The sequence below is a fragment of the Stegostoma tigrinum genome, chromosome 9 (assembly GCF_030684315.1).
Source record: "Stegostoma tigrinum isolate sSteTig4 chromosome 9, sSteTig4.hap1, whole genome shotgun sequence".
NCBI classification, from domain to species: Eukaryota; Metazoa; Chordata; class Chondrichthyes; order Orectolobiformes; family Stegostomatidae; genus Stegostoma; species Stegostoma tigrinum.
In genome coordinates this window covers 94,238,703-94,305,842 of record NC_081362.1, presented here as the reverse complement: position 1 = coordinate 94,305,842, position 67,140 = coordinate 94,238,703, and the positions used below count along the sequence as shown (strand labels likewise).

Here is a 67,140-nt window from a genome sequence, read left to right as displayed (position 1 = left end):
ACTGACCTATCCCCTCCCTACCTCCCCACCTATACTCTCTCCACCTATCTTCTTTACTCTCCATCTTCGGTCCGCCTCCCCCTCTCTCCCTATTTATTCCAGTTCCCTCCCCCCATCCCCCTCTCTGATGAAGGGTCTAGGCCCGAAACGTCAGCTTTTGTGCTCCTGAGATGCTGCTTGGCCTGCTGTGTTCATCCAGCCTCACATTTCATTATCTTGGAATTCTCCAGCATCTGCAGTTCCCATTATCTTTAATAAAATGTGACTTTTTACCAGGTTGCTGTGTAGACAGAGTACAATGTATTTTGTTTCAACTGTGTTCAAGGTAGAGATCATTGCTCTCTTAAGGGCCAACTGCGGGACTATTTCTTACAGAAAGATACAGGGATGAGTGGAGAGTATTGGATTGTTCTATCAAAGAGCCAGAACAGACATGCTGGACCAAATGGCCCCTTTATGTGTTGTAAAATTGAACAGTTTAAAGAAGTTAATGTTTTAAGTTCTCCGTTGAAACTGGGAAATTTTAGCGTGAGTTGATTGCTTTACCAAACTATTTGTTTCCTTTCATTAACTAGCAATCCTCTGCCATCACTGGAGGAGATCACATCCTGGACACAGGGTTTTGACAAGGTGATGAGGACTGAAGCTGGCAGGAACATTTTCCGTGAGTTCCTGAGGACAGAGTACAGCGAGGAGAACATGCTGTTTTGGCTGGCATGTGAAGACTTCAAAAAGGAAAAGAATTCAAAGGTAGTTGCAGAAAGAGCAAGGACAATATATGAAGACTACATTTCAATACTGTCTCCAAGAGAGGTGAGAACATTTCTGACAGGCAAACACAAGACTAAAGCACCGAGATAACATCAGTGGTTATGCTTTTTCTCTTCCTTTTCATACAGGTTATATTTTAAAAGGAGAAGGTGAGTACAGGTAAGTGTTGTCAATGATAATTACCGTGAAAGATTAATACTATTAATAATTACTCATGCTAATTCGTACTGTTATTGAGTTATACAGTGTTAATGAATTAATATTTTCTACAATTAGTTACGTCAATAAGAAATATAAGTAATGTTGATTATTGGTGAGTACTGTAATTACTGTAAGAAATGATTATTGGTCATTTGATTTTGATCTATTTGTACCATGTGATTACAATTAAAAATGAGTATTGCAAAAAATTAAATTGTAGTTGTGTCGCCAATGATTATACAGTAATAATTAGTGCTGCTAATGTTTAGTATTCTTGATTAATATTACTGTCATTGGTGAGAATGGCTATTTTCTGCCAGCACTGGTACAAAGGAACAAAAATTATGCTGAAAAACTCATCAGGTCTGGCCTCCTCTGTGGGAGGAGAGCATAGTTAATGTTTGGAGTCCAGTGACCCTTCTTCAAAACATTCACAATTGTGAAGAAGGGTCACTGGACCCAAAATATTAACACTGCTTCCTCCCTGCGGATGCTGCCAGTCCTGCTTGGTTTTCCAGCAATTTCTTATTTTGTTTCAAATCTTCAGCATCCACAGTTTTTTGTTTTTGTTTTGTTAATAAAGAATATTGTCAGCTGTACAAATGTGAATAATTTAACAAAAATTTTTGTGACCAATAATTACTCACTTTGCAGTTGTGCTTTTGACTGTCAATGGCCAAGAACGACTCACTCAGGAATTGTTCCTACCAATCCTAACAATGGTTTATGTGTTATACAGTATTTTCCTCTAACTTTTACTTCTTAAGTACATTCATGAACTTTGATATTTTAGCAAACCGGAGATTAAACACATTGAGGCCAATGAAACCTGTTCCCTTCAGGAGCAGCAGTTGTTGCAGTCAAGCAATAGAACTGCTGTGAGGCTGCATGACAGTTTTGAGCATTAGCAGAATTTATCATTAATACGCTCATTAATGATACCACCAGCCATTCCTAATACTAGCCACTAGCGTTGGCCATTCATAAGATTTACCATCCACTATCTCAGCATTGACCATTATGTTGATGACTGGTCATTTATTAAACTGACCTTTTTCAGCAATTGCCATTCATTCTGGCCAAGACTATTTATAATACTGACCACTAATGGAATGGACGATTAAACTTACGACTAATATTCATTACAAAGGACTTTCATAAAGCTCATTCATGGGTATTCATGGTAGAAGCCATTCACACCATGAGCCATTACTAATTGTTACTATATGATGATCATTGAACCTTGTATAGTCCTGACCACTGACAGTAGTGACCATTGGCACCATGTACCTTGCACTATTGCCTGTGGTGACAGTTTGATAATATTGAATAACAAAGTCATTGACAATTTACATCAATGCTCATTAGCATCACTAACGATAAACAGCATTGACCATTTGCAACAGTGTCCTTTGATGACCAATTATGAGGTTAACCAGTGAACCAGGACTGGTTCAAGACGAAAGAGTGTAGTGATGGCAAAGTCAGTGTCTACTTTGAACATACATATCATCCATCTGTGTGGTCATTAAGAGAGGTACATTAATGAGTATGGCCTTGAATGGATCTAAATCAAGCTCGTGTTAGGCATTTGCTAAGTAGCCTCGAGTGAGAGTGTGTAACACTTGATAATGCACTACAGTTATTCTTTCTTTGTGCTGTTTGCAGGTGAGTCTTGACTCTCGTGTGCGAGAAATAGTCAACAGGAACTTGCTGAATCCATGCCCTCTTATGTTTGAGGATGCCCAGCTACAGATATACAGCCTAATGCACAGGGACTCCTTCCCCAGGTTCTTGAACTCTGAGATGTACAAGTCACTCATTGAAAGGCCTAAGACATCCGCCGATACCAGCCCCAGTGCTGAAAGCTAAGCTCGGACCCCCTGAAAGCACAAGGAAATGGAACAGTAGAATTTGGAAACAGTTGCACACTTAACACTTGTATAGCACACTCCTATATTTGCACAACTTCTATCACATACATACTAACAAGATGCTATTTGGAACATACAGATACAATCATTACATGTGTACATCTACATAGTCACATTAACATGAGAGCAAGTATGCAGAGTTATACACACATGGACACATGCATAGTCATTCACAAAACATACTTTTGTGCATTCATGAAAGCACATTCACTCCTGCATACATGTATATATTCTCCAACATTTGCACCTACAGGTGCTGACACGTTGTATTAAGACACTATCCACTTGTGTACACACTCCTACACACACACACACACACACACACACACACACACACACACACACAGACACACACATATGTGTGGAAATAATAATGATTAAAGCAGTATAAAGCTCTATAGCCTGCTTGCTGGAGATCCCTGTTTAGCTTTACTTGGGCTGTTGTGACTAACTGAATATCAAGTTCACCTTTAAAGAAAGTATATACATATAATATCATCGGAATAAAGGTTTTGCTCACTGCCTCAGTTACAAACACAAAGACAAAAGCCAAGAATGTTTGTTCTTTTTTCTAAGAAAAGATGTTTTGTTATTTGCCGAGGTTTCATTTTTGTTCCCTGTAGCAGCAACATACCAAGTTGGTCACGAGTAGAGTAGGTAACCAGCTGCCTGCAGCATCTCCAAACATTGATCAGAGGCAGCAAACACTACCTTGGAGAGGTTTGGAGGGACGGGGGCTTCAAGTGCTCCCAACGAACGTTTGCCTGATCAGAGTGCAGAACATGCAGCAGTGTGACACTGTTCTTCAAAGAGCACTGGGGCCTCCTGAGGTAGCTATAAGCGAGTTTAGAAATTCTAGTCTTTCTTTCTTTATGGCAGGATACTGGCAGCAGGATTTTATGAAATGTAATAAGCACAAAAAAATTAAAAGGCACTTTTTTTAGGGGGAAGGGGTTGCAAGTTACCGGTGTCAGTAATTCTGATCATTTTGACAGATACAGGAACATATTTATTTATCTTGATAGAGATTGCAATTATTTAATGTGTGTGTGTGTGAGTGTGTGTGAATAAAAGCTCGGGGATCTCTGTTACTTTTTTTCTGTGGTCAGTGAATGTTTGCATTCCTCTGATTTAACTTTATCTATCATCCTAAAACAGCCTAAAATCTGTTTTGTTTCAGTGTGAATCGTGACTTTGCTTGGGGCAGCTGACAGGTGTAGGCAGGGTGAAACTCATGGCTTAAGGTCCTCAGAACCTACAGCAGGGGTCTCCAAACCCAAAGCAGATTCTCCTGATAAAGTGGGGCCATGTCCCCAGCAAGATAGTGAGGGCACAGGCCGTGGAATGAGCTACACTGTGCAACTTCAGTGATTTATTGCGAGCAATGTAGCATAATTGGATGTGGAAATTTGCCCATTCTACACCATTCTGCTCAGGATATGTGCTGCATTAAAATCCTGCCCGTATTTAAAATGGGTTGCTGAGAGATGCCACAAGATGATGTATTAAATTACCAACAGAGGTTTCTAGGTTAAATTATGTTTTTTGCTTGTTCATTTCTTAAAATCTGTATGTAATTTTAACACTTTGTTATTAAAAAAAGTTCATAAATATATATTTTATGTCTTTGGGCAGATAGGGCAGATATGAGTTTTCTAGTTCAAACAGCACATGTGACGCTCTCTCAGAAGGAATGTCCTCATTTGGTCTTGTCCTGTGGTCCAGTGTTAACAGACTAGGAAGGCTTGCCTTATGTGGAGGTTGCAAATTTGAACCTGGAACTCGTGAAATTTAATTCAGCAAATCTGTGGGACAGCAATAAGTGACCCCCAAAGCTATCAGTTTGACATATATTTTGTAACAGAAAACAAGTCCAACTGATCATTGATGAGTGGGGAAATTTACCAAATGCCCCTCATTTGAACTAGTCTATGTCATTCCAATTCTACACTCGATATTTGAGCATTAACAAGGAATGACATACAAATACAAACTCAACTGTTAAGAATGATTGTTTTATTTTACAAAGGAGATCTGTTTAAGGATTCGGTTTGAGTTTATTGTGTATGAACTACATTATACATACATAAACCAACGAGTGATACGACTTTAGTTGACACGTCTGAAACAACTTAAATTATGACATTACATTAACAATTAAAATAAATAGTTTGCCCTGGATTAGATTTTAGCTCTTGACAGAGGAGAAGCAACTTCCACTCTGGGTGGTCAGTGTTGATTCACTCTTCTATTTGGAGCTCCAGCAAGCTGGGCAATCTCACTTAGGGCCTGCTGCACTACCCTCTATGATCGGTATCCAGTGGTACTGTTTGGAAGTGTGTGTGTCTATCTGCAGAGAGTGTGGTCAAACTCTGTCCTGGTCATTCTGAGCCCAGCTTCTGTCCTATTTAATAGCCCAATCGACCTTCATGTACAAAGGTCACACACAAAGTGTAATTGGATACTTAGACAGAAGACTAACTTCTGCTGTTAGAAAAACTGCTCTAATGGGAGACCACCACTATCGTACTTCCCTTCCAATAGAGGAGGGCGGGAGAGCAAAGTGATAGGAGAAAGCACACATTAAAAATAAGTCTAGAAAACTCCTTATATATACATCAGACCTAAACCTTTCAAAGCATAAAAATGAAAGTAAGGGAATATTTTGGAGAAAGTGATTTTGTGCAATCACTGACAAAAAGGGCTCCGTGAAGAGTTTAACATTACAACTGTTGATGTCTTCGCTGAAAAAACACTTAATATTGTTGATAAAAATTATGAACTCATGGGATGTTTTGATGAGACAAGAAGAAATGAGCAAGTTTAGACCAAGGGAAACTGTGTTCAGAGGACGTGTTGGAAGGTTCCCTCTGTTCAGTGTGCTAAAATAAACCCGATCATAAGGAGGGGGGCAAAAAAAACTTTCTTCCTCCCCAACAAATTAATTTACTATCATTATGTACTCTCCACAACAGCTGCTGCAAGACCATTCATCAAATGTCCTAATCAACACTTGCTCTTTTCAATAAGATCAGGTACAGCAAAACTTAACTTCGTCAAAAAAAAGACAGTGATTAATACCTTTTTGTGCATAATTTTAAAATTATATTTAACCACTCTAAAATGCATAGTTACCCACTTGCATTAAAATAGCTGTCAAGGAGTTTTACTTAAACTGATCACAACATTGTATGACCAAAGGAAAATTTTTTTTTTGTTTTTATTTTGAATTTTAAGTATCAAATACTAAGGAGAATATTAGAGTGAGCAGGAGTAATCAGCGTAATGTATAATCTGCAACAGAGCTGGATGACATGGGAACACTTTAGGGTATTGCTGAAAAAGACACATTTTGTCAAAATGTTTTGCGTTGCCTGCATCAGGACAATTTGTAAGAATATCATGTAGGGGAAATTAACATGTATCTTGAACATATCCGATTAGTCTGTGCTAGCAAACCATATGATACAGTGTTCCACATTAGATATGATTCTGAAATTGGACAGCAGTTGCTGGATAATCCTGAGTGTGCAAACCTGTATTCCGCATGCAGATGGCCTCAAGGCCCTCCGCTTCTTCCTGTACCGCAGGCCCAACCAGTCCCCCTCCACCGACACCCTCATCCGCCTAGCCGAACTCATCCTCACCCTCAACAACTTCTCTTTCGATTCCTCCCACTTCCTACAGACAAAGGGGGTGGCCATGGGCACCCGCATGGGCCCCAGCTATGCCTGCCTCTTTGTAGGTTACGTGGAACAGTCCCTCTTCTGCACCTACACAGGCCCCAAACCCCACCTCTTCCTCCGTTACATTGATGACTGTATCGGCGCCGCCTCTTGCTCCCCAGAGGAGCTCGAACACTTCATCCACTTCACCAACACCTTCCACCCCAACCGTCAGTTCACCTGGGCCATCTCCAGCACATCCCTCACCTTCCTGGACCTCTCAGTCTCCATCTCAGGCAACCAGCTTGTAACTGATGTCCATTTCAAGCCCACCGACTCCCACAGCTACCTAGAATACACCTCCTCCCACCCACCCTCCTGCAAAAATTCCATCCCCTATTCCCAATTCCTCCGCCTCCGCCGCATCTCCTCCCACGATGAGGCACTCCACTCTCGCACATCCCAGATGTCCAAGTTCTTCAAGAACTGCAACATTCCCCCCACAGTGGTCAAGAACACACTTGACCGCGTCTCCTGCATTTCCTGCACCACATCCCTCACACCCCGCCCCCGCCTCAACCGCCCAAAGAGGATCCGCCTCGTTCTCACACACCACCCCACCAACCTCCGGATACAACGCATCATCCTCCGACACTTCCGCCATTTACAATCCGACCCCACCACCCAAGACATTTTTCCATCCCCACCCTTGTCAGCTTTCTGGAGAGACCACTCTCTCCATGACTTCCTTGTTCGTTCCACACTGCCCTCCAACCCCACCACACCTGGTACCTTCCCCTGCAACCGCAGGAAATGCTACACTTGCCCCCACACCTCCTCCCTCACCCCCATCCCAGGCCCCAAGATGACTTTCCATATTAAGCAGGGGTTCACCTGCACATCTGCCAATGTGGTATACTGCATCCATTGTACCCGGTGTGGCTTCCTCTACATTGGGGAAACCAAGCGGAGGCTTGGGGACCGCTTTGCAGAACACCTCCGCTCGGTTCGCAATAAACAACTGCACCTCCCAGTCGCAAACCATTTCCACTCCCCCTCCCATTCTTTAGATGACATGTCCATCATGGGCCTCCTGCAGTGCCGCAATGATGCCACCCGAAGGTTGCAGGAACAGCAACTCATATTCCACTTGGGAACCCTGCAGCCCAATGGTATCAATGTGGACTTCACCAGCTTCAAAATCTCCCCTTCCCCCACCGCATCCCAAAACCAGCCCAGCTCTTCCCCTCCACCGACTGCATCCCAAAACCAGTCCAACCTGTCTCTGCCTCCCTAACCTGTTCTTCCTCTCACCCATCCCTTCCTCCCACCCAAAGCCGCACCTTCATCTCCTAACTACTAACCTCATCCCACCTCCTTGACCTGTCCATCTTCCCTGGACTGACCTATCCCCTCCGTACCTCCCCACCTATACTCTCCTATCCTCCTATCTTCTTTTCTCTCTATCTTCGGTCTGCCTCCCCCTCTCTACCTATTTATTCCAGAACCCTCACCGCATCCCCCTCTCTGATGAAGGGTCTAGGCCCGAAACGTCAGCTTTTGTGGTCCTGAGATGCTGCTGGGCCTGCTGTGTTCATCCAGCCTCACATTTTATTATCTTGGATTCTCCAGCATCTGCAGTTCCCATTATCACTGTGCAAAGAATTATCCTGACAAACAATTTACAAATGTCAAGACAGGCTTGCAGCATGGCACACTTGTGTGTATTGGAGATGGCATATATTAATGTTTGCACACATAAATAACACATTACACACATATTACTACTATTTAAACTTAACAGAATAGTGATTGCCATTTGTAGGCTCATATCACCACACAGTGTCTCGACTAATCATAATCAACCTGCTTGGTTTCAAATTTAAACAAATTTTGACAGTTAACTATCAGTCATCATTAAGTGGTTCATTCTTCACGCCAATTCCCTGCCAAACAGAATCTATTTGCCAACAAATCAGAAGTCCCTCTTTGCATAGTATAAGTGCTGGGTTCTCCTAACAAATTACAAATTTCTTGCAAATTACAAGTTCAAGATAAAATGTTTCTACGGAAAGTGCCATTTTTCAGTCATGCTCAAGTTCAGTACCACCAACTGACTCCATGGTAGCAGAGCAAAACAAACAGAACAGAGGAAATCATGTCTGCAAGACAAGAGATAAATAAAACAGCCAGAAACCCAATGGAAAATACAGAAAGTGGACAGCTGGAGTAAAAGGGCAGATAATCCTTTGGGAATGGAAGACCTTTAGTCAATTCACTCCCACTGAAACATTGACCTGTTCTTATTGTTCCCCGAAGCTGCATCTCCTTCAGCTGTTCCTGAAATGCTGGGTAGAACACTCATCACAATTCTGTATGAATCAAAATTATTTTGCACCTCTTCCTTTTTCTAAAAACAAAACATATCCATACACAGGAGCTCCACTTTGTCTCATTTTTAAATCCTCTGAAGCGGCTTCTGAGATCATTTGAATCATGAACATTTGATTTCACACAATTCCCCTATTGTCCCTTACTTATAAAGTATTGGGTTACTTATAAGCTAATATTTATAAAGACAATCCATACGCTTTTAATACACAAGTATTTATAATAAATACTATATAGAAAAAATATATATTTAAAATAGAAATATATAATTATGATCTTAACATATTTATTTTTGATTTAGTAATGAAAGACCTCAGGAATCTTCAAAAGAATTGGTACAAGGACTGAGGTTGTGGTGACCTCTTGAGGTCAGAGGTGGTTTCTAGGAGGAAGGGACAGGTCATAGTTGATAGGCAACTTCTCAAATTTTAATTTAAGACCCCCTCACTGCTTTGTTGGATTTGTTTCCTCTGAAGCTTGTTTATTGGGCTAGTCCTGCTGAAATTCCTGATGTCGACATTGCCAATGAAAGTGAGATGGGTGAAGCAAATGTAATTGGAGAGGGAAAGGGACTGGCAATAAGACCTCCTTTGTTTATGGACAATACAGTCTCATTTTGCATGCCCTCTTAAAAAATTGTCAGTTTTGTACAACAGAGACTGTGCAAACCTACACAGCAACGTCTTCTGAGAAAGTGTGATTGAAAGTGTCAAAGTCCATGCCAGTCCAAAACTTTATGAAAACATGCAATATTGGTGATAGGTAACTTAGAATGTTCATTAATTTAAAACAAATTATTGCTTTTAAAATAATAGGAAATAGGAAATAAAGCAAGACTGTTGGTGGATAAATTCCCCAAAGTCATTTGAGCTGTCATTAACATCTGCATAGTTTAAAAATACAAAATGCTTTGTTTTTCTCCAAGGAATTGGTTGAGTTTAATTTGACATTGAAAGAAAGATTAGCAATGATTCATTGAAAGGGGAAGGTAACCCTGCAATATCTCTGCTTGCTGTGGGTATTCCTGAAGAGGGATGTAGATCTCAGCATCAAACTTATCACCAGTGGGGTCTGAAAATAAGAAGGTAAGAATGCAGGATTAGTACTGGCAATAATGGTTTCTTAAAGAGGAAAGTATCTCTCACGGTCACTACTGACACCATTGAATTCATAAAGAAATCAGAGAGCCTGGGGAGGAATGAGTAATCTAGGAGCAAAAGTCTGGAAATGAGATGTAAGCCAGACCAAAATCCAGGTGTAGCTGAGTTGAGGAGATTAGCAGACCCCATCCCACACTGAGCTCCTGTAATGCTAGCAGTTCAAGCCCTTGGCAATTCAAATGCTGGGGGCTCATGGCATGCTTGGTCCCGGCAAATAAAATGGCTAGCCATAGGGGAAGGGGCCGAGAGAAATCTTCACACATTTTTACGTGGTAGGAGGGGAGGGGCATTGAATAACTCCCCCGATCATGTGGAGAACATGGAAATATGACAATAAATGGAGTAAGCCAATTTTCTGAAAAACGATCCTGACCTGAAACGTCAACTTTCCTACTCCCCTGATACTGCCTGGCCTGCTATGTCCTCCAGCTCCATGCTGTGTTGTCTTAGCCAGAAAAGGTTCTTGAAAGCAACTTCTTAACTTCCAATCTGCTAACAAGGAAACCAGAAAAGTAAAAAAATTGTGTAGATGGTTTGACGGGATAAATTTGACTCTGGGAATCTCAAGCTGAAACAATTCTGTTCTTATTTTTGTATAAATGGGAATTCTCTGAGATTTCTTTGATCCTTCATGAAATTTTTTGCCACTGCCTCATTTTGCCTACATTTAACTTGACCATTTTTCTGCCCTCTCCCTGTTAGATCTGCTTTTTTTGAACAGAATCATACACTTTAATTAGAAATGACAACTCTTATACATATTTAAATTGTAAATGTAAACTATATATAGGGATAAAAACCTGAAATCACAGTTTGTGTCACTGAATTCACTTTAAGAGAATAAGGTAGCATGCCACTTCTTGTAGCATTTTTTCTAACTCCTCAAAGGAATTCAGGAAACACAATGTTAAAAGGGCTATTTCTCATTTCCCTATGCAAAAATGTGTTGCTGTGGTGATACCTGATGTTGTGCAATTTACGGAGCCGTACAGACACTATTAAAGAAATGTTTAGAGTTTACAATAAGAGGCTGATGACTCAGATCTCTCAAGGTTAATACTATATTTCTGCTATTGTGATTGTGAGATTTAGAAGTAATGATTTTCATACACCATGTTATTTACACACATATAGGAGAGAGCATCAAAGTATATGTTTGAATGAAATCTTCACTGAAATATTATTGTGTCTTCAAGGGGAAAATAGTTGATCTACTGATATAGAAAATGTGACTGACAATTTATTAAATGCAGATCTCTGCTCCTCTTTAAATAACTCACCATGTTTCAAAGGGTTGACAGGTTGAACATAATTGAACGAAAACAAACTTGTTGGAAAAGCTCAGCAGGTCTGGCAGCATCTGTGGAGTTTCGGTGACCCGAAACGTTAACTCTGTCTTTTCCTTCACAGATGCTGCCAGACCTGCTGAGCTTTTCCAGCAACTTTGTTTTTGTTCCTGATTTACAGCATCTGCAGTTCTTTCGGTTTTTATTGAACAAAATTGAAGTTGGTGGTGGACAGGATGGAATTGATGTGGGGCATGTGAAGAGGCAGGAAGAAATGGTTGAGTTCATAAAAATTCAGGGTTGTCTCTAATGAAGGATGTTTATGTGCTTTGGTTGTTCTTTGTAAAAAGAGGTTTCCCATCTCAAATTATGGATTTAGGAAGTGAACCCCCAATTTTTCCCTTCCATTCTCTGTTCTGGTTAAGACACCAATTGCCATATTCCTCTTGATTCTGCTGATTGCTGGCTACAAAGGATTACACGGTGGGCTTTTCTCCGTCTGACTTTCCTTTCCCCACACATCTTTCCTGTCACCTTTTCTATCCCCAACCTTTCCCTTCATGTAGGAAGAATCCTTGAAACTTAGCTGCCTAAATTTGAATATAAATGTAATAACATGTATGCCTTTTTTGAAGTCTTTTTAATTTGTACATCCCTACTTGCTATGATCTGCCTGTACTGCTCATAAACAAAGCTTTTCGCTGTACTTCAGTACAGATGACAATCAATCTATCAAATCAAATAGCAGAATGAGGTAACACAAGAATACAACTGAGTCCAAAGAGCTTGGGTTTAAAGCCTGAGTTATTGGAGGCAGTGAATGTGTAGGAAAGTGTCCATAGGTCTGAGATCTTGGCTAAATAAGGTCAAATAAAAAGCTGTCAGAACTCCCACACAGTGAGACCACAGGAACATCTTTAATTTAAGAAATATATGGCTGAGAAAGATAGGTTGTGAAAACATTTGGTCTTGCACTCATCCGAAATGTCATAAAAATACCAAATTGCAAAAGGGTCCTCAATTTTGGCTGCAAAGGGAAAGGCGGCTATTGAATTAGTAAGTAAAGTAGCAAGGACTGGAGAATGGCACTAGCTGGGTAGCTCTTTTGGGAGCTGGTAGAGACACGATGGGTCAAAAGGCCCCCTTTTGTAAAATTCTGATTCTATAAACTCTGATTTGTCAAAATTATACAGTACATCTTACAGTGCCCAGATGGTACATCTCACCATACCTACATGGTATACCGTACTATACCCTCACAATATATCTTATTGTATCCATACGGTCCTTCTTATTGTGCCTTCATGGTACACATTACTTTACCCAGTGGTACACTTTACATGGTACATTTTGCTGTAACTATGTTACATTGCACATTGTGCCTACATTACACTAGAACACTATATTTAATCTACAGGGTAATCCTTACTGTATTGACATGTTACATCGTATTTTATCCACATGTTACACTTTATTATACTCACATAGTATATCTTAGAATCCCATCTGGTACACCCTGCACTACCACATCCTACGGTTTTCCTTACTCACCTTGATATTCGCATAGTACGCTTTACAGTAAGAAAATGGTCCACCCTAATATCAACTAAGTACACCCTACAGGCAAAATGGTCCCCATACATTACTCACATGGTACACCTTACTATACCTACTTCGTAAGTTGTATAGTTCCCACATGCTGTATCTTAGTGTCCTTGCAGTAATCTTACTGTATCCTCTAGGTCCATCTTACAGACCCTAACAGATACATCACCTTTTCTTAAAATAGGTGACATTGAGATTTCATATGAACATATCTAATTGCCCATCATTAATCATGCACAGCACTGGTTCAGCTATTCAGTTGATTTTCCTTCACTGAGACACTCCAGAGGAGAGTCACAGCCCATGGCATAAGTATGAGGGACAGTTTACAAGCAGAAGTAGTTGACACAAGCTGAGGGTTTTGGTTTTGGTGATAGGGTGTGGTGACGGACTGGGGATAGTTTGGAGGGTTGTCGGGTTGTGAAGCATGTGATTGAGAAAGGTGGGAATCCCCACAGATTTGATTTCCAAGAGACTGGAGACCTATGTAAGGAAGTTAGGAGACCACTCGTATATTGTGATGTAGGATTGCCGCAGAAGATTGCATATTATGAAGTTAGTGTTGTGGATGGAAATTCAATATAAATTATTCATCTAATGATAGAACACAAAAAATCCCTACAAATTACACAACTCATTAATTCTACCTCCCTACCTACCTGCCCTTACTTCCTTCTGTCATCCTTGACAAAGAACAAGGCACTGAGAGAAACCCTGAAAATGCGATTTGAAAGCAGACAGGCTGTCAATCCAGAACAGGAAAAATTGGGTACATCTGTGAGCACTGTACATCCACATTGCTATGATGTTGTCCTGCACTTCTGGCCATGATTATATTAAATGGCACAGCAGGCTCGAAGGGCCAAATAGCCTCCTCTTATAGCTATTCTCTATGGTTAAACTGGATAATTTGCCATTGTGCTGCAGTGGACATAGTAGCAATGAGATGAAGGAAATTTTCTTCCTCCATTTCTACTGGCACTTCTTTAGGTGGTGGTGGGGTGGGGTTGGGTTGTGGGAGAGCAAAGAGAAAGGAACCCTGTTTTTCTAAAGAGGCATTTCTATTGCAGAAAATTGATTGACAAAAAAAAACTTTAATTAATTCCCAAAGAGCAGAGATAAGGCGCATTCTCATTGTCAGTGGGTTCCTGGCTATAGATTTCTACTTGACTAAATGTATTTGCTTCACCTCTACACAAACTAAGGGAGGATAAAAGTCCTGCAAGACAATCTTTGTTTGAAAGATGGCAGGCACATTTAAGAGAAATCAAAGGTGAGATTAACTTGGTGTAACAGAGTCTGTAGTCAGATGTTGGGAATTACACCTCTGCCTCAGTTCCTTTGTGATCCTAAATAAAATGTCACCTCTTTCAAAGGCCAGCACAGGCACAGTGAGCCAAATGGACCCCTCTTCTGCATACTGTGATTGTGGGATAATGTTGAAAAGTTTGAGATGATTTTAAATGAAATATACTCTGAAGAAAAGATGTAATTTCTAACATGAATTTCATTGAAAACTGATGGTGCAAATACTTGCTATGAGAACAAGTAATGAGCTTTTCAAGTCAGTTTCATACTTTTTTTAAAAAAAGTATATATCTCTTAATGCCAACTTGGAAATTTACCTAGAATTTGCATAACTAGGCAATTAAAAATCTATTTGTAGATATTGGAATAAATTCTTTGCTGTTTGTTGAAATTATTTAACTGTTAGCAAAATTATATTCAGATTTATAATCAATACAGAGAACAATGTGATGATATTTTTTTCTTTTCGCCTGCTGATATTTCAGGCACAACAAGGCTTTTCTCTTAATACCTGACCTTTGCCAATTTTTTGATGTATCATTAAGCATCATGTAAATAAATTGCTTGTTGAAACAAAACAAAAACTTGTATCTGGGTTATTGAGCCATCAGATATATAAGTTCACATCTATTAAAATAAATACACTTCACGCACCAACGCCCAGTATCAATAGTTTTACTTTCTGCAAGATGCACTGTAGAAATTATCCAATGATTCTTAATCAGCAGCTTCCAAATACACATCTAGAAGTGCGGGGCAGCAGATTCTTGGGAATACCACGATCTGCAAGTTCCCTTCCAATCCAGTCAATATCCTGACTTGGAAATATATCGCCCTTCCTTCAGTGTTGCCGGGTTAAAATCCAGAAATTCCGCAGCCCCGCTCCCCCACCACATTGTGGATCAACCTATAGCACATGGACTGCAGTGGCTCACCACTACCTTCTCAAAAGCAGTTAGAGACAGGCAGCAAATGCTGGGCCCGCCAGTGATGCCCACGTCCTACCAGTGAACAAAACATACTCAAATCTCCAAACGATGTCAAAGCATTTCTTACAGAGCAGGAAGCTGTTTATCGCTTTGCAGAACACCTACGCTTGGTTCGCAACAAACAACTGCACCTCCCAGTCGTGAACCATTTCAACCCCCCCTCCCATTCCTTGGACGACATGTCCATCCTGGGCCTCCTGCAGTGCCACAACGATGCCACCTGAAGGTTGCTGGAACAGGACCTCATATTTCGCTTGGGAACCCTGCAGCCCAATGGTACCAATGTGGACTTCACAAGCTTCAAAATCTCCCCTCCCCCAACTGCATCCCTAAACCAGCCCAGCTTGTCCCCGCCTCCCTAACCTGTCCTTCCTCCCAACTCAAGCCCTGTCCCTATTTCCTACGTACTAGCTTCATCCTGCTAGTAGTCCTTCCTGGACTGACCTATCCCCTCCTTAACACCCCACCTGCACTCACCGTTACTGGCTCCATCCCTGCCTGTTTGACCTGTCTGTCTCTTCTCCATCTACTTCTTTATCCATCTTCTATCCGCCTCTCCCTCTCTCCCTATTTATTTCACAAACCCCTTCGTCTCCCCCATTTCTGAAGAAGGGTCTAGGCCCGAAACGTCAGCTTTCCGCCCCTCTGATGCTGCTTGGCCTGCTGTGTTCATTCAGCTCTATAACTTGTTATCTCAGCGGTTTAGCCCGTTGTATGTGTAGATCAATCTAGCCATTTCGCCTTAACCTCATCTGTCAGCCCATGTCGCCCTTAAAGTTAATCTTCCTCAAGCACTCATCAAATATCCTTTTTGTTGGAGCGCAGAGTTTCAACTACTTTCGTTCCAATTACTCATTCAACTTCACAAGCATGGCGCGACAGTTGTATAACTGCCACCATGTATTAACCCCCATTTATTCTCTCGAAACATACTTAGCCAACCTGTGGTGTAGTAGTTTCAAAATGACTTCAGGATCTCAATCTCGGTACATTTGGATGATGAGGCTCACTACTCATTAATCAAATTCCCGAATGACCACATATAATAATGTATCAGGGATAGTGGAAACTGCAGATGCTGGAGAATCCGAGACAAGCTGGATGAACACAGCAGGCCAAGCAGCATCTTCGGAGCACAAAAGCTGACGTTTCGTGCTTTTCTGATGAAGGGTCTAGGCCTGAAACGTCAGCTTTTGTGCTCCTAAGATGCTGCTTGGCCTGCTGTGTTCATCCAGCTTCACACTTTGTTATCCCGAATGACCACAACAGGTCTCATCGTCGCACCGGCGAATGAGCTGCGAGATTACCCGAACCGCTCATTCTCACGGGAACTCTTCGAGAGCATCAGAACTGCTCTGTCCCTCAACAAGACGACCACCATTTCTGCGTCCCCGGGAAACGACCCCATTCGTTTGTCTCTCGTACTGGGGTTTTCGCTCAAATTTCGGCGTAAGTCTTTTTCCAGAAGAATGTCCCATTCACAGATTTTCCCCCTTACCCTTAATATGTTTTGATCAGTAGCTTAAAAGCCGAAAGTTCTGAAGAAGATTACGTGGATCTCCTGGACATCAAGGTGAAAGTGGGAAAAATGGCTTACCTGGAATTCCTGGCACTAAAGTTTGTGAATTTGATCATTTGTTTCTATCCTGTAATTGCTGAAAAGAAAAACATACTGCCAGAGCTTCTCATTTTGCAATCATTAAGACAAATTCAAGAATGCCAAATTTCAAACATTACAATAGTTTACACTATAGGAGAAAAAAAGAGGCTGAATTTTTTGGCAAATCAGTCCCAATTAGTTGGCAGGAAAAATTATTATGCATTCTTCTGGGTAATTTTTAAAAAAGCAAAGACTTTAATAGAATTCCTAATGGTTGTAGAGAATAGGTCCCTGTGTATGTCAGTTCTAGCAAGTGGAAACCAGTCGTATCATAAGTTCCAATAGTTATCTTAAATTGTTTGTTAGTGTAGCTATTAGAACATTAAGGATTGTTCAGCACGTGCTGCTCATCAGCTGAATCACATCTAGAAGTAAACATATTCTTTTGAATTTTACAAACATAGGCTCTTTCACTATGGTCTATAACCTGCCAATTCCAAATAATTGGGTAAGCAAGCTAAACAAACATGATTCAAATAAATTCTTTGTTAATCAATTAGTAGGATAAAAGTTTTATTATGGCTGGTAAACTTGGAGTTGCTGTTGTGTTAGTGAATTTGTCATTGCAGCCATGAAACTGAGGTATCAGAACTTACTCAGTTAAATGAAATGGAAATTACGAAATTGTCTCCTTGTTCCTCTACAATATGCGCTATTGAAGTTCGCGCAGATGGAATCCTTTTGAAATATCTTGTATTAATGTGGACTTCCATGTTTTTTTCTTTTAGTTTATTCATTCAAACCTGTTGAAAGAGGTATGATGGGTTTTTTAATGACATAGCCAGATCAAATTTTTTGATAAACAACCTCTCTGGCTCTGAAAAACCATTCTTGTATTGTGGAATGATCATTTATTCATAGTTTTTTCATTATGCAGAAGCTGAAACATGATATGATTGAAAAATCATATTTCAGCTTCTGCATTATCCCAAGTATATGTCAAAGCTTTCATTTTGCAAACTGTAAAAAGATTGCAGTGTAGATTATTAGCAGTTTTGTTTCCCTATTTGCAATCTGTGCAGATTTTAATTAACTGCTTATTAATTGTTTAGCCTGCTTGATAACATTGTTGTTTGGATGCTGGACGTGCCCTTGAACCGACACCAGAATTTCAACGATGTCAAAAAGCAGCAATACAGGTTTCATCTGATATTTACTGGCAGCTTTCTCTGAAATTGTTGTTTCAGTGTACATCACAAAATCTAGGACATCTTCTATTAACAGGTCTCTGATTTCATTTCAAAGGAAGAGTCACTGGACCTGAAATGTTAACTCTGATTTTTTTCTTCACGGATGCTATCAGACCTGCTGAGTTTTTTCAATAATTTCAATTAGTGATTTACAGCATCTGCAGCTCTTTCGTTTTTTTCTCTGATTTCATTATATGGTTCACATATGGATTATTTGCCCTAAATTAGTTATTTTTTCATTAAGTGCACCCAACGAGCCAATGAGAACTTAGGAAAAATGTTTGGAACCTGAAACAGAGCAAATGTAGGTGTTCAATAGGAACTAAAATAGAGTACAAAGGTTTTAAAGCACTCATTTTGGCACTCATTAAAGTGTAAGCAGTTCCAAAATGTTGATACATCATGTGAAGTTTTAGAATTTTTAACTTGGACTCTTGTTTGTCATTTAGCAGTTAGAGAGAAATTCATATCTGCAATGTATGAACTATAATAAATTTATGCAACTTCAATATAAATATTTGTATCAAAAAATTATAGAATGATTACTGAGCTGAAGTAGGCTATTTGGCCTGTTACATCTGTCCTTGGTCTCTGCAAGAACAGTTTCACTTAATGTTTTCCCTGCCTTTTCCTAATAGGCCTGCAATTCTTTACGTATTCAAATAATAACCCAACTCTCTTTTAAAAGACACAATTGAATCTACTTCTACTATTAGGTTATTCCAGACCCTGACTACTTACTGCATAAAACAATTGTTGGAAAAATTTAACATGTTGTGACAAAAAAAATTTTTCCTCATGTCACCGATATGTTCAGGTGTCCATGTACACAGATCCTTGAAAGTTGCCACCCAGGTTGACAGGGCTGTTAAGAAGGCATACAGTGTTTTAGCTTTTATTAATAGAGGGATCGAGTTCCGGAACCAAGAGGTTATGGTGAAGCTGTACAAAACTCTGGTGCGGCCGCACTTGGAGTATTGTGTACAGTTCTGGTCACCGCATTATAAGAAGGATGTGGAAGCTTTGGAAAGGGTGCAGAGGAGATTTACTAGGATGTTGCCTGGTATGGAGGGAAGGTCTTACGAGGAAAGGCTGAGCGACTTGAGGCTGTTTTCATTAGAGAGAAGAAGGTTGAGAGGTGACTTAATTGAAACATATAAAATAATCAGAGGGTTAGATAGGGTGGATAGGGAGAGCCTTTTTCCTAGGATAGTGACGGCGAGCACGAGGGGGCATAGCTTTAAATTGAGGGGTGAAAGATATAGGACAGATGTCAGAGGTAGTTTCTTTACTCAGAGAATAGTAAGGGAATGGAATGCTTTGCCTGCAACGGTAGTAGATTCGCCAACTTTAGGTACATTTAAGTTGTCATTGGACAAGCATATGGACGTACATAGAATAGTGTAGGTTAGATGGGCTTGAGATCGGTATGACAAGTCGGCACATCATCGAGGGCCGAAGGGCCTGTACTGTGCTGTAGTGTTCTATGTTCTATGTTCTAAGTCACCGGACGCGAAACGTTAACCCTGATTTTTTTTTCTTCACAGACGCTGCCAGACCTGCTGAGCTTTTCCAGCAACCTGTGTTTTTATTCTTGATTTGTAGCATACCATCTTTGAACAAGTCAGTGAATAAACTCTAAAATAAAACAAAGAACTGCGGATGCCTGAAATCAGAATCAAAAGCAGAACGTGGGGAAACTCAGCAGGTCTGACAGTATCTGTTGGGAGAAAGCAGAGCCAACGTTTCGAGTCCAGTAGAAGAGTCTGTAGAAGATCCATCAGGTTTATTGCAATCATTGTAGGTGCTGATTTGGTAGAATCAATTTTGTTCCCAGACACTGAAAGGGTAAGGGAGCAGAGCTCTGGATGTTCAACCTCCAGTCAGGAGCATTTTCCAGCATTTGCTCGTGATCACTGTTGAACACATAATTTTAATAGCAAGCCTATCCATGTTCTGTTTTAAACTATGTCAATGTCCTACGAGGTAACTAACAAACCGAAGTTTCTCAATCTACAAATCATGTGACGATGACGCAGGATCACGTGATTTTAGCGTCATGCTGTCATGAACCAATCAATGGCGGCAGAAGTTAACTGTCTACTTCGGTTGAGAATTTCAACTATTTCCGCTTATATCCCTAGCTGCTTTCTTACTTTTAAGTCCCACAGCACTCAGTAAAAGTCTACCTAAACAATCTTTAATAGAAATAAGAACTTAATCATAAAATCAAATCCAAATTCTGCGGAGTCTGGAAATCCGAAATACAAATAGAAATGATGCTGGCAGCAGCGATACAGACAGAAACAAGAATTAATGTTTCGAGCCCAATGTAATTTTCTTCGGAGCCGCATCTTTTTCCGGAGAGTCATACCGGACTCGAAACACTGGCTTTTGTTTCTCTCTCCACAGGCTCCTCCGAGATCCTCCAGCACTTCCGGTTTTAGAAAATATTAATATCTTTAATTATTCGATTACTTCCGCACACTTGCTTCGTTAGATTACGTCACAGGTGATAAAATAGCAGGTTTCTAAGCCTGTCATCTTATATAAATGCGTACCGACTTGAAATAAAATTTAGGTCGGAATGATTATTATTAAGCCTGATGGAAAGCGGAAATAGTTGCGAGCATGGCGGTGGCAGTATCCAGAATGCCGCGCGGCTGCGAAAGTGGTCTATACCCCGCGCAGGCAGCAGACTTTCCAGAGATCGCGGTGTACGGCGAGGTAGGTGTTGCCTGGGACAGGCCAGAGCACCGGTGCTAGTCACCCTTGTGCAGAACACTACCTTTGTGTGGAGGAGGTAGACCATGTGCATGTATATATCTCCAGTGCAGAATTAGTTCAGTTCACCTGGTAAAGATTGTTTGCCATCTTGAGTCACAGGGCCCTGAATTCAATCCAGGATCCACTGCAGTTTTGAGGGAGTGCGGCTTTGCTGTTGGGTGTAGCTTTTGGGATGCACTGTTATAATGAGGACCCACTCGGGTGGTGGAAGTGAAGGATTCTACTGCATTATTTTATTTTCAGAAATGAAACGTGGGTATTGCGGTTTGAAAAGAAACTTTCCCCTGCTGCATCTCTAAACCAGCCCAGTTCGTCCCCTCCCCCCACTGCACCACACAACCAGCCCAGCTCTTTCCCCCCCACCCACTGCATCCCAAAACCAGTCCAACCTGTCTCTGCCTCCCTAACCCATCCCTCCCTCCCACCCCAAGCCGCACCTCCAGCTACCTACTAACCTCATCCCACCTCCTTGACCTGTCCGTCTTCCCTGGACCGACCTATCCCCTCCCTACCTCCCCACCTACACTCTCTCCACCTATCTTCTTTACTCTCCATCTTCGGTCCGCCTGCCCCTCTCTCCCTATTTATTCCAGTTCCCTCTCCCCATCCCCCTCTCTGATGAAGGGTCTAGGCCCGAAACGTCAGCTTTTGTGCTCCTGAGATGCTGCTTGGCCTGCTGTGTTCATCCAGCCTCACATTTTATTATCGTGGGTATTGCTGGCTGGGCCAACATTTATTTCCTGTCCCTAGTTGCCCTTGAGCTGCCGCCTTGTACAGCTCCAGTCCTTGCCCTATAGTTCCACGCAAGGTGTCCCTTGGGGAGGGACTTCCAGGATTTTGACCCAGCAACAGTCTGGCCTCTCCAGGTCCATAGTTGAGCACTTAACAAGAAGGACTGTAATATTGAACTTTATTTCTTTACTTTCCTGCCTTTGTTTCGTTTTAGTTTATTTTTCTGTGTTTTAAGATGGCGCTGGAGAGCGGTGACTGTGTAGAACACTTTTCACTGTACTTTGTAACATGACAATAAAGAATGAAATCAAATAAAATCAGGATGGTGAGTGGCTTGGAGGGGGACTTGCTGATGGTGGTGTTCCTATGTATCTGCTGCCCCTGACCTTCCAGATGGAAATTTTTGCTGTTTTTTGGGTAGTACTATCTAAGGATTGTTGGTGAATTTTAGAGAAGAGCCAATCAGATCTTCCTGGTGTGCTGGGCAATATTTATCCCTCAGCCTACATCACAAAGACAAATGAGTTGCCATTGTGGATGTTACTCTGTGCACAAGACTACTGTCCAACAGCACAGAGAGACCAAAGACAGCAACTCAGTCAATGCTGTTTCCCCATAGTCCTGCACATTCTCCCCTTCTTGAATATGGTCCAGTTCCCGCTTGAATCTATCCATCCATTCAACCTGCCTCCACCATACTTTCAGTTGGTACATTCAAGGATACTAAACCCATGCTGTGTTTAAAAAAAAACTTCAGCTCATGTTGTGATTGCATCTTTTGCTGATTGTCTTAAATCTGTACTGCCTGGTCCTTGATCAATTCTGTTAGCTCCTTAAACAGAGTGGTTTACTCAGCTATTTCAGAGGGCAATTAAGAGTCAACTACTGCACTGTGCATTGGGATTTGCACATATGGGAAACAAAGTAAGGATAGCAAATTTCTTTCTGTAAAAGACATTGATGAACTGTTGTAGTCATCATGGTCATCCATCCAGATTTATTAATGAAATTTGGATTTGACCAAATACTGTTATAATTTTTCAGCCATTAGGCTGGACGTCCTGATTACTAGCCTAGTAATGTTACTACAAAGTCACTATCTAACCCAAGATCTCACTTCAGTGACACCTCATTGGCTGTAAAGCATTTCAGGATATTAATAGTCATGGAAGGTGCTAGGTGGGACTTGAAGTAGAGCTAATGACAATGCCACTATGTCATAAGAGCCTAGGTCCAAATTCTACTATCAAGCCATCAATGCAAGTTTGCTTTGTCTAAACTGTCTTCATCTGCTGAGTATTTCCAGCCTTATAATTTTTATTGAGTCAGATGTTTTTCCATTCAAGCCTAAGTCCCCAATTATCAATTCTTATTGGTTTTACTATCAAGTGATTTATTGTGGTGATTTGCTTCATTGCTGTTTGTAGACTCTTGCTTTAAAAATAACGGTTTGCATTTCTTTAATAATTGTATCCTCAGAAAATCGCAAACACTTTGCAAACAGTGAAAAGTTTTGAAGAATAATTACTGCTGTAGGTTATTGTTTAATGTGCACTGTAAGTTCCTGCAAACAGTAATTAGCTAAATGACAAGATCATCTGTTTTACTGAAGTTAGTTCATTGAAGCCACCAGGGAAAACTTCCTTGTTCTTCTCCATTGTGCGGTGAGTTATTTTCCCTCTATTTGAAAAAGCAGATACAGCCTCATTTGAATGCCTCATTCTTTGGTTCGTTTTGTTCAATAGCATTCAAGCGTGTTTCCTTTGAACTGGTCTCTTGCAACATATCAGGGGCACAGAGGCTAGTGAAAGGAATTAGATTTATTTTTGTGGGTTAACCATGTTTGTGTGTACTTTTGATCTTGTAGTTTTTAAATCTCAAAGAATTATTCTTGATTGGAATCTGCTTGTTAGATTGTAGAACAAGACTATTATTTGTCAACCGAGCCATTGCAGAGACGGGCAGCCCTACATACGGAACATGCTGTTTGTGTGTCGGACTCTCCTCATCGCTCTGAATGCCACTGTCAGGCAAACACTCAGACTGAGCTGCCTTGTGAAACCTGCATTCCCATGCCCCAGGAGATGTTTCTGCCAGATTGTCCAACCTGGATTTCGCTGGCCTCCCTCTGCCATCCTCCTTGCTGGCACACCAAAGCATGTGCGTGCCTACATGGCCAGCACAGAAGTGGTGGAAAGACTCTTTGCGCAGAGCTCACTGCAAGACTACCTGAGGAAGCTGGAACAGGAGTATGAGGAGTCTGTGCAGAGGCTTAATGCCACTGAGGCTTCCCCAGGAGAAGTGGAGGGGGAAAGGACAAGGCTGCTCAGGAGGAGAGTGACTGAGCTGGATCCGGTGGTAATGGAACTTCAGCAGCTGAGGCTCAAAATGCAGGAGTTGCAGGACATTCAGGCACTGCTAAAAGGTGAGGGAGACACTTTATTCACTGTGCTTCCAGGCTTGTATTACACTTAAAGCCGTTTCTCATGAGTCCTGAACAATTTCTGCCCTTGCCCCACTTCCCCAGCAAACTCTTCCAGCTGACTTTGGATGACACCAGGGAGAGATCATGTGTAATCATGTTGTTCTGATCATACAGCCACCTACAATTCTACCTGTGATCATAGTTTGTGAAACATTGACTTGTATTTATATAACTACTTTTGTGTTTCCAAAACATTTTGGAGCCAAAGGAGCACTTTTGAAGTTTGGTAAGGTTGGAGAGCTAGCAGCCAATTTGCACACAGCAAGTTCCCACATGCAGCAATGTGTTTTTTGTTTATTCCAAGTGGAACTTGGGTGTTGCTGGCTGGCCAGCTTTTATTGCCAGTCCCTTGGTTCCTTTGAACTGAGTGGCTTGATAGGCCAATCGGTTCATGTTGCATAAACCACTACGGCCCCTGTCCACATGGTTGAAATACAGTGAGCTCCTGTTGAACTATCACTATGCTTTTAACTCTCAATGATATCTGAGACAGGAGAATAACATGCAGAATCTTTCTTTCAGATGAGGATATTGATTTGAAGAGACTTGCTGAAAGCGAAGAGTGTTCATGTCTGGAAACCATCCACACTCTAAAGTCCAAGGTAATAACCAAACAAGAATGTGTTAGATTACTGGAAAAGTGAGAATCAGGAAATAAGAGAAAAGTGTTGGTTTGTCAAACCTGCCACTTCCAACACTTCTTCATCTCATAGATTCTCGGGATAAGACAGGAAGGGCAACAAGGGACTCGAAAAGGAGGAGACCGTGTCTGAAGAATTGGATAAGGGTTTCAGCTGTAGCTGAGCTGGGGGAGGGGTTGGAGATGAGCTACGTAATATAGTTGGAAGTGGATAATGTTGGCAATTGAGTAGGAAGAAATTCACAAACTCAGCTCAGGTTGAAGGAGTTGGTATCAGAAATCAGGACCATATCTCAGATCAAAATAAAAAACGAAAGAACTGCAGATGCAGTAAATCAGGAAACAAGACAGAAGTTGCTGGAAAAGCTCAGCAGGTCTGGCAACATCTGTGAAGGAGAAAACAGAGTTAATGTTTCAGGCCCAGTGACCCTTTCTCAGAACTCAGTTGCAAAAGGCTGTTTGCCCAATTATGCTTTGCTAGTTTTTTGAAAGAATTACCCAAAGAATTGAACTCCCCCTTCACTAAAATCTGGCAAACATTATTTTAAGTGGTTATCCAGTTCCCGTTTGAATGTTTTGATTGAATCTGTTCCCACTGCCCTTTCAGGGACAACATTCCAGATCACAACATCTCACTGAATAACATAATGTCATCTCTCGTTTTCTTTTCACCAATTATCTGAAATATGTGTCCTCAGGTTACTGACCCTCCTGCCATTGGGAACAGTTCATCCCTCCGTATTCTAACAAAACACCTTTACATTTTACACACTTACTTCAATCTCCCCTGTTTAAGAAGAATAATTCCAGTTTCTCCCTCAGTCCAATATCATTGACCATTCTCACCAATGTTGCATACAGAAAGATCCAGTAGAATCAAATAATATAATTCTGCTATTTGAGAGAGAATGCCAGATAGTGCTCCATTCGGACCTTCTTAGAGTAGTATGGGATGTTCTTTTGTCTGTGAGCTGAGTGGCTTACTAAGCCATTTCAGAGGGAATTGCGAATGAACTACATTGTGTGTCAGAACTCTCATGTAATCCAAACTGGGTAAGGACAGCAGGTTCCCTTCTCTAAAGGAAATGCGACTTCTTTTTTCTGCTCCTTGTCACTGTTACTCAAACATGTTTAATATTTCAGATTTTAATCTAGTAGCTGCTGAGATGGAATTTGAACCCATGCTGCCAGACCATTAATGTCGGTTATTAATCCAATTGTATTAAGGCTGTAGCATTGTCTCTCCCATTGTGCCTTTGATTTAATAGCTCAACTGAGCATGGCTGTCAGGTCCTTTAAAGCTACAGTGAGAGCTCAACCTCCATTGGCCTTCGACTTGTGCTTTCTGACCCAGTGCCAGCATGGCCAAGCTAATATACTGAGGAAGAGAGGAATAGGGTTGGTACTGTGCTTGGGGTCCTTCATGGCTGGAGGGAATATTGGAAAGAGTCACAATGATGGAGAAGGATTCTGCATTTGCCTCCACAGGTTACAATGGGGAAAGTGTTTAGATGTCCGGGCCTCGCCATCTATAGCTGGTGAAGTTAGTTTTCAAATTTTGTTGAAACTTTGCTTTTCTTTCACTTCTGCCCTCCAACCACCTCCCCTACACCCCCCCACCACCCCAACCCTCTTCATTTCAGATAATTTCACTCCTGATCCCCCCTGAAGAAGCAGACAATAATGATCTGATTCTGGAAGTGACTGCAGGAGTCGGGGGACAGGAGGCCATGTTGTTTACTGCCGAAATGTTCAAAATGTACCAGAACTACGCATCCTACAAACACTGGCAGTTTGAAGTTCTGGAGTACTGCCATAGTGATCTTGGTATGCATGCAGTTCAAGAAGGAAGTTCACCACCACCTTCCCAAGGGTAACAAGTGCTGGTTACACCAACACTGCTCACAACTATGGAAGTATTAAATGACAACAGAACCTTGCATTGTCTGCATGGCCTTGATGGAGCACTGAGACCTCAGAAGCTTTTAGAACTGAATAACATTACAGAGATAGGGAGTCTCATTATCTCCCTGACTCTGTGAACTCTTCCAGCCATACAGCTTTCTGTGATCGCTATGCTCCGTCATTGTGGTTTACTGCAAGTACCCCATTTTAATCACTCTGCTTGTTGGCTAAAGAATATGTTACAAGAACAAGAATTTGTATTTAAATAATAAGGGCTGTGGAAGTCAGTAGGTCTGGCAGTATTTGTAGAGAGAAATGGAGTGAATCGTTTGAGTCAAGTCACTAAGCATACCATCCTGAAACATTACCCCTATTTCACTCTCCACAGATACTGCAAGACCTGCTGAGTATTCCCAGTACTTTCTGTTTTTATTACACATTTCCTGCATTTTCAAGATTTTTGTAGCGCCCTTAATGTAGTATAAGATCTAAAGGCATCATACAGGAGTGGATTTGTCACTGAGTCCCAGAATAATCCAGCAGATGAAGTGACTAGAAGTTTGAGCTCAGAGGTGGATTTGGAAGCAAACAGAAATGTATAGATTTAGGGAGTGAACTCCAGAGCTTGGGACCAGACAAATGGTGAAGTGATGAAAATCGGGGTTGGAGGTTGGGGAGATGCTCAAGAAGATTGGAAGAGTGCAGTGATCCTGCAGGATTGAGGGCTGGTGGAAGTTACAAAATGGGAAGGGACAGGCCATGGCGAAACAGAGAAGCGATGGCCTAGTGGTATTATCATTGAACTATTGATCCAGAGATCCAGATAATATTTTGGGGACCCGGTTCAGATCCCATGATGACAGATGGTAGAATTTGAATTCAATAAAATATCTGGAATTGAGTCTAATGATGACCATAAATCTGATTGTTGGGAAAAACCCATTTGGTTCAATAATGTCCTTTTAGGGAAGGGAACTGCCACCCTTACCTGGTCTGCCCTAAATGTGCCTTCAGACCTACAGGAATGTAGTTGATTCTTAACTGCCCTGTAGGCAATGAATGCTACTTGGCCAGTGATGCCCTCATCCTGTGAATGAATAAAGAAAATAAAATGTTAGTATGTTTTATTGTTTTTGAAAGCTAGTGTTAAAGGTGGTCTTTAAGACATTAGAGTCAGAAGTCACACAATCCCAGGTTACAGTTCAACAGGTTTATTTGATATCTCAAGCTTTCGAAGTGCAGCTCGGTCATCCAGTGAATTTTACCTGATGAAGAAGTAGTGCTCTGAAAGTTTGTGATATCAGATAAACCTGTTGAACTATAACCTGGGGTTGTGTGGCTTCTGACTTTGTCCATCCCGGCGCCTCCACATCGAGGCTAATTTAGACAGAGAGAAAGAAGAATTTCTTCTCTCAAAGGGCAATGAACCTATTGACTTCTTTACTGCAAAGGGCTGGGTCATTAAATATATTCAAAGTTGAAATAGATTTTTAATCAGTAAAGGAATCAAGGGTTATGGGGATAAGATAGGAAAGTGGAATTGGGAATTATCAGGTCAGCCATGATCTCAGTGAATGGCAGAGGGACCGCATGGGCCAAATTGCAGAGAAAACCTGATGGGCTGAATGGCCTGCGTTTGCAATTGTGGTGTTATTGTTTTACAGTTCCTGTAAGCTTGTATTAGAAGTTGTTTTTTCACTTCACAGGGGGTTTACGTCACGCTGTAGCTAGTGTGAGTGGCCCGGAGACCTACAAGCACATGAAGTATGAGGGGGGAGTGCACAGAGTTCAGCGGATTCCCAAAACTGAAAAACAAGGCAGGACTCACACCAGCACGATGACCGTGGCCATCCTACCGCAGCCCACTGAGGTACCCGCAATCTTCTGAGCAATTGGAACCAAATGATGACCAAGCTGACAGCAGCCCAAAGGACTGACCAAAAGTTTGATTGTCTTAGAGGTGGGCAGCTTGAGGGACGGAGTTGTAAAACCTAGGGAACTGAAGGCAAGCCACCATTTGTGATGTAGTTGAGATTGGGAGAGTACGAAAGGCTAGCTCTGATGGAAGGTCACTTCCTGAAATGTTAACTGTGTCTGTCTGTCTCTGTGTCTCTCTCTCTCTCTCTCTCTCTCTCTCTCTCTCTGTCTGTTTCTCTGCTGAGTATTTCCATCATGTTCTGCTTTAACACCTGAGTTAATGCTGCACAAAGGCCTCAGAGGGTTAGATCCAGAGAAAAGCTCCCTTGGCATTGCTCCCATTAAACATACCCAGGACAGGTACAGCACAGGTGAGATACAGAGTAAAGCTCCCTTGACATTGCTGCTACTAAACCCTTGCAGGACAGTTGTAATATGAGGTTACATACAGAGTAAAGCTCCTCCTAACTTGCCCCTCAATCACTCCTAGGACAGATACAGCATGTGGTTAGATTCAGAATGGAGGTCCTTTGACACCATCCTAGTCATTTGACACTGTCCCATCAAACACTCCCAAGGCAGAGACAGCATGGGGTTAGATACAGATTGAAGCTCCCTCCATACTGTCCTATCAAACAGTATCAATCTGGAATATGTTTTCCAGTTGTGTAATCGTTCTTTTACTGACCTAGTTCAAATCTAGCCTGCTTGAGAATTTAAATTCAGTTTATTAAAAGTCTGGATGTATCAGAAATAGTCTTGCAAAACATGAAGCGATAGTACTTATCCATTGTTTCCTATATGTGACTTCATCCTCACACAAGCGTCTGACTCTTGATATCCTCAGATGTGGATTTGGCCACAGGATGTATCACCTTATCAAGTGAGAGACGTTAAACTGAGTCAAAAAGGAGGGGAGAGAGAGGCAGAGTGGCGTGGTCAATATATTGGAGCCTGGACATCTCAGGGCACAGCCTCCAGTAGAGGGACTGTGGACATTGGAGATAGCGAGTTTTGAGAAGATTTGTAGCTCAGGTTGAGGTTCTGGATGTGAGTTTGCTCGCTGAGCTGGAAGGTTAGTTTTCAGACATTTCGTCACCATTCTAGGTAACATCATCAGTGAGCCTCCGACGAAGCGCTGGTGTTATGTCCCGCTTTCTATTTATCTGGTTAGGTTTCCTTGGGTTGGTGATGTCATTTCCTGCATTGGTGATGTCATTTCCTGTTCTTTTTCTCAGGAGGATGGTAGATTGGCTCCAAATCAATGTGTTTGTTGATGGAGTTCAGGTTGGAATGCCATGCTTCTAGGAATTCTCGTGCGTGTCTCTGTTTGGCTTGTCCTAGGATGGATGTATTGTCCCAATCAAAGTGGTGTCCTTCCTTATCTGTATGTAAGGATACGAGTGATGGTGGGTCATGTGGTTTTGTGGCTAGTTGATGTTCATGTATCCTGGTGGCTAGCTTTCTGCCAGTTTGTCCAATGTAGTGTTTGTCACAGTTCTTGCAAGGTATTTTGTAGATGATGTTTGGTTTGCTTGTTGTCTGTATAGGGTCTTTTAAGTTCATTAGCTGCTGTTTTAGTGTGTTGGTGGGTTTGTGGGCTAGTAGCCAAGCCAAACAGAGACACGCATGAGAAATCCTAGAAGCATGGCATTCCAACCTGAACTCCATCAACAAACACATTGATTTGGAGCCAATCTACCATCCTCCTGAGAAAAAGAACAGGAAATGACATCACCAATGCAGGAAATGACATCACCAACCCAAGGAAACCTAACCAGATAAATAGAAAGCGGGACATAACACCAGCGCATCGTCGGAGGCTCACTGATGATGTTACCTAGAATGGTGACGAACCGTCTGAAAACTAACCTTCCAGCTCAGCAAGCAAACTCACATCCAGAACATTGGAGATGTGCAGGAGGCTGGAATTAGATATACTGTGGATATTTGCTGGACAGAGTTCATTTTTACAGAGCTTTTCATGTGTGGAATGAGCTTCCAGAGGAAGTGATGGATGCAGGTACAGTTATAACATTGAGCAGATATTTAGATAAGTACATGAATTCAAAATGTTGGGAGGGATGTGGGCCAAGCACAGACAGGTAGCACTAGTTTAGATTGGGATTATGATCGTCATGGGCTGGTTGGACCGAAGGGTCTGTTTGTGTGCTGTATGACTTGGATAGACAAATGGATATAATACATGCCTTTGCTTGTCTGATAAATCAGTACTTTTGCTATCAGATTGATATGACCATCAACTCCAAGGATCTGCGGATAGAAACAAAACGTGCAAGTGGTGCTGGCGGTCAGCATGTGAACACAACGGACAGTGCGGTGCGCATTCTGCATATCCCAACAGGTAACGGCAGTCCCTTGTTCTCACCTAAGTTTACACCTGTAGTATGGTGGGTCCACTTTGATTTGCAGTTACTGGAGGATCCTGACTGTGTCAAAGTAATCATTGCATCCTTTGCTCAGGTTATGAGGTGAAGGAGGAGCATTATAAGTCCTGAATGGGTATGGCCATTGAGTTGGGAATATCAAGAGATATGCATTGGATCAATATCTGATAATACTTGTCTGTCAAGCTTCCTACATTATGATGATAATTATGTTAATTAAATGTATGTAATTGGCTACTTTGGGATCACAAAATCTGAGTGCATTCATTCTAATTCTGCTCCGTTCTACTGCTTGGCAGGTGTAGCAGCTGAATGCCAGCAGGAAAGGTCCCAGCTGACAAATCGAGAAAAAGCAATGCAGATGCTGCGAGCGAAATTATACAGCATGAAGCTGGAGGAGCAGAATAACCAGAGACAATATGCTCGCAAGATTCAGGTGCCTCTGTGGCCTTGTTTTCAACTCCCTCCGGGTTCTCCCCATGCTCCTGCTATGTCTTCTGACTTAAGCGAGTTCCATTTTCACAGTAGCCCGCTCCCTCAGCCAAGAATGCTAATCTGCGTGGGTGACTGTCTGGACAGGTGATTGTTGGGCTGTTTGACCTTGGGAGGAATCACAGGCAAGCCCAGTCTTGGCTTTTATGTGAGTTATGCAGGAGTCACTCCAGTGGGATATTTCTCTGTTCTTTTGGATCCCTCATTCAGTGTTTTTGCCACATTCGCAAAGGGAAATAACCTTCCCACATCTTCCCTGTCGTAAGTGCAAGTCCAATCTACACGACCTCTCCTTGTAAGGCAGTCTCTTCTTACCTGGTATCAGCCGAGTGAACCTTTTCTGGACTTCTTAAAAATTATTTCTTGGGACGAGGGCGTTGTTGGCTAGGCCAGCATTTAGTGCCCGTCCCAGAGGGCAGTTAGAAGTCAACCACATTTCTGAGAGTCTGGAGACAGTTGCTGGCCATACCTGGTAAGGATGATAGATTCCTTGCTTAAAGGACATTAGTGAACCAGGTGGATTTTCCCGATTTTAAACAACAATGATTTCATGGTGATCATTAGAACTCTGAATTCCGGATAAAATATACAATAAAATTCACTACCGCACACAAGCAGGTCTTTAGGCCCACCAAAATCGGGTGCTTATTCCCCAACACCACCCCACAGCCCTACAGCACCTTCCCCTGTAACTGGCGAAGGTACAACACCTGCCCATTTACTTCCTCCCTCCCCTGTATCTAGGGGCCCAAACATACCTTCCAGGTAAAGCAGCACTTCACCTGCACTTCTTACAATCCAGTCTACTGCATTCGCTGCTCACAATGTGATCTCCTCTACATTGGGAAATGAAGTGTAGACTGGGTGACCGCTTCGCAGAATATCTATGTCCTGTTCACAAAAAAATACCCTGAACTACCTGTTGCCTGCCACTTTAACGTACTACCCTGTTCCCTGGCCAACATCTCTGTCTCTGGCTTCCTGCAGTGTTCCAGTGAATTTCAATGCAATCTGGAAGAATAATGCCTCATTTTCTGCTTGGGGGTCCCGCAGCCCTCCCAACTCAATATCGAGTTCAATAATTTTAGGGCCTGAACTCTCTCATGTCCCAGCCCCCCACCCCACACACCAGGCCTTGTTATCACATAGTCTGCCATCACTGGTTGTTAGTCACTAATAGTCTCCTTTTAAAACTATTCACCCTCCCAGGTGAATCGTATCAACTGCTTTGTTTGCCCAGCTGCCCTTCTCCCTCATAAAAACCAAAAGAACTGCTGATGCTGTAAATCAAGAACAAAAACAAAGTCGCTGGAAAAACTCAGCAGGACTGGCAGCATCTATGAAGTTAAAAACAGAGTTAACATTTTGGGCCTGGTGACCCTTCCTCAGTTCTGAGTTCTCAGACCTGAGCTTTTCCAACAACTTTGTTTTTGCTCTTCTCTGTCTTTAGGCTCTATTCTATTGTTTACTTTCTCCCCCATTCTTCCCCCGCCGACTTTGGTCTGCATATAAACTGACATTTTCCCAGCCACCATCAGCTCTGAGGAAGGGTCACCGGACCCGAAATGTTAACTCTGTTTTTTCCCTTTACAGATTCTGCCAGACCTGCTGAGCTTTTCCAACAAAGTTGCTTTTGTTTCTGATTTAAAGCATCCACAGTTCTAACTCGTTTTTTCTCTCCATTGATGCTGCCAGACCTGCTGAGTTTCTTCAGCAATTTCTTCCCTTGTTTTGTGGCATTAATGGCTTTCTCATTATCACGTCCTCTTGTCATTTAACCAGTGTTATGACAAATATTCTATTGTGTTTGTTCACCTGGCTCTGAATTTCCTTAAAGACTACTCATCCCTGAAGTCATCCAATTCCATTGAAAGGTCATTGACTTGAAACATTAACACTGAGTTTGCTGTCAGTCCTGCTGAATTAGAGATGTTGACTGAGGGATAACTATTGGCAAAGCACTGAGATTACTTCCCTTCAAACGAAAACCAAGATCATTCCCAACCACTGGTTGGGGGAGGGGCAGATTGAGCATGGTGGCTCAGTGGTTAGCACTGCTGCCTCACAGTGCCAGGGAACCAGGTTTGATTCCAGTGTCAGCGTTGTCTGTGGAGTTTGACATTCTCCCTGTGTCAGCGTGGGTTTCATCTGGGTGCTGTGGCTCCCTTCCACTATCCGAAGATGCGCAGGTTGGGTGGATTGACCATGCTAAATTGCCCACTGTGTCCAGGGATGTGCAGGTGAGGCAGATTAGCCACGGGAAATGTGGGGTTACAGGAATAGGGAAGGGGGCAATTCAGGGTGGGATGCTCTTCAGAGGATTAGTATACCATTAATGAGCTAAATGGTCTCCTTCCTTCTTTTAAGGGTTCTATGATTCTCCCTGTAGTGTGTTATTTAAATAAAAAGAAGACCGCAGAAAGCTGCGGAACAGAGGGATTTGCGAGTCCTCATCTATGATTCATGAAAAGTTTGTGTCCGTATTCAGTGAATCATTAATAAAAACAAATGGAATGTTGAACTTTATTTCAAAGGAAATGGATTAAAGAAGTAGAGAGGTTTGCAAAAATTATACCTGGCTCTAGCCAGACCATGGCAGAAATACAAGGATCTGTTTTGGGTGTCTTATCTAAGGAGACATATGCTGGCATTGGAGGCAGTCCTGGGCCATTTTCTGTGCAATAAACCTCTGTGACGATGAGATTTAAGAGTGAGATGAAGCTAAATTTCTTCTTCTAATAGGGTAGCAAATCTGTGGACTTCTTTACTGCAGAGGGCTATTGAGGCTGTGTCGTTAAGTTTTTTTTTTTCAAGGCTGAGATAGACAGATTTTTAATCAGGAATTGAGGGTTATTAGGATAAAGTGGAAGAATGGAGTTAAGGGTTAACAGATAAGTCACGGTCTCGTTGAATGGCAGGACAAGATTTGATGGGCTAAATGGCCTACTTCTGCTCCTGTATTTTATGGTCTCATAAGAGATGATGCACCTTGACAGTGCAGTCCTCTGTGTTCCAGCGTGGATGTCGGTACTCAAGTCCTTGAGTGGAAATTCCTAACTTTGTGACTTATAGACAAATCACAGCTGATAACCTTGTTAAAGTTTAAATATCTTTAATTCCCTTATCAAAGAGCATTTAATATTGATTCTGCAGAATTTAAGTAAGATTTCCAAGTAAAACCTAACAGAGAATTTGCATACCCTATTGTAAAAATAGTATTAATGCAATCATGCACTCCCAGGAGTTATCACGGATGTGAGATTACAGTCCAGTCTGGAGCTCTGAGACACCAGGACCTTTTCCAGTTTAGCAGAAAATGTTAAGAGGATATTGATTAGTTTGAAGTATCAAGGGATGTGAGTAAAGTGAAACTCCACCATGATCTGATTGAATGGCAGCATAGGTTAAAGGGGATGAATGGCCTTCTCCCCTCCCTGTATTCAACACTAGGGCAAGGTTCTAATGCCTATTGAGTGCCTACAGTTAGCTTGCAATGAGATGTTTGCACTGGGAATATTGTGACACAGGAATAGGATGATGTACATTTAGCCCCTCCAACTTGTTTCACCAACATTCACTTAAATCATAGCCACTCTGCACCTTCATATCATCTACCCATCCTTATTGTGTATACCCTAATCTCTCATTACAAAATCTGTCACGCAATTGTGAAACATTTAACTGACACAGAATCTCGGTGGCATCATGTGGGGAGAGAGTTCCTGATTTCGACTGTGTTGTGTGTGAGCAGGCACTTCCTGACATCCCTTCTGAATGGCCTAGAACATAGAACATTTATCCAATGTTATCAAATTATCCTATCAAATTATCCAAGATTCCAAAACCCTCCCTCCTGCACCATTCCTGTAGCTACGTGTTCAACTCCTCTCTCTCCCTATTCCTCGACTCACTAGCACGTGGCACGGACAACAAACCAGAGACAACAACTCTGTTCGTCCTAGCTCTCAGCTTCCATCCTAGCTCCCTGAATTTCTGCCTTAAATCCCCATCTCTCTTCCAACCTATGTTATAGGTGCCAATGTGGACCACGACTTGGGGCTGCTCTCCCTCCCCCTTTTAAGGATCCCAAAAACACGATCAGAGACATCACGCACCCTGGCACCTGGGAGGCAACACACCAACCGTGAGTCTCTCTCGTCCCCACAGAACCTCCTATCTCTTCCCCTAACTATGGAGTCCCCAATGACTAATGCTCTGCTCCTCTTCCCCCTTTCCTTCTGAGCAGCAGGGACAGACTCTGTGCCAGAGACCTGTGCCCCACTGCTTTCCCCTGGTAAGTCGTCCCCCGCAACAGTATCCAAAACGGTATACTTATTGTTGAGGGGAATGGCCACAGGGGATCCCTGCACTGCCTGCCGATTCCCTTTCCGTCCCCTGACTGTAACCCATCTGCCTTTTTCCTGTACTTGAGGAGTGACTACCTCCCTGTAACTCCACTCAATAACCCCCTCTGTCTCCTGAATGATCCGAAGTTCATCCAGCTCCAGCTCCAGTTCCTAACGCGGTTTTCGAGGAGCTGGAGTTGGGTGCACTTCCCGAGATGTAGTCAGCAGGGACACTAGTGGTGAACCTTACCTCCCACATTCTGCAGGAGGAACATTCAACTGCCCTGACCTCCGTTCCCATTATTCTAAATTCCCAAGACTTAAAAAAATAAAGAATAAAAAATAAACTTGTTACCTTACTAATCAGGCACACAGCTTTACTTCTAGACTTATAGCTCCTTTATTCTGGCATCCCAAGGCAGAGGGCATAATATCAGTCTGTCTAAGTTGTGAGTGATCTGCCAACTTACTTCTCCAATTCTTTTGCCAGATTGGGACCAAGGGAAGGTCGGAAAAAATTCGGACATACAACTTCCCTCAAGATAGGATTACAGATCATCGGATTGGCAAGTCATTTCATGACTTGAGGACTTTCATGATGGGCGAGAAGCTCCTGGATGAAATGGTTGAAGATCTGAAGGGCCTGGCGGACAGTGAATCCCTCCTCGAGTTACTGGAACAGAGCGCATCAAAGCAGCAAAATGAACAAAGGCATCAGTGATGTCTCAGGGCTCTTTTTAAACTCTCAATGAAAAGGTACCCCTTACAGTTTGATTCAGGTCCATGTAGAATTCCATTACCTTGACCTTCAGCTGTTTCTTTTGTCATTTCAACAGTTTCCTGTAGTCAGTTCTGGAACTTCACATCTAACAGCGCTGTTGGTGTATATTTCTTGTATGGACTGCAGTGATTCCATTACTCTCAGCTAATTGAGCACAAGGGAGAGGCAATAAGTACCAGGCTTGTAATCAAACATAAGTGAATCAATAAATATTTGCCAGTGTTGACAATTCTAATAAAACCCTCTGATGAAGGGTCTAGGCCCGAAACGTCAGCTTTTGTGCTCCTGAGATGCTGCTTGGCCTGCTGTGTTCATCCAGCCTCACATTTTATTATCTTGGATTCTCCAGCATCTGCAGTTCCCATTATCTCTAATAAAACTGGTGTCTGGTCTCCAGTCGACCACCTCCATAACCCACAGATGTGTAAGTTAGATGGACTGGCCATGCTAAATTGCCCATAGTGTCCAGGGATGCACAGGCTAGGTGGATTAGCTAAAGGAAATGTAGGGTTACAGGGACAGGGTAAGGCAGTGGGTCTTGGTGGGAAGCTCTTCATGTGGGTCAGTGTGAACTTGATGATGGGCTGAATGGCCTGCTTCCACAGTGTAGGAATTCTGTGGTAAACCCGTGCTCATCTAAAAACCTGCTGCCAGAGTCCAGCTATCATCCCTGTGTCACTGACTTCCGTTATTTCCTGATCTGGCAATGCTTCATTTTTTTTTTAGATCGTAGGGCGGCACGGTGGCTCAGTGGTTAGCACTGCAGCCTCACAGCGCCAGGGACCCGGGTTTGATTCCAACCTTGGGCGACTGTCTGTGTGGAGTTTGCACATTCTCCCCGTGTCTGCGTGGGTTTCCTCTGGGTGCTCCGATTTCCTCCCACAGTCCAAAGATGTGCGGGTTAGGTGGATTGGCCATGCTAAATTGCCCATAGTGTTCAGGGATGTGTAGGTTATAGGGGGATGCTTCAAGGGGGCGGTGTGGACTTGTTGGGCCGAAGGGCATGTTTCCATGCTGTAGGGAATCTAATCTCATCCTTGTTTTCAAATCCCCTTTCTATCTCTGTAATCTCTTTTGTGGACCTCTGCAGTCTCTCCACTCCTCCAATTCTGATCTCCATTTCTATCCCAGTTTAAATTGCAGCACTATTGGTGGCTGTACCTTCGGTCACCCAGGCCCAGAATTCCTGGATTACCCTCCCGCTCCCCTAAATCTCCTGGCTTTGCTTTTCTTCTTTTAAGGTGCTCCTTAAATTTTCCCCTTTAATCCAACTTTGTATTCCTCTGTGGCTCCCATCAATCTTTCTGTGATAACAATCGCAAGTTGCTTTAGGATGTAGTCCTGTATTAAAGGCACTTATAAATCCAAGTTATTTTTGAGGATTTAAACAAACTAGGAGTAAATAGCGCACCCTCTGGCTCCATTAGGATAATGCAGCAATTCAAGCCAGGAAGTACTAGGCTCCACGACTGACATGCTGAGGTAGCAAAAAGAAGTTGCTGGAGAAACTCAATAAGTCTGGCAGCATCTGTGGAGAATAATCAGTTACCATTCTGGATCCAGTGACCCTTCATCAGAACTGACTGTAGCTGGGAAAAAGCTAGCAGATATACTGGCGGTGGGGCCAGAAGGAGTCATAGCATTTCTACACCACAGAAACAGACCCATCAGTCCATGCTGACTAAGTTTCCCTAACTAACGTAACCCTACTTGCCTGCATATGGCCCACATCCCTCCAAATCTTTCCTATTCATGTACCTGTTTAAATGTCTTTCAGATATTGTAACTGTATTTGCATCTGTCACTTCCTTTGACAGTTCATTCCATGTATGAACCACCCTCTACATGGAAAAGAGTTGCTCCACCGGTCCTTTATAAATCTTTCTTCTTTCATCTAAAAATATTCCCCCTAGTTTTGAACTCCTGCACCCTAGGGAAAAGACCCCATGCTATTTGCGTTAGCTATGCCCCTCTTGATTTTGTAAATCTCTCTAAGGCCACCCCTCACTTGTACAGAGGGAGGTGTCTCTTCTGTGCTATGTTCTGATCTGCCCTGGGTCTGGGACACCACAATCTGCCTGAGATGCTGCTGTGCCATCTTATAGATTTGTGGATGGCTCCTTGATGTGAGGGATGCCGGCGCGCGCGCGCACACACCCACACACAACCCTTGGTCAAATGCCATCATCGGCTGTCCCTCCAGTTCATGGATATGGCTACCCCATCCCGTGGTCCTGCTACAGGTCTTTATGTGAGTAAACATGACGATTCTTGACTCATGGATCTTTGGGCACAACGGGCAGGAATTCCTGTGTCATCAAAGAGCATAACAATGGTAATTACTATGAGTTCAGATGAAAGAATAATGTTGTATTGCCATAGTCATACCAAACCACAGGACTGCCTTTGAGACGGGTGACTGGTGGTGATTAAACCTGAGGGCCACGATGTCTCAGGCGACTGGAGAGGTTTGGAAGGAGAGTCCTTTGTGGTAACCTCAGCCAGTGATGGGAATTGAATCCACACTGTTGGTATTTCACTGCTTCGCAAATCAACTATGTGACCAACTGAGCTAAACCGACCCAAATGAAAGATTGAGCGCGTGGGAGAGGTATCAGGAGAGATCGGGAAACAAAACAGTAATGTACCTGCACTTACAGTGAACTTGTATGAACATTTTTAGTAGCAGCTCAGTTGTAATGGTGGATATTCAGCTATCTCAAAGCCCATTGAAGCAGAGTGGAATCAAGCCATTGTCAATTCCAAGGGACTGCTAAAGATTTTTTCTGGGTCTGTGTAAACCTGAATGCAGATAACGACCTTAATCTACTTGATAAGAGGTACAAAGGTATGTGAATTAAAGGTCAGAGGTAGGATGTGGCTGAATTTGAGCTTACTTCCTCATCAAGTAAATTGGCAGCTACCTTGGGATGAGAATCATAGGGCAGGAATAGACCACACGTCCCACTGTGCAGACTGTCCATTTTGCATTCTGTTCAAATCAATGAGATATCAGGCATTATCCAAGAAGGGGAAAGACTGGTGGAGCTGATCAATCAATAGGATTAGAAAATAACTCCCCAACCTTTGCACCACACCCTCAGAAACCAGCACAGCTTGATGTGAAGGAGATAACAGGAACTGCAGATGCTGGAGAATCCGAGATAACAAGGTATAGAGCTGGATGAACGCAGCAGGCCAAGCAGCATCTTAGGAGCAGGAAAGCTGATGTTTCGGGCCTATTTGGTTTATTTGAGGTGGTGAGGAGGATGGTTTTGGCAGACAGAGTAGATATGCTTGTTTGCTTTAAGTATCAAACTGTGCAGCCCAAGACAGAATAGCTCAAAACTTACTTCTTTGTTAGTCAGTGTCAGGGAGGAGGGGAAGATCTGACAGTGATGCCTTTTAGATCAGTAAGAATGCTCATGTTAAATAAGTCATGGAAGAGAGTCTACACACTGTTCCATTCATTACAACAGCAACTTTGCATTGATAGAATCTCAAAGTAAAATTCAGAACAGAATGACATGGAGCCAAGGACGGGTTAAGAGAATTGATTTGACAAAAGAGCTTGAGGAGAGGGTGGAAGAATTTGGAAATGGATTTTCAGAATATGGGGCTGAGCCAGTTGAAGACATCTCCAGCATTTTGGGACTCACGTGAGGCCAGAGATTTGAATCTGAGAAAGATATTTTAGAGGGAACAAGCAAAATACAGTCTAACATCAGAGCAGATTACAGACAAAAGGCAGAAGTGAGAGGATTTTTAAATGATATTGAAGAATGCAGGCATATGTGTGGATCAGCAATGACACCATGATGAGTGAGTAGGTGTAGATGTATTGAAATTCCCAATAAGCTGGAAACTTAGGCAGAAAAATGTAGAGCTAATGGGACTTGTCTGTTGTTGGAGTAGGATACTACCTTATCAGTATACGTTCAGTTGGATGTTCGTCAATCCTGGAAATACTTTGAAGAAAGAAAGTAGCTTGAGTTAAGGAGATTTGGGCAATTCTAGATCTTGGGGACAATTGAAAGCATGGCTGACAATTAGTAGAGTAATTAAAAATCTAAAGATGTTACAACTAAAGGAGCACAGATTTCAGACAATTATGGGCTGAAGGACATTAGAGACAGAGAAAGCTGAAGCCATGGAGGGATTGAAAACAAAGCTGAGAATTTTGATTCTGATGTGTGTTTTAATTTGGAATGAGTGTAGATTAGTGAGGGATGTTAGTGAACAGAATCCAGCAGCAGATGCATGGAGCGACCATACAGTGCTCCAAATAAGTCACCATCCCGACTTGGAAATGTTTTGCTGTTTCTTCACTGCTGCTGGGTTAAAAACACACCCTAACAGTAGTATTACTAATTATGGTAACAAACGTGTGGATGTGGGTTTCAGCAGATGAGCAAAGTCAGGGGTGTGGTTGGATCATGTTGTGGGGATGGAAATAGGCTATTTTAGTGATGGAATGGATATGGCATCAGAAACGTACCAAGTAGGCAAATGTGACACCAAGGTTTTAAACAGACTGATTACGTTTCAGGAAAAAAAACAAATAAAACAAATGCAACTTAACAAGTCAAGCCATATTCTTGCACTCATATTTCTGAAGTTGAATGTTTTATTTTCTTTTCTGATAATAGGTCTGATGGATACTCGTGTCATTTCAATGGATAAGTGCAGCAAAACAAATATCCCAGTTTACAGTCTTAGTAGGTGTCCCCTTATGTGCAATGTTTGATCACATCTCAATTTGCTTAACTTACTGACAGTGTTAATGGGATGGAGACTTTTGGTACTTACCTGTCCTGAGGGCAAGCTGTCCTCCAAATGCTGAAATCACCAGACTACCCCGTTCAAATTTGACCATGGTTGCTCCGCCCGCCCATGTTTTGGGATTCAGCTTGCAAGCTCTGAGGAAGCGTCACTTGACCCAAAACTTTAGCGATGATTTCGGTCCACAAATGCTGGCAGACCTGCTGAGCTTTTCCATCAATTTCTGTGTTTTGTTGCAAGGTTTGAGATTGGCTTTCAGATTGTCTGTCTGTGTCTTTGCATTTAAGTTTGGGATGCCCTATGCTCACTTAGCTGGAGAGTACTGCCTTTGGAATGTAAGAATCCTACCTGTCACACCACAAACACAGAAAAACTGAGCTCTGATGTGCATATTCTCCTTGCCCTTGTATGCAGCTGTATGAAGATGTATTAGCCAAATTATTCATTTTATAATATAATTGATTATATCTTGAACTTTTAATTACTCTCTCTACAACAGCAACAATGTTACACTTAGAAAGAACAAGCAGCTAAGAATGGAGTTACCAAGTCTGCAACACTTTCAGAGATGGCTCACGTCTCTTTGGTTTACGGGTGACAGAATATGCTGGACTTGAATGTAAAGTCGGGAGCAACAGCCCTTTGCACTTCACAGAGATTTCTTCTTTGAGGATTGTGAAATCGTGCAAATCTTTACCACAGAGGGCAGTTGAGGCTGAGATGATAGACAAATTTTGAATCAGTAGGCAAACCAGGGATTACAGTGAAAAAGCGAGAAAGTGGAGTTGAGTGGCATTAAATGGCACAGCAGACTCGCTGGGCTAAATAGGTCACTACTGTTATACCATAAGACAGAAGTTTCGTTTGCAAACAAAAATTATTTATTTGTTATTTAAGGAACCAAGCTGAGTTGGTTCTGACACTGATCCATGTATTGCAGAATCACAACATTCGAGTGGTGCAGAAGCTGGCTGCTTGGCCTGCATATTAACTTGGTGTCAATCTCCTGCCTTTTATCTGTAACCCTATAAATGGCGTCTATTTAAATAATAATTTAAATAACCATCCATTACTCCCATGATTGCCTCAATTGCCCCACCCCCAACACTTCAAGGCTGTGCATTCCAAATCCTAAGTACTCACTTCCTTTTCCCCCCTCATCTCAAATTTTCTTCTTTTGCAAAACACTTTAAAAATGTGCCCTCTGGTTCTCAATCTGTTTGCAAACATAAATTGTTTCTCCCTATCTACTCTTTCCAGACCCCTGATGATTTTGAAAACTTCTAACAAATTTCCTTTTAGCCTTCTCCTAAGGAAAACAGTCCCAATTTCTCCGGTCTCTCCATAACTGAAGTGTTGCACTCTTGGAAGCGTTCTCATAAACTGCTTCTGAACTGTGTCCAATGCAATCACTTCTTTCTTATATTGTGGCAGCCAGAACTGTACGCAGTAGTCTAGGAGAGGTCTAACCATTGTTTTATATAAATGCATCATTACCTCCTGGTTCTTGTACTTTATCTCCCTATTTATGAAGGTGAGAATACCATATACTTTATTACCAGTAACATATATATACTCGGGTCTCTCTTAGGCCGTTTAGAAATAAAACTGCATTACAAAATGTCTCTTCATGTTCATTGTACTAAAGTGCATCACTTCACCCTCCTCCCCATTGAACTTCATCTGCCACCTGTCTGTCCACTTCCCAACCTGTCAGTGCCTTTTAAGTTCTACTGTTTGCCTCACTTTATAATTCTCCCAATTTTTAGTGTCATGTGAAAACTTTGAAATTTTCCCTTGGCCACCAAGATGTAGATCATTTCTGTATATCAGGAAAAACAAGGATTGCAACACCAACCCTTGGAAAACTTGACTGCAAACTTCCTTCCAACGTGAGAATACTCAGCAACCAATTACTCGCTGTTACCCATCCCTTAGATAATTTTGTATCCATAATGCTACTGTCTGTTTTATTCCATGACCTGTAACTTTCCTCGCAATTTTATTATGCAGAACAGTACCGAACACCCTTCGGAAGTCCATGTAAATGGCAATAACAGCCATGTCAAACTTCTACATCTTAATAAGACACCTTAACAAATGCATGCTGACTCTCTGAATCGACCCACGTTTCATCATGCGACTATTAATTCTATCCTGAATAGATGTTCCCAGCAGTTTGCCGCCACTTAAGTTAACCGCGGTTTGATAATGTAGTCAGTAATATCACCTCCCTGTTTAAGAACAAGCCTCGTTGTGACGAGGAGAGGAGTAGGACGAAGAAAAAAAATCATTGCCCCCTCCTAACTGTATCATAACATGGCATTTTGCACAAACGTCACTGTCGGATATTTTGTCATGCCACCTGACATTGCAAATAGATCTTAGACAACACCACAGTTGGAATAAAATGTGAGGCTGGATGAACACAGCAAGCCCAGCAGCATCTCAGGAGCACAAAAGCTGACGTTTCGGGCCTAGACCCTTCATCAGAGAGGGGGATGGGGTGAGTGTTCTGGAATAAATAGGGAGAGAGGGGGAGGCGGACCGAAGAGGGAGAGAAAAGAAGATAGGTGGAGAGGAGAGAATAGGTGGGGAGGTAGGGAGGGGATAGGTCAGTCCAGGGAAGACATAGACAGGTCAAGGAGGTGGGATGAGGTTAGTAGGTAGGAGATGGAGGTGCGGCTTGGGGTGGAAGGAAGGGATGGGTGAGAGGAAGAACAGGTTAGGGAGGCAGAGACAGGTTGGGCTGGTTTTAGGATGCACTGGGTGGAGGGGATGAGCTGGGCTGGTTGTGTGGTGCAGTGGGGACGAACTGGGCTGGTGTTGGGACGCAGTGGGGGAAGGGGAGATTTTGAAGCTGGTGAAGTCCACATTGATGCCATTGGGCTGCAGGGTTCCCAAGCAGAATATGAGTTGCTGTTCCTGCAACCTTCGGGTGGCATCATTATGGGACTGCAGGAGGCCCATGATGGACATGTCAGCTAAAGAATGGGAGGGGGAGTGGAAATGGTTTGCGACTGGGAGGTGCAGTTGTTTATTGTGAACTGAGCGGAGGTGTTCTGCAAAGCGGTCCCCAAGCCTCCGCTTGGTTTCCCCAATGTAGAGGAAGCCACACCGAGTACAATGGATGCAGTATACCACATTGGCAGATGTGCAGGTGAACCTCTGCTTAATATGGAAAGTCATCTTGGGGCCTGGGATCGGGGTGAGGGAGGAGGTGTGGGGGCAAGTGTAGCATTTCCTGCGGTTGCAGGGGAAGGTGCTGGGTGTGGTGGGGTTGGAGGGCAGTGTGGAGCGAACAAGGGAGTCACGGGGAGAGAGTGGTCTCTCCGGAAGGCAGACAAGGGTGGGGATGGAAAAATGTCTTGGGTGGTGGGGTTGGATTGTAGATGGCGGAAGTGTCGGAGGATGATGCGTTGTATCCGGAGGTTGGTGGGGTGGTGTGTGAGAACGAGGCGGATCCTCTTTGGGCGGTTGTGGCGGGGGCGGGGTGTGAGGGATGTGTTGCGGGAGACGCGGTCAAGGGCATTCTCGACCACTGTGGGGGGAAAGTTGCAGTCCTTGAAGAACTTGGAACAGTCCCTCTTCCGCACCTACACAGGCCCCAAACCGCACCTCTTTCTCCGTTACATTGATGACTGTATCGGCGCCGCCTCTTGCTCCCCAGAGGAGCTCGAACAGTTCATCCACTTCACCAACACCTTCCACCCCAACCGTCAGTTCACCTGGGCCATCTCCAGCACATCCCTCACCTTCCTGGACCTCTCAGTCTCCATCTCAGGCAACCAGCTTGTAACTGATGTCCATTTCACGCCCACCTACTCCCACAGCTACCGAGAATACACCTCATCCCACCGACCCTCCTGCAAAAATTCCATCCCCTATTCCCAATTTCTCCACCTCCGCCGCATCTGCTCCCACGATGAGGCATTCCATTGCTGCACATCCCAGATGTCCAATTTCTTCAAGGACCGCAACTTTCCCCCCACAGTGGACGAGAACGCCCTTGACCGCGTCTCCCGCATTTCCCGCAACACATCCCTCACACCCTGCCACTGCCACAACCGTTCAAAGAGGATCCCCCTCGTTCTCACACACCACCCCACCAACCTCCGGGTACAACGCATCATCCTCCGACACTTCCGCCATCTACAATCCGACCCCACCACCCAAGACATTTTTCCATCCCCACACTTGTCTGCTTTCCGGAGAGACCACTCTCTCCATGACTCCCTTGTTCGCTCCACACTGCCCTCCAACCCCACCACACCTGGCACCTTCCCCTGCAACCGCAGGAAATGCTACACTTGCCCCCGCACCTCCTCCCTCACCCCTATCCCAGGTCCCAAGATGACTTCCCATATTCAGCAGGGGTTCACCTGCACATCTGCCAATGTGGTATACTGCATCCATTGTACCCGGTGTGGCTTCCTCTACATTGGGGAAAACAAGCGGAGGCTTGGGGACTGCTTTGCAGAACGCCTCCGCTCAGTTCGCAATAAACAACCACACGTCCCAGTCGCAAACCATTTCCACTCCCCCTCCCATTCTTTAGCTGACATGTCCATCATGGGCCTCCTGCAGTGCCACAATGATGCCACCCGAAGGTTGCAGGAACAGCAACTCATATTCCGCTTGGGAACCCTGCAGCCCAATGGCATCAATGTGGACTTCACCAGCTTCAAAATCTCCCCTTCCCCCACCGCATCCCAAAACCAGCCCAGTTTGTCCCCTCCCCCCACTGCACCACACAACCAGCCCAGTTTTTCCCCTCCCCCCACTGCATCCCAAAACCAGTCCAACCTGTCTCTGCCTCCATAACCTGTTCTTCCTCTCACCAATCCCTTCCTCCCACCCCAAACCGCACCCCCATCTACCTACTAACCTCATCCCACCTCCTTGACCTGTCCGTCTTCCCTGGACTGACCTATCCCCTCCCTACCTCCCCACCTCTACTCTCCACCTATCTTCTTTTCTCCATCTTCGGTCCGCCTCCCCCTCTCTCCCTATTTATTTCAGAACCCTCACCCCATCCCCCTCTCTGATGAAGGGTCTAGGCCCGAAACGTCAGCTTTCGTGCTCCTGAGATGATGCTGAGCCTGCTGTGTTCATCCAGCTTCACACTTTATTATCTTGGATTCTCCAGCATCTGCAGTTCCCATTATCAGCAAAGTTGGAATGTTTGCTTTCGGTGATTTGAGCAAATTGTTCTGGTTCCTCACCCGTAAAGAAACGGTTAATTAAAAAATATGGGTATCGAGGTTGTGAATAGACTAGTTTAGGCTCAGAGAAACAACAAAAAGAATGAAGTAATTTTCACAAAACACATCACACACTTTCAGCTGCAGAATTAAAAGGAAACGAGTTTTTTTTTCAATTTAAAGTGAAGAGAACTTTAAAAGTCTTGGCTTCCTGGTGGTCTCTCTCCTGATTGGCTGTGCCGACGACGAGGGCGGCGATTGGATGGCGCTGTAGCCAATCAGAAATTTGGTGACGAAATTCAAAGTGTCAGAGTGGCGGCGGCGGCGGCTAATTTCAGCGCCAGTTCCAGCAGACCCAGGAACAGAGAGAGGGAAAGGGGAATCCAGACAGGAACGGGAGATCGAGAACCTAGTCCAGAAACTGAGAGAAAAAGAATCCAGCCCCAGAGAGATAGAGAAGAATCCAGTCCAGAGAGAGAGAAAAGAGGGGAATCCAACCCAGAGAGAGAGAGAAGAATCTAGCACAGGAACACAAGAGAGAAAGAGATAGAACAGTGGGAATCCAAGCCAGAGAGAGAGAAAGAGACAGAAAGGGGGTGGGGGGATCCAACCCAGAGAGAAAGAGGAGAACCCGGCCTAGGAATACAGACAGCGAGAGAGAGAGGAATCCAGTCCAGGGACAGGGAAAAGGGGAATCCAGCCCAGGGACCGAGAGAGAGAGAGAGAGAGCGTGATCCAGGCCGCGGAGACCTTGTGGGTGAGTATGGGCCCATTCACGTTTATTCTTCGTGCCGTTGCCCCCGCTCTTTCGCGGCGGAGAGGCGGGATGGGGAAGGGGTGCAAGCGGGTACGGCTCAGCTCAGCGGGGATCTGGCGGGAATGTGGGTGGACTGGGCCGGGGATCTCTTGCCAATCGCCTGGGGGAGCAATGAAATGTGGGGATCCTGCGAGTTCTGGCGGGTCTCTGTGGGATCTGGAGCTCTTTAACAGGTCTCTGCCGGGGAGGCTCTGGGGGAATCTCCACGATTTGGTGGCTCTCTGGGAGAATTAGCGGGTTCCTGAGCTTGGGGTGAGGGTGGTTCGGCGGATGCATGAAATCTGGCGGGGAGAATGTACAAAACCTTGATGGGTTTGGGGTTTCTGGCCGGTCTCTAGGGGTGGGGGATCCAGTAAGTCATTGTGGCGAGGCGGGCTTCTGTTCTGTTTCTGACGGGGGGGATCTGGTAGGTTTTGTTGCGGGGTATCTGGCGGATCTCTGGTGAGAGGGGGAGGTCTGGCGGGTTATGTTGCGGGGTGGGGGGTGGTTTGGCCCGTTTCTGGTGAGAGCGGGGAGATCTGGCGGGTTTTGTTAGGGGGGAAGCTGGCGGGTTTTTTTGGCGGGGGGAGGAATTGGCAGGTCTCTTTGGGACGATGGGATCTGGTGGGGGGATCTGGCGGTGTTTTGTTCGGGGGGAATCTGGCGGGTCGTTGGGAGGGGAGAGATCTGGCGGGGTTTTGGTGGTGCTGGGGGGAATCTGGCGAGGTTTTGTTGGGGCGATCTGGCGGGTTTCTGGGAAGGGAGAGATCTGGCGGGGTTTAGTTGGGGCGATCTGGCGGGTTTCTGGGAGGGGAGAGATCTGGCGGGGTTTTGTTGCGGCGATCTGGCGGGTCTCGGATGGGATAGATCTGGCGGGGTTTTGGTGGGGTGGGGGAATCTGGCGGGCATTTGTTGGGGCGATCTGTCGGGTTTCTGGGAGGGCAGAGATCTGGCGGGGTTTTGTTGGGGCGATCTGGCGGGTCTCTGGGATGGGATAGATCTGGTGGGGTTTCGTTGCTGGGGTGGGGGATCTGGTGGGTCTCCGGGGTGGGATAGATCTGGCGGGGTTTTGGTGGGGTGGGGGATCTGGCGGGCTTTTGTTGGGGGCGATCTGTCGGGTTTCTGGGAGGGGAGAGAGCTGGCTGGGTTTTGGTGGGGTAGGGGATCTGGCGGGTCTCTGGGATGGGATAGATCTGGTGGGGTTTCGTTGCTGGGGTGGGGGATCTGGTGGGTCTCTGGGGTGGGATAGATCTGGCGGGGTTTTGGTAGGGTGGGGGATGTGGCAGGTTTCTGTGGTGGGAGAGGGTTGGGGGAGGGAGATCTGGCGGGTTTCTGTTTTGGGGGAGGGTGTTGTAATCTGGTGGGTGGCGGGACTGTGTGGGGGATCGGAGCTGGTGCATTTTAAGTGCGGAGCTGGGGAGGGAGCTCTGGGTCGGTTTGGCGCTCGTTGACCCTAAACCGGGAAACAGTACCTTTAAATGGAGCTGCCCCTGCCCCCTCGGAGACTGGAGGGCGGGTGGGGGTGAGACTGATGCCCCTCTTCGCCATCCCCGCCCTCCCAACTACCACGAGCCAGGGCTCTGTCTAACTTCATCCTGAGGGTTGTCACAACCAAAGCAGCTGTTACATTGAAACACACTGATTTGTAGCACCGTCGGCAGGTTTTGTGAATTGAGAATTCAACCCAGCAAACCAAGTGAACTCTGCCAAACTTCAATGCAGCCGACCCCTTTATCTTTTGCCAAGGAGGGGGGAGGGACAAAATCATGTGGCCTGGGAGGGGAGAAGGATCAGGGACGGAGATGAGATTAGGGGTGCACACCAACTGGGGGCGGGGTGGGGGGGCGGGATGGTGGTCACGGTCTCAGGATAGGCCATTCTGAACTGAGATGAAGAGGAATTTCTTCACCCAGAGAGTGATTGACCTGTGGAATTCTGTAGCATAGAACGCTGTGGAGATCAAATTCCTGGATATATTTAAGGAAGAAGTAAGATTTCCAGACCCTAAAGGTGCCAAAGGATATGGTGATAGAGCAGGGGTATGAAGCAGAGCTGAAGGATCAGCCACGATCATGTTGACTGGGCTCGAAGGATGGAAAGGTCTCCAATTTTCCATGTTTCTGACCCTTGTTGATTGACTTGTTGTCATAGTGAAATGTGTTGTTTGCTGGTATACACGCAGATCTTACCATACAAAATGCATCAGGGGAGCAGAACAGCGTGCAGAATGCAGTGTTACAGCCGCATGTAGGTAACTGTGGATACAATTTTAACCTTCATCTCGAACAAAAGTGAAGTTGTCCATCAAATATATGTGACTCTGGATGACTAACGCAGAGCACCAGGATAATGTTCTGGAGAACAAACAAAGGGAACACTGGAGGAATTCAGCAGGTCTGGCAGCATCTGTGGAGAGAGGAACAGATTTGGCCTAATTATGAGTTCAGGTCTCAGCTTAGAAAATATAATTAATAAATATAGAATTGTAATGATACCATCCCAATAAAGGAATAAAACAAACTGCTCAGTTGTGGGCTGTGCATCATTAGCATGATACATCAACATGGGAGGGGTGCTCGTATAGATTCATCAGAGGGACATATGAAAACAGTATCGATACAGAGACAACCTTTCAAGATTAATGATCCTTTATCAGATTGTTCAACTATGACAATACTGTATTGAACAGGGATCAACTATCAAGACTGCCTTCAGAATTTGGAGTGTGATCCACTTCAGGTGTTTAAAATGAAGGAGGAATTTGATTAAGTGGGCAGAGAGAAATTATTTTTCTTCAGTGAGGAGTTGTCTAGAAATGGGGGTGAGAGGGCTTGGGTGCATAAAATTCGAACTGGGACCTATTCGTGGTAAACATCAGACAGTACTGCAAAGGAATAGGCCCTTTGACCCATCATGTCTGTGTCGACTATAGTCCCATTCTAACCTAATCTAATCTGCCTGCACATAGTGATGGGTGGAGAATCACTTCATAAACTGAACTGTTTATAGCCCCCTCGCCCCCACCGGTACCCTCAGTTTCTGCAGGTATGGCTCAAAGATTGATGTGGGTGGAGTGGTCTTCAGTTGTGAGGTACTGACGCAAATCCTGGGATAGAAGGAAGCTGTTCTATTGGGATTGGTTTCACTTGAGCCACGTACAGTCCAGTCTCCTGGTACATTGAATGACCAGGGCTGGCGAGAGGGCATTAAAGTAATTAGAGGAGAGGGGAGGTTGGGGGACTGGGGTGTGTGGTACTGTAGGCTTACAAAGCAAAAAAATTGCAGGATAGCAATATGGATAATAACACCCACAGTGGGACAGAGTGTTCAAACAGAAATGCAGCAGTAAATAAGGTCTAAGGGAATAAATCATAAAGCAAAACTAATGTCTAGTTGAATGCACATAATATATGGTACAAACCAAATTCTTTGATGGCATAAATAGAAGAGATGCTTTCATAGCTGTTACAAGGAGACCGAAGCTGAGAATGAACTATTCAGATGTGTGTGACTTTCCGACAGGAAGGTAAGCGTGATAGGTTAACTTTGTTAGTGAGAAATGGAGCAAGTACAATAGCAAAAAAAATTATCTTGGGTCAGAAGAAATAGATTCCATGTAGATGGAGGTAAAATAAATAACAAGGGGAAATAGGTAGGCTCCACAATAGTAGCTATTTTGTAAGACAGAAAATAAATTGAGAAATAATGAGGGCGTGTTTTAAAAAAAAAGCAATGCCTTATTCATGGCTGTCTTTAACCTTATTGAAATGTATAAAATTCTTGTTGGGGGAGACCTGTCAGTTTAGATGCAGAGAAGTTGTCTCCCCTTGTGGGAGAGCCTAGGACCAGAGGATGTAATCTCAGAGTAAACATGGAGGAGTAACGGAGTGGTGGTGATGGGAGATTTTAATTCTCCCAACATTGATTGGGCTTCACTTAGTGTTAGGGGTTTAGATGGAACAGAATTTGTAACGAGCATCCAGGAGGGTTTTATGGAGCAGTATGTAAATAGTCCAACTTGGAAAGGGGTCATACTGGACCTGGTGTTGGGGAATGAGCCCGGCCAGGTGGTTGAAGTTTCAATAGGGGATTACTTTGGGAATAATGATCACAATTCTGTAAGTTTTAGAATACTCACGGACAAATAGGAGAGTGTCCTTAAGGAAGAGTACTGAATTGGGGGAAGGCCAACTATAGCAAGATTTGACAGGAACTGGGGAATGTGAATTGGGAGCAGCTGTTTGAGGGTAAATTCACATTTGAAATGTAGGAGGCTTTTAAAGAGAGGTTGATTAAAGTACAGGACAGACATGTCCCTATGAAAATGAGGGATAGAAATGACAAGATTAGGGAACCATGGAAGACTGGTGAAATTGTGAGACTAGCAAAAAGGAAAAAGGAAGCATACATATGGTCTAGGTGACTGAAAACAGACAAATCTTTGGAAGAATATTGGGAAAGTAGGACCAACCTGAAATGAGGAATGAAGAGGGCTAAAAGGGGTCATGAAATATCTTTAGCAAACAGGGTTATGGAAAATCCCAAAGCCTTTTATTCGTACTTAAGTAGCAAGAGGGTAACTTGGGAAAGGGTTGGCCCACTCAAGGACAAAGGAGAAAAGTTATGCGAGGAGTCAGAAGAAATGAGTGCAATTTTTAATGTGTACTTTGATTGATATTCACCAAGGAGAGGGATGTGACAGATATTGAGGTTAGGGATAGATCTTTGATTGCTCTAGGTCAAGTTGGCATAAGGAGGGGGATGTGTTGGGTATTCCAAAAGGCATTAGGGTGGACAAGTCCCCAGGTCCGGATGGGGTCTATCCCAGGTTACTGAGGGAAGCAAGAGAGGAAATAGCTGAGGCCTTAACCATAAAACCATAAGGCATAGGAGTGGAAGTAAGGCCATTCGGCCTGTCAAGTCCACTCTGCCATTTAAATCATGGCTGATGGGCATTTCACCTCCACTTCCCTGCACTCTCCCCATAGCCCTTGATTCCTTCTGAGATCAAGAATTTGTTGATCTCTGCCTTGAAGGCATCAAACGTCCCAGCCTCCACTGCACTCCGTGGCAGTGAATTCCACAAGCCCACCACTCTCTGGCTGAAGAAATGTCATCTCATTTCAGTTTTAAATTTACCCCCTCTAATTTTAAGGCTGTGCCCATGGGTCCTAGTCTCCCCGCCTAACGGAAACAACTTCCTAGTGTCCACCCAGTCACAGATATCTTTGCAGCATCGTTGAGCATGGGTGATGTCCCGGAGGACTGGAAAATTGCTAATGTTATCTCCTTGTTTAAGAAGGGTAGCAGGGATAATCCAGGTAATTATAGACCAGTGAGCCTGACGTCAGTGGTGGGGAAGCTGCTGGAGAAGATACTGAGGAATAGGACCTATTTACATTTGGAAGGAAATGGGCTTATTAGAGATAGGCAGCATGGTTTTGTGCAGGGAAGGTCATGTCTTACCAACTTGATATAATTCTTTGAGGAAGTGACAAAGTTGATAGATGAGGGAAGGGTTGTAGATGCCATATACATTGACTTCAGTATGGCGTTTGATTAGGTTCCCCAGGGTAGGCTGAAAGAGAAAATTAAGACCTTTGGGGCCCAGGGTGTACTAGCTAAATGGATAGAGAACTGGCTGGGCAACAGGAGACAGAGAATTGTAGTGGAAGGGAGTTTCTCAAAGTGGAGAACTGTGACCAGTGGTGTTCCACAGGGATCCGTGTTGGGACCGCTGTTTTTTGTGATATACATAAATGATCTGGAGGAAGGTATAGATGGTCTGATTAGCAAGTTTGCAGATGACACTAAGATTGGTGGAGTAGCAGATAGTGAAGGGGACTGTCGGAGAATGCAGCAGAATATAGATAGATTGGAAAGTTGGGTGAAGAAATAGCAGATGGAGTTCAATCCAGGCAAATGCGAGGTGATGCATTTTGAAAGATCCTATTCAAGAGTGAACTATACAAATGGAAAAGCCCTGGGAAAAATTGATGCACAGAGAGATCTGGGTATTCAGATCCATTGTACCCTGAAGATGGCAACGCAGGTCAATAGAGTGGTCAAGAAGGCATACGGCATGATTTCATTCATCAGACTGGGTATTGAGTACAAGAGTTGGAAGGGCATGTTACAGTTGTATAGGACTTTGGTTCAACCCCATTTGGAATACTGCCTACAGTTCTGGTCGCCACATTACCAAAAGGATGTGGATGCTTTGGAGAGGGTGCAGAGGAGGTTCACCAGGATGTTGCCGGTATGGAGGGCGCTAACTATGAAGAGAGGTTGAGTAGATTAGGATTATTTACATAGAAAGACGAAAGTTTAGGGGGGAACCTGAATGAGGTCAACAAAATCATGAGAGGTATGGATAGGGTGGATAGCAAGAAGCTTTTTCCCAGAGTGGGGGACTCAATTATTAGGGGTCACGATTTCAAGGTGAGAGAGGCAAAGTTTAAGGGGGATATGTGTGGAAAGTTCTTTGCGCAGAGAGTGGTGGGTGCCTGGAAGGTGGTAGAGGAGAACATAATAGCATCATTTAAGATGTATCTAGACAGATACATGAATGGGCAGGGAGCAGAGGGATACAGATCCTTGGAAAATAGGTGACAGGTTTAGATCGAGGATCTGGATCGGAGCAGGTTTGGAGGGCCAAAGGTTTGTTCCTGTGCTGTAATTTTCTTTGTTCTAAAGGATTGAGGGAGTAAAGAGTAGAGGGTTGTGAATTTAATACGTTACAGCACAGTACAGGCCCTTCGGCCCTCGAATTTGTGGAAATCTTTGTTGCAGAGCGCTGTCCAGCTGGTGTTATTAAGTTATATTCATGGCTGAGACAATTTAAATCAGCGAGGAAATCAAAAGGAATTGGGAAAAGCCAGTAATTTGGATTTGAGGATTATCGGATCAACCTACTGCTCATGTGTCTTCTGGGCTGATTGGTTGTGTGTGCTAGAGGTCAACTGGAGATTTTGGGACTCCGAGTAGTAGCCTCAACTATCACAAAATTCTATCTGGGAAAGCAGAACTAAGTTAGATAATTAGAGTTGAGGTTCAGATCAGAAATTGTCCAACTGGTTGGTAGAACAGGCTAAATGGCTTCTGTACACTCCTAGCCATATATAAATATCTAATGCACAATATCTATCTGAAATTGAGCACGATTTAATCCCATTCAATACGATAAATTTGTTCCCCAATCTATAACTGGGTGTGTTTTATTTAACCTTTCATGGGAAGTGGGTATCATTGACAAGACCAAAATTTGTTCCTATCCTTCATTACATCTTGAACAGAGTGGCTCGCGAAACCATTTCAGAGAGCCACTAAGCGTCAACCTCATTGCTATGGGACTGATGTCACTTGTAGACCAGATAAGTAAGGATGTTAAGTAAGGACCAGATAAGTAAAGATGTGTTTTTATGACAATTGATTCCACTGGCTGCTGTGGTGGTTTTGAAGCCAGGCAGAAGCCTCAGCCTCTATATTTTTAGCCCAGTGATATTACCCCTGCAGTTCTGTATTCCCAGATGTGTTTGAAACATTGTGCACTACATTCCTCCAATATTTCAGCTCCTTCTATTCTGGCCTCTTCAACTCTCCTAGTTTTATTATTGCTGATTATGCCTTCAGCTCCCAAGTCCATAAACTTGCTCCCTAACTTGTTCACTTTCTTCCCCCTAAGTGCTACTTAAAACTTGTGTCCTTAATTAATTTTTTATTCACCTGTCTAACTTACCTCCTTGGTTGGCAGGACTGGTGTATGAAGAGAGACTGGTTCGGTTAGGAATATATTCACTAGAGTTTAGAAGCATGACTGGGATCTCACAGAAGCTAACACACTTCTGACAGGAATAGACAGAGTAATCGCAGGAAGAGCATTCCCAGAACCAGGGGTCACAGTTTAAATATACGGAATAGGCCAATTAGGACTGAGATGAGGAGACATTTCTTCACCCAGACAGTAGAGAGCCTGGGAAATTCTCTGCCTGCGAAAGCAGTCAAGACCAAAACATTGAATGTTTTCAAAAAGGAGTTAGATATAGTTCTAAAGGGATTGAAAGGTACGGAGAGAAAGCAGGAACAGGAAACTGAGTTGGATGATCAAACATAAGATAACAAAGTGTGGAGCTGGATGAACACAGCAGGCCAAGCAGCATCTCAGGAGCACAAAAGCTGACGTTTCAGGCCTAGACCCTTCATCAGGTCTGGGCCCGAAACGTGAGCTTTTGTGCTCCTGAGATGCTGCTTGGCCTGCTGTGTTCATCCAGCTCCACATTTTGTTATCTTGGATTCTCCAGCATCTACAGTTCCCATTATCACTGGATGATCGTTTCAAATGACTCGGAGGACAGAATGGTCGACTCCTCTTATTTTCTAGATTTCTATATACAGGGTAATTTCAGATTTAAGCCTGAGATTGATTGTCTCAATTCCTTACTCTAGTGAGCTCCTCATCTGGACGATTATTAAGGTGCCATTGTCTTCATCAGATTTTAAATGGCATTTTTATTTAAAGTAATGTATCTTTTCGGTTTCAGTATTGCGAGAAGCTACAGGGGAGACCACAGTTCTCAATACCTTTGCCATGAAGTTTACCGGTCATACCAGTCACCGTAGCAGTTGCACAATGAGCAGTACCTGTTCTGATGATGGTGATAATATGAAGGCATGCTGTCGAAAGGCAGGCAGCTTACAGCGTGACTCCATGTTTCTGCAACACTGCCCAGACACTGAGTCTCCAGAATCCTGCATCGATGCCAGAATCACATCCTCTGCCAATGGAAAATTGACTGTTGCTGTGCCAACTGAACAAAATACTCAGCCAAAGCCAATGGGCTGCTCTTATGGCAGTTCTGAGTCTAACCCCAACTTGCTGCTGGACGGTGGACATTTGTCGTCGGACAGTGGTTACTTGTCACTGGACAATAGTTACCTCTCTCTGCTGAATCAGTCCTCTTTCTCTGTCGAGGAAGAAGGAAATCTTGCACAGGACAGCGATCACCGAATTGGGGGCTCTTCTGAAGGCCAAGCATGTGAGGGAGAGCAGCCTTCAGGGAAGGAGGTGGAAGTTCTCGCAGCCATTTTGCCAACGCAGAATCAGGCAGGCAATCCCAGACTTGAGGCCAAGCCACGCGAAAAGACCCTCACGCTGACCAAATGGCAACAGCTTCCAGCCCTTCAGGTCGGGTGGGCAGTCTGCCACAGCATGGGCCGCATAAAGGGCAAGCTGAGGATGGACAAGTCCCTGCTCAAGGAGACGTTACGGGGCCAAGTCTTCACAGTGGAAAACCTTATTGGGAGGAAGATGGGGCTAGAATACGTGGACATCTGGAAAGAACTTGTGGATCGAGGATTCCCCGACCTTCTGAAAAAAATCCTGAGGTTCCTGCCTCTCCCTAGCCTTCTGAAGTAAGTTCCTTTTTCTCACTTATACCTACCTAACTACCTTGTTTATGGTGTAATGCAACTCAGTTGGGTCATGCGTGGAGCACTCCCTATGATTCTAATCTCTCATATTATGTTAAAGTATATATAGGCCCTGGAGAAATTATGTGTAAGGATTTACAAGAATGATGCCATAATTGAGAGCTTTCACCCATGAACAAAAGCTCAATAGCCTGGGGGCTTACATTTTAAAAGGAGAATGTAGAGAGGTAACAAGATGTAACAGCAGAATTTGGCCATTCAGCCTGCTCCACCATTCGATAATAGCTGATATGTTTCTCAATCCCATTCTCCTTTTCATAACCCTTCATGCCCTTACTCGGCAGGTCCAGCAAAATTTGTGGAGAGAAAGCAGAGATAAGATTTTGTGTCCAGCTTCTTCAGAATCTATCTATTTCTGACTTAAATATTCTCAATGATTCAGCTTCCACAGCTCTCGGTAATTTTGGAGTTCCATGGGTATACCACACTCTGGCTGAAGGAATTCCTCCTTGTCCCTTCACTCTGAGACAATGCCCTCAGGTACTAATCTGTCTTCCGATTGGAAATATCTTCACCATGTCTGCTCTGTCAAGGTCTCTCTATATTCTGTAAGTTTCAAACTGATCCCTCATCATCCTTCTAAACTGCATTGAATGCAGAGCCAGAATCCTCAAATGCTTCTCTACAACAGAAGTTTAAGATTGTGAAACGATATCGTAGACATGAGGCGATGCATCCACTTGCATTTGAGACCAGAACTAGGGACCAGAAATGTTAGACAATCCACAGTAAATCCAATAGCGAGTTGAGGAGAAACTTCTTTAGCTGGAAAGGTTTGCAATGCGTCTGATCTGGGTATAGCAGTTTTAAATATTCACTAAAACCAGGAAGCTCTGTGGCTGTGAGTTATGTCGGTAAGTTTGGTGGAACTTGCAGCTGGTCAGCTGTTTCTAGTGGGATTATCTATAGCACATATTAAAGATTTGAGACTAAATGTTGGGGGACACACACGAACAAACACAATATAGACGGTACAGAAGACCAGGATGTTGATTGAACTGGAAAAGTGCACTCATGAGGAAAGATTAATCCTGTTGGATTTGTTGTCTGCTTGAAGCGCAGGAAACTGTGGTGAAATTGGATTGAGATGTACAAATTGTGAGGGGGCATGAATAGATTGGAAGGGAGCAGGGAGATCAGTTACTGGGAGGAGCATTAACATCAAGTCTTTGGTAGAAGTTTAGAAGGGAGACGAGGGAAGAGTTTTACCCCAGAGGGTGGTTGGGGTCTGGACCTCACTGCTTGAATAGAGGCAGGACCCCTGACTAATTATAAAGGTGTCTAGAGATCTGCACCCAAAGTTCTGACTACTTCCTGCAGGGGCTGTAGGCCAAATGCTGGAAAGTGGGATTGGGCTTGGTGGCCCATTCTTTGACTGGCACAGTGATGAACCAAGTGTCCTCTTCAGTGCTGTAATTCCTCTATTATTCTTTGTCTCGGTGCAGCCATATCCCCTGAGCTAAGATGTGTCGCATCGTGGAGGGAACTTCAGCCTCGAACAAAACTGCCAGGGCACTTGAGCGAACAGTCTGGCTCAGTGATGGCATGACCCCACTCCTGGAGTTTTGGGAGGGGGTGCTGCTATTTCTCTGATTCTATCTGTGTTGACAAATTGCTGATATTCCTGTTGCCCCCATTTCCTGCACTACAGTCAGTCGCTTCGGAATGGTGTGAGAGGGGTATCCAATCCCCCCCCCCAAAACAACACCCTGCCATCAACTAGTTCAGGGACAGCTTGGCTCATCTGATGTGGTGATACCAGTGTCTCCATTTGGTAGCTGGAACCACTCTTGAGTTTGAAGTTAGGTCTTTGTTACACCTCATGTCATAGAGGAGCTGAGGAAGAGACAGACCTCCTCGAGATGCTGCTGGACTTGTTCGCTTGGAGCCACATTTCTATTTGTCACCAAGGCAGAGAGTGGTGGGAATACTAAGCAGGTCTGGCCACATCTGCGGAGAGCGAAACAGATTTAACGTTTCAAGTCTGGTATGACTTCTTGAGAACTCAGTTTCTGTTTGTCAAGATGTGGGAACTAAAACCATGCTTTGTCCTTTCTCAACAGCTGTATCAAGGTGAGCAAGACCTGGAGGAGAATTATTCTCGACGATAAAAGAGCAAGCCAGCTCTTAAGAACTGCTTTGCATTTACAAAGAGTAAGTGATTGTTCCTTTCCTCCCTGTTTAGATTGAGAGTTCTGGTAAATACCTGAATAGTGTAAAGGATTAGGGTGGCCTCTCCACAATTTATGGCATTGATGAGTGTTGATACACAGAAATGGGAGCTGGAGTAGACCACTCAGCCCCTCTACTGGTTCTGCCATTCAATAAAGATCATTTCTGACACTCCTTCACTATTTTACCACCCTATGCGGCACAATTCCTCAGTGGTTGGCACTGCTGCCTCACAGCGCCAGGGACCTGGGTTCGATTTCCCCTCTCGGGTGACTGTCTGTGGAGTTTGCACATTCTCCCCGTATCTGCGTGGGTTTCCTCTGGGTGCTCCCGTTTCCTCCCACAGTCCAAAGATGTGCAGGCTAGGTAGATTGGCCATGCTAAAGTGCCTGTAGTGTTCAGAGGTGTGTAGATTGGGTGAGTTATAGGGGAATGTGTTTGGGTGGGATCCTCTGAGGGTTGATTTGGACTTGTTGGGCCAAAGGACCTGTTTCCACACTGTAGGAATTCTATGATTCTATATTCCCACATCTCTTGATTCCTCAAGGGAAGCCGCCTATTCAATATCTACCATATCGGACCCGCTAGAATATTAAGATGTGACATATAGTGAGGTTTCTTATGAACTGATTCAAGCACATGGCATATTTTTGCATGGAGCAATCTGCAATGCAAGCATTTGAAACCATGACCGTCACCAGCTTTTCACTGCACTACTTGGGGAGGGTTGGCTTAAATAGATGTGGGTAGGACATGGGCAAAGCTGCAAACAGGTAACAACAGGTTAACTGAGTAGACAACAAGATGGTATATTGTGGGTAGTCACTTCAGTCGTGTGAGTAGAAGCAGTATTTTTCAAAAGGGTCAGGATCCTGTAAATGATGATGTTCAATGAGGCTTGAACGTGTTCATAGAAGGAGCATAGACAGTTAGCAGGCAGGCACAGTAAGCAAGTAGGAAGGCAAATAGTAATTTACCCTTTTATTGCAAGGAGATCGGTACATAAGAACAACGAAATCTTGCGATGATTGCATGGTTTTAGTGGGATCACATCTAGACTAATGTTTTCTTCATATTTAAGGAGGGATTGGATTACAGCCACAGTTGGTTAAATTATTCCCTGAATATAGGGGGGTTCTGTTACAATGAAATTCTGAGCAAATTGCACCTAATTTCTCTGGAGGTTCCAAGTATGAGTGCTGATCTCATTGAAACATTTGAGATTCTGAAGGGGTTTGATGCTTGGAATTTGTCAGATGTATGGTGCTATCCATAGTAAAGAGATGTTGTGGTGGAGGTGTTGGTTTTCATGCTGGGGTTCTTGTTGCTTGGTCCTTGCAATAGGCTTTTTAAAACAGTGACTTCAGTTCATTAGGACTCAAGAAATGGCGCTCATCAGAGAGATGTTGTGAAGTGGAGATTTGTTGTTGGCAGTAGAATTTTGGGCATCTTGCTCTGGTGGACATTATTACTCTGTGAACCTGAAATAGTGTTGCTGGGTTAAAACCGTAAATGTTGGTAAAACTCAGCAGGTCTGGCGATTACCTGTGAGCAGAAAGCAGAGTTAACATTTCTGGGCCGGTGACTCTTCATCAGAATGCTGGTGTTACTGGATGTATACTTGGCTTGTATTTGCTGGTTTAGGAGATTGGGTAGTCATCTGATCGAGGTGTTTAAAGTATTAAGAGGATTTCAAAGAATAGATGGTAGAGGAGTGGGGGCAGAGCCTTAAAATTAATTTAGGGTCATTCAGTGGTGATGTCAGGAAAGAATTCTTCAAACAATGAACGGGGAATTCTGGAATTTTCTCTCTGAAATGGCGGAGAAATTAATTGAAATTGAGATTGCTAAATTTTTGCTGGGCAACAGCGAATGGATTTATGTAAAATATTACCTAACAGGAAGGCTGAATGGCCTTCTCCAGTTCCTAATGTATATCTGAACAGATATTTCTGCATCCTGTTGTGTTCTAAATTATTCCCTGAAATTTTTTAAAACCGGCGTTTCTTTTCTTTCCGCATGTCATCAGTCGTCTGCTGCTGACTGTCTGGGTGACACAACCATCCGCAGGAATGCGGTTTCTCGAGGAGTACTGTCTTCCGTGCAGTGTGTGGGTGTGAATTCCCCTCAGAAATGCTCGACTCAGCCTTCCAGCCCGGTGAAGCCAAACCGTCTTTCCCAAAGAAGTATTCGGCATCAACAGGTAGCTTACTTTTTTCTCCCACCGCAGTTAAACTCTTTCCGGACTTCACTCTTTACTTGCTTCGCTCCAATTCCAAGGCTACGTCCCTTTGTCAGAAACTCTCCCACCCATTTTCTCTCTGTCGTCACAGCAGAGAATGTTGAAGAGAGTCCTGACTGAGGTATACAGAGATGTGAGGGGAATAAAAGGGGAGAAACCATTCAACTTAGTAGAGGGGTCGGCACCGTTTTAAGGTAAGGAGCAGGAGGTTTAGAGGAGCCTTGAGGAACAACATATTCACCGCACTGTGGATGAAAACTCTGGGCCTTACTGCGTACAGGGGGTGGTAGAGCTGAATCAATGAAACTACATGTAAGAAATATTTAGCTGACTACCTGAAACATCACAGCGTATAAGGCTATGGACCAAGTGGTGAAAATGGAGTTAGAACACATCAATGTTTCATGACCAGTGTGGATATAATGGACCGAAAGGGACTTTTATTTGTCCTATAAAGATTATGATTCTACCCTGTCAAATCTGTTATTTTTGAAACAGAATCAATTCAACCATGTGCTTTGACTAAGTCAAACTCAAGGGAATGCAAGCCTAATGTACACCTTGTTGTAATTTAACTCATTAAGCTCCTGTCTTAATCTGGTATTCAGTGCCATTTCTGTCTTTTTTCCTCAATGGGAACCTGGCTTCTGTGCTACTTTCTTCTTTATGCGTGGAATAACCTCCTATAACTGAGAGGAAACAGGTTTTATTCTTGATGCCATAAGACGGAGAGAACCTGTCCAAGGGGGTCCAGTCAGTGCGAAAGCAAGTTGAACAGTAATGCCTGGGACAGATGTGCGTATTTTTTTTTGAGAAGTCAAACATCCCCCATCACTGCCAACCATCTCGTTGAAATTCTGTCTGCATCCTGTTTGTTTTTCAAACATTGTTGTGCCAATTTCCCACTGTGTTGGTATCTGCACTTTCAAATCATGCCATGTGTTCTCTCTCTTCCCCTGTCCCCACACAGGTTGTGAAGACACTCAAGTGGGATGAGACCCTCAAGACTTGCCCCCTGTGTGCCTCACCGGCCAAATTTTCATCTTGCGAGGAAAGGGCAGTCTGCAGCAATGAAAACTGTTCCTACGATTACTGCTCACTGTGTTTTGACACCTTTCATGGGTCAAAAGATTGTGCTCGCCGCCAGTACAGAAGCCTCTTCAAGTCGCAGCCACAAGCAGGGAGCAAAAAGAGCAAGCGGAACTTAAAACGATTGTGACAGAAGAGAGCGAGAGTGTCTGTGTATGAGTGTAAAGGCAAATATGTTGGATTTATTTTTGTCAATTAGTAGAAAATGAATTTCATAAAAAATTTATTTTAAGACAGTTTTATGGAAGATATTGAACTGCAGTTTTATTTATAAATCCAGAAAATCTACTTAAAAGAAACTCTTTTTAAAAATTAATATATGAAATACCAAGAGATATCACAAATGCAGAATGAACACGTCAGACAGATATTTTAATAGTGTTACATTTCCAGTTAGATTGCCATGTACAATAAACTGTGTATGTATATATTTATGTAATTGACTCAGGACTTTGAAAATTCTGCCTGACTCATTGCTCACTATGTAGTTTCTGTTGTCTGTTTGCCAACCTTTTTAAGAGTCTTTCTCTCATGGTATATTATTTCTTAAAGTTTATATTACATTTTCTCCCCCATGTAATATACTCACTGTTCAATAAATGTGTAAAAAAACCTGTGGTTACGTTGGAACATTTTGTTCAAAACTTTTAAGCAGGTTATAATTTTTGCTGAGGAAGTGACCTAAACTGGAGGCTGGTTGGGTCATTGGATCATCTGCACTAGCCTGGGAGTAGGAAAATGGTTGAACTGGAACTCAGTGGGGCTACAAAGAGATGAGAAGACTAAGTTAGTCAGACAATTGCATGGTTCTGTGACCTTTGGATGAGACAAGCAACGGGAGATAATATAAACTAGAATACTTGAAATAAAATGTGTTAAAATTACATGAGAAGGCGTAGAATTGCTGCCCTCTTTACCAAATTGTTTTTTTATTAAGTGTGCTTGTCAATCCAGTGAATATTTAACTGGTTGAGCTGTGCCTGTAAAAATATACATGAAAAGTTTTTCCTTGTAAGATCTTCTGTATTTCCTACTTTTATTATACTTTATACGCAAGCTCGTCATAGTAAACCATAGGCCTGGAATCAGCATGCTGTGACCATGTTTGAGTAACTGGTCTGAGGGGATAAGCCAATTAACACTTGTGTTTTAAGAAATATTTTTAAGCCATTGTACAGATGAAATGTTGAAGAATGTTACATGCATGTAATGTGTCTCCTGCAAGCTTGAGAAGTGACTGTTTGACCATTCACACGTCACAGGCAGGAATTTAAGATTCAACCTAACAGCTGACGTCTCCACAAGATAAATTATCGATTAGCATCTTTGAATTGTTTCAACACACTTCAGGAAGGCCACTCATCTATAAGTCGTAAGAAATAGGTACAGAAGTAGGCCATTCGGCCCCTCGAGCCTGCTCTGCCAATCAATAGGATCATTGGCTAATCTGATATTCCTTGCGTCCATTTTCTCGCCTTTTCTCCATAACCCTTGATTTCCCCTAGTAATAGAGAGTCTGTCTATCTTAGCCTTCAACATATACGAGGACTCTGCCCTCACAGCTCTCTGTGGCAAGAAGTTATAAAGACACATAACCCTCGCAGAGAAGAACTTCCTCTTCATTTGTGTCTTAAATTGGTGCCCCTTTATTCTGAAATTATGTCCTTTGGTCCTAGACTCTCCACAAGGGGAAATATCTTCTCAGCATTTACTCTGTCAAGTCCGTTTAAAATCCAAATGTTCCAATGAGATCACCTTTCATTTTTCTAAACTCCAGTGAGTAGAGACCCAACTTGTTTAGTCTTTGTTCATAAGACAATCTCTCCATACTAGGCATCATCCTGGTGAACCTTCTCTGAACTACATCCAATGAAATGGTAGATTTCCTTTGAATAAGGGAAGCAAAACTGTTCACACTAGTCCAGGTGTGGCCACACCAGCATCTTGCAGAGTTGTAGTAAAACTTCCCTACTCTTATATGCCAATACCCAAGAAACAAAAATATCTCTGTATTCCCTCATATCTTCTTCACAACGTGCTTTCCTGGTTATTTTTGTGTCATCAGCAAATTTAGTAACCATACTTTCGGTCCCTTCATCCAAGTAATTGATGTAGATCGCAAAACATTGAGGGTGTAACACCAATCCTTTTGCCACTTATTGCATCTTACCAACCATACACTTACCAATCTATGTCTACTCTGCTGCTTGCTGGGTAGCCAATCTTCTAACCATGCCATAATTGACACCATGAGCTTTTATTTTCCACAATAACCGTTGATGTGGAACCTTCTGAAATGTGACTCAATGTCTAAGCACATCGTATCCATTGGTTCCCCTTTATCCACAGTGCATTATTTCTTCAATGAGCTCCAGTAAAGTGGTTTGATATGGCTTCCCTTTCACAAAACCATGTTGACTCTACCTGATAACTTTCGATTTTTCTAAGTGCCCTCTGTGAACAGGTTGGATGGTTTGGTGTTGTACCCTCCACTCCTGGCTGATTTGATTTGATGTATTATTGTCACATACCAAGATAGAGTGAAAAGTATTGTTTTGAGTGTTAACCAGGCAAATCATACCTTACTTAAGCACATCAGCTTATTGGAAGAATATAATGTTGCAGCTTCAGGGAAGCAGAGAAATATCAACTTTAATATATGAAAGGTCTGATAATAAGTCTGAGAAGAGTGGGGAAGAAGCTGTTCTTAAATCTGTTGGTACGTATTTTCAAACTTTTGTACCTTGTGCCCAATGCAAGAAAGTGGAAGAGAATATAACCCAGGTGGGAAGGGTCTGTGATTATGTTGGCTGCTTTCCAGAGTCAGAGGGGAGTGTAGGCGGATTCTATTGATGGAAGGCTGGTTTTCCAGATGTATTGGGCTGTGTTCACAAATCTGTAATTCCTTCCGGCCTTGGGCAGCACAGTTACCATACCAGGCTCTGATGCATCTGGATAGGATGCTTTCTATGTTGCATAAAAATTGATAACAGCAATTGCTAAGTAATTGGTAAATTGTCTCTCGGGAGAAGTAGTATCACTAAGTCAACAAAGAAACTCAATGCAACTAGGACCTAGCCAAGAAAAACATAAGATTCATTCCTCAGTGTTGGTCTATTCTCATTCCCCAAAACCATGACAATTTATTTTATACTGCATCAGTAAACAGGGAGGTGAACACAATACTTCACATGCACAGGTGCTAGCTGCATATCTGTCAAAATCAATGACAAAAAAATGCAGGGTAAAGGTCACCGCAACAGCAAGGAACCTACCAAAGCTGAATAACAATCTCCTAATGTACCCATAAAATCTGAGTTGTGAGATGGCCTGGATCCAGCGCCTGTCTTCATCAATCTCAGGGACTCCCCATCCACGCCACACTTCCAAATACCTCCTACACACTTTCAGAGGCAATTACAGAGTAAACTGTTACAAAAAAAACTAAAAACTGTGAATGCTGGAAATCAGAAATAATTGCTGGAGAAACTCAGCAGGTCTAGCAGCAACTGTGGACAGAAAGCAGAGTTAATGTTTCTTGTCCAATGACCCTCCTTCAGGCCTGCTGAGTTTTCCAGCAATTTCTGAAAGAGTATTTTTTTAAAAACATTCATGGGATGTGGGCATCACCGGCTAGGTGAGCATTTTTTGCCCATTCCAAATTACCCAGAGGGCAGTTAAGAGTCAACCTGGAGTCACATGTAGGCCAGAACAGGCAAGGCTTGCATTAGTGAATAAGATTAATTTGACAATTGATTCATGGCCATCAGATTTTATTTATGAAAGTCAAATTCCACCATCTTCAGTGGCAGGATTTGAAACCAGGTCCCCAGAATATTAACTGGATTGATAGTGGAGGAATAATACCACAAGGCCACCATTACATCCCCTAACCATATTGGTGTTGAACTGAAGTCACTTGTTAGCCCTGACATCATAACAGTTTTCCTCCCAGCACAGATATTCAGTCTTTATGGAAATCTGGCACCTCAAGAATTCTTTTACTGATAATGATGTTTTAATTTGGAACTTTATTCAAATTACCTAATTTCTAATCAGGTTGGGGTTTGCTTCCTTTGATTATAGAACCATCAAAATTTCACAGAATGGACAGAGGCCATTTGACCCACCGTGTCTGTACCAGCTCCTGAAAGAGCTACCCAGCTAGCCACACCCTCCAGCCCTGTTTCCATGGCCGTCTAACTTCACCCCTTTCCAAGCTCTTTTGAAACCTCTTATGGAATCTGCCCCCACCACTCTCCCAGGCAGCACATTCCCCAAATCCTAACCTTCTCTGAGTAAAGAAGTTTCTTCTTACCTCACGCTCAGCTCTCTTGCTGATAGTCTTGAATTTGTGACACCTAATCACTGACATAGTTGAAACAGAATTTCCTTTTTTCATCCTGTCTGGCTTGTTTATAATTTTGAGCACCTCAATAACATTGCCTGTAAGTCACCTCTGTTCCAAGGAGAATAAGACCAATCTTGCTAATCTTTCCTTATATCTAAAATCCCTCATTCATGGTATCATTCTAGTATATATCCAATGCATTCTCCCCACAGCTGTAATGTCCTTCCTTAAATAAGGTGCTGAAACTAGACACAATACTTCAAATGTGAACTGACCAATGATTTGTAGAGGTGCATTATCACTTCCTTCCTTTTATACTTTATGCCTCTATTTATAAACTGAAGGATCTTATAAGCCTGTTT

The 67,140-nt window shown here is 43.4% G+C and overlaps 3 protein-coding genes across 5 annotated transcripts in view; all 3 read left to right on the top strand.

Moving 5' to 3' along the window:
• Positions 1 to 3,997, top strand: part of LOC125454584 (regulator of G-protein signaling 17-like) — an 8,450-nt gene extending 4,453 nt beyond the window's left edge. The window contains exons 2-3 of the mRNA XM_048535499.2: positions 576 to 813; positions 2,641 to 3,997. Coding sequence (XP_048391456.1) covers positions 576 to 813; positions 2,641 to 2,844 — 442 coding nt within the window. The 3' untranslated portion in view covers positions 2,845 to 3,997. The remainder of the gene's footprint in view (positions 1 to 575; positions 814 to 2,640) is intronic.
• Positions 3,998 to 20,831: 16,834 nt separating this feature from the next.
• On the top strand, positions 20,832 to 43,022 carry LOC125455056 (peptide chain release factor 1-like, mitochondrial). 3 transcript variants are annotated; one of them, XM_059648758.1, is made up of 8 exons: positions 20,832 to 20,887; positions 23,593 to 24,104; positions 24,687 to 24,766; positions 26,448 to 26,631; positions 28,416 to 28,579; positions 30,874 to 30,991; positions 31,334 to 31,470; positions 36,363 to 43,022. In XM_059648758.1, exons 2-8 carry the CDS (start codon positions 23,660 to 23,662, stop codon positions 36,591 to 36,593), a joined length of 1,359 nt encoding a protein of 452 aa, XP_059504741.1. In that variant the 5' UTR covers positions 20,832 to 20,887; positions 23,593 to 23,659; the 3' UTR covers positions 36,594 to 43,022. The 3 variants fall into 3 exon arrangements, with proteins under 3 accessions (XP_059504741.1, XP_059504742.1, XP_048392531.1); XM_048536574.2 differs by lacking the exon at positions 20,832 to 20,887 and adding an exon at positions 23,269 to 23,343; XM_059648759.1 differs by lacking the exon at positions 23,593 to 24,104 and having other exon boundaries at positions 20,840 to 20,887.
• Positions 43,023 to 46,988: 3,966 nt separating this feature from the next.
• Positions 46,989 to 63,012, top strand: fbxo5 (F-box protein 5). The gene is made up of 5 exons (XM_059648831.1): positions 46,989 to 47,396; positions 55,976 to 56,846; positions 58,988 to 59,078; positions 61,126 to 61,299; positions 62,309 to 63,012. The coding sequence occupies exons 2-5, from the start codon at positions 56,023 to 56,025 to the stop codon at positions 62,555 to 62,557; spliced, it is 1,338 nt and encodes a 445-aa protein (XP_059504814.1). The 5' UTR covers positions 46,989 to 47,396; positions 55,976 to 56,022; the 3' UTR covers positions 62,558 to 63,012.
• Positions 63,013 to 67,140: the final 4,128 nt, after the last annotated feature.

Bases quoted from the DNA above. Each gene is read 5' to 3' on its own strand.
- LOC125455056 (XM_059648758.1), top strand. From the start codon at position 23,660: ATGCTGTTTGTGTGTCGGACTCTCCTCATCGCTCTGAATGCCACTGTC. The intron at 24,105-24,686 runs GTGAGGGAGACA...TCTTTCTTTCAG, and splicing joins CATTCAGGCACTGCTAAAAG to ATGAGGATATTGATTTGAAG. The intron at 24,767-26,447 runs GTAATAACCAAA...TCTTCATTTCAG, and splicing joins TCCACACTCTAAAGTCCAAG to ATAATTTCACTCCTGATCCC.
- fbxo5 (XM_059648831.1), top strand. From the start codon at position 56,023: ATGAAGTTTACCGGTCATACCAGTCACCGTAGCAGTTGCACAATGAGC. The intron at 56,847-58,987 runs GTAAGTTCCTTT...CTTTCTCAACAG, and splicing joins CCTCTCCCTAGCCTTCTGAA to CTGTATCAAGGTGAGCAAGA. The intron at 59,079-61,125 runs GTAAGTGATTGT...GCATGTCATCAG, and splicing joins CTGCTTTGCATTTACAAAGA to TCGTCTGCTGCTGACTGTCT.